At 30.9% G+C, this 72,089-nt stretch overlaps 3 protein-coding genes across 8 annotated transcripts in view; 1 reads left to right on the forward strand and 2 right to left on the reverse strand.

Annotated features, from left to right (window-relative positions):
• The window catches only part of LOC119605211 (nose resistant to fluoxetine protein 6), a 4,440-nt gene extending 2,781 nt beyond the window's left edge, over positions 1–1,659 (reverse strand). Inside the window, exon 1 of the mRNA XM_037958177.1 lies at positions 1,325–1,659. Coding sequence (XP_037814105.1) covers positions 1,325–1,601 — 277 coding nt within the window. The 5' untranslated portion in view covers positions 1,602–1,659. The remainder of the gene's footprint in view (positions 1–1,324) is intronic.
• A 19,156-nt stretch (positions 1,660–20,815) lies between these two features.
• On the reverse strand, positions 20,816–40,926 carry LOC119605210 (histone acetyltransferase p300). Of its 6 annotated transcripts, none has more exons than XM_037958174.1 (16): positions 40,838–40,926; positions 36,957–38,297; positions 36,702–36,894; positions 36,235–36,600; positions 30,627–34,865; positions 30,211–30,500; positions 29,956–30,113; positions 28,908–29,018; positions 26,285–27,239; positions 25,990–26,220; positions 25,682–25,912; positions 25,199–25,596; positions 24,778–25,138; positions 24,363–24,683; positions 23,609–24,253; positions 20,816–23,400 (listed from the first exon to the last, which is right to left on the reverse strand). In XM_037958174.1, the coding sequence occupies exons 2-16, from the start codon at positions 37,287–37,289 to the stop codon at positions 22,723–22,725; spliced, it is 9,510 nt and encodes a 3,169-aa protein (XP_037814102.1). In that variant the 5' UTR covers positions 37,290–38,297; positions 40,838–40,926; the 3' UTR covers positions 20,816–22,722. The 6 variants fall into 6 exon arrangements, with proteins under 6 accessions (XP_037814102.1, XP_037814100.1, XP_037814099.1 ...); XM_037958172.1 differs by having other exon boundaries at positions 40,548–40,902; XM_037958171.1 differs by having other exon boundaries at positions 40,706–40,878.
• Positions 40,927–70,135: 29,209 nt separating this feature from the next.
• Positions 70,136–72,089, forward strand: part of LOC119605216 (transcription factor btd) — a 2,878-nt gene continuing 924 nt past the window's right edge. Inside the window, exons 1-2 of the mRNA XM_037958183.1 lie at positions 70,136–71,201; positions 71,378–72,089. The exon at positions 71,378–72,089 is cut by the window's right edge and continues 924 nt beyond it. Coding sequence (XP_037814111.1) covers positions 70,726–71,201; positions 71,378–72,089 — 1,188 coding nt within the window. The 5' untranslated portion in view covers positions 70,136–70,725. The remainder of the gene's footprint in view (positions 71,202–71,377) is intronic.

Raw genomic sequence — 72,089 nt, forward strand, 5'->3', positions numbered from 1 at the left:
AAATTTTGTTAAAAGGACAAATAATTTAAAAATAGATGTCTTCAGTAAAAGCATTTTAATTAAATTGACATTTTTTTTAAATTCCTCCACAAATACTTTGTGGTCCTTCCTAATTTAACTTGATTAAATAAAAATAATTAGCTAAAAATACTTTTAAAAGCTAACAAATCATTCTACAGGTTGAATGAATTTAAAAAGATTGCGCAAATTCCATTATCTAAACTGAATGTATTAACGTATTTTGTGATAGATTACTAAGTTGATTATTTAAAATTTGTTAAAAATATTAGTTATAAATGCAATAACTTCATAAAAATATTCCACCACCTAAGGTTGGATTATTTTATGTTTTTATTTATGTTATTTATACGAAAATATCGTTTTTTTATTATTCAGATTGTAAATCTTTAAAATCCACTTCAAAATGTACTAATACTAATAAGTTAACAATCATTAATTGGGGGAAATTTATTATGCTTCAAAAATACGTAATACTATTTTATAGAGGAATTTTTGATTTAGAGAGATTAAGTGCAAAATAAAAGATAAGCTTCAGTTAATGTTCTCGAAATCAAAATTAGCCTTGTTTAAAATCTGTGATATTTATAACAAATAAAGTTGTTTATTAAATTAAAAAAGATTTACAGCAAAATATTATGATTTTTTAAAAATATATTTTTGCATATAAAATAGAAAATCTTATAGAAAAACTTGCAACACTTTCATAATCTTGGAACTTTAGTTATGGCAAAGGATTTGAAAATGGACTTGGAGATAATGTTTAACAGTTAATTAAATTTTAAAAATTTGAATTCTACTAAAGTTATTGACACTGTACAAGGTTGAGTAAAATAGAGAAAATATTTACCCCCTTATTCACAAACAAAATTTTTATTTTATAAACTGTTTATAAATTAGATTTTGTATGGAAATTTAGTTTTATAAACCTTTTATATAATAAAAATGTTGTTTGTGAATAAGGGGGTTATTATATTGGCCTTATTCATAACAGTTTTATAAGACAAATTTTCATACAAAATTTGTTCTATAAACCTTTGATAAATTCTTATGAATAAGAAAGTATAACGTTAATATACACTTTTCCTTGTTTTCACAAATATAATTGTAAATTATTTAAGTTTAAGAACTTTAAATCGCAGTTATAGATCCTTTTTGAATTGGAACATTTTTAATATCACATTTTTTGTTTCAAAATAATGAAAAAGGATGCTTTTTTCACTGATAAAAATTTCCATAAATTTTGAACTTTTTCACACATTAAACATAAATTATTATACATATGTATATTTTTCTCAATGCTTACATTCAATTGCCCATTCATCGTAATTGCGTAGACCATTTAATACAGCTGCAATATCAGTATCACACTGGGTATCGTCGTAGGTTTTATGTGTTGAAATTGTAACATTTCCAAATTCAGAAGATATTTGCGAACCGATGTCAAAGAATGCATATGCTAAATCACTTTTGAATGGAGACTGTCCAGCAGTCAATTGTTTATTCGATAAATCCTCAGCTAGAGTAACACTAACCAGCACAAGAAGTGCCAACGACACACCCGTCAGGATATGTCGAGCCATTTTTTGCGTACACACCGTTTAACACTCGTCGAGCGTTGTACCGTTAAAGACTATATGAACTGACGTAAAACTAGTAGCTTTTATAGCTAATTCTTTTGATTTTGATTATCTTAGCCAATTTTTAAATCGCTGTTGATAATAACAACAAATTCGTATACCTGTGCTTAATATAAATTTATTTTTTTTCAAATTTAAATGGGAGAGAAATTTGAGTAGGGTGCGCTATAAATTTCTACAATTACATTAAATGTTTCATCGCATTTGTTTTAAAATTTTATGGAAATAACTTTTATCTCATGAAAATTGGGTTTTTAATGACATTTTGTACCCCAGTACATCAACAATTAACAATTTTTTTAATTCTTTCTATTACAAAATTAATAAAGGATTTTATTATTTAATTTTCCATTTAAAATTGAATGCTATATGTACTTATATGGGGAATTTCGTGTTAAGTGACCCAACTTTTAAAATCGATGACTTCCGATTTAGCTCTTAAAGGTAATGGTCTAAGCTTTCTTTTGAGCAAAAAAATACAGCAAAAACGCCGATTTTGAAAAAATAAAAGAAAATAAAGTGCCAAATATTGAAACCTAGGACCAATAGGTGAAAAGTTACACTCATTTGAATAAAATCCTGTATGACCAAAATGTCCAACTTTGACCCCCTCTAAATCCGGCAGTACTTGACCGATAGAGCTGAATATTTGTGTCTGGCCTACTATCCAATAGTACTAATCTTGATGCAAATTTCGTCAAAATCGATTTTTTTTGAGTTGGGTCACTTGACATGAAATTGCCAATATATATAATTAATTCATTCATTTCAAGAATTTCATACTTAGATTGAAATGAGCATAATATGTAAATCTATAATGGACTTTCTGTATAAATATTCTGGATAAATATTTTTTTCCTTAAGAGCATGGTTTCAAACTTTAACCTTAGATATACATATGTAAATACAGCACGATAATGTCTTCTGTAAATAGGAATCATTTAAAAATTCTGCAAATTTTGATTCTTAACAGTTTATGTAGGGTATACATAATTCCAATTGAAACCTAATACTTCTTAAATTTATACTAGATTTTATTTTTGATAATAAAACAAATCTTTTTTTTTTGATATGGAATGAGTAAGTAAATTCTAGTTCCTTTAGCGAGTTCATTTTATTGTTAATCTTTTTTTTTTATAGTACTTGCTTTATTATTTTTAACTACTGTATTGGTCAATAACGTAATCAATTGAAATTGTTTAATCTATACCATTAATAGAAGAGTTCAATTCATTAAGTATTTTTTTTTCGCACTCTTATCTTTGGCTTTTTGAAGAGTAATACAAGTATTCTTTAGATTTATAAACGTACTTTCTTCGATGTAAGTGTGTGAGTATAATAAATTTATAATAAATTTTTAAATAAAACAACACATATTGGAAAATCCTTAACGTTTTTAAATCGTATGATAAGTAGACTTTGTATATACTTATGATTGTTGTATGTACTTTATGGGAAAACGTTTACTAATATACATAGATAGCAACTTTGAAATTTTTAATTAAATTAATAAATCTAAATAAAGCATTTAAATGTATATGATAGAAAAAAATCCAATTTTTAGTTCAATACCAATATGATATCATATCAATTTCTCATACACAATTAAAAGCTTGTTTGATTTACCTTCAAATTTTGTAACAGATATAAATAAACTAGTGAAATTTAAATAATTTTTTACCAAAACAATTATAGTTAAAATTAAAAAATAGTATTAATTTAAGAGAATTTAATTTAATAAAGTAGCGAAATTAAAATACTTTATTAAAACCATAAGATTTGAAATTTCTAAATATGTTTATACATTTGTTTAGTTAATAAAAATGTTATGCATTTTTTAAAATATGTAGTCTAATAGTCTACTTAATTATTATTAAAAACAAAAACTACATATTGGAAAACTAGGATTTTTAAAGAAATGCACAAAAGCTAAAATTAAAAAAAAACTATTTCTTTAACCAATTTTTTTTAAAATTAAAACATAAAATTAAAAAATTTTTTTTAGTTACATATAATAACTAAAATTTTCAATAAAACAGCTTTAAAAGGACTTAAAAAGACATGCTAAATTTAAAATCTTTCCAACATGTACTTATTTAATCTAATCTCGATTGAAAACGTTTTAAGATTGTGATTTATTTTCTATAAACTGTATATACACAATGAAATTAAATTATAAAAATAAAAACTCATTTCCCATTGATTATCAAAATATTATTTATATTTAAGGAAATCTTAAAATTTGAAAAAAATAATTTTAATTTAATATTAAGTATGATTTCATACTTAAGGAATGACCTTCATAAGAACTTTAATATTTGGCGGGGTTTCAATATATTTCGTTAATTATATCATTATTAATTTATTATTATAAAATATTGATGAGTGTTAGTGAATGAAAACTGTTATATTTTAATAACATTAAATTTAATTCATAAATAGTTATAAGTAGATACAAATACGATACAAAAAATGGGTCGAGAGTGATCAGAATAAGTGCTCATTAAATACTCTTTTAGAAAAGAACAATTTTCAAAAAAAAAAAAAAAAGCTTTCACATAATAAAAGTTGATATAGCAATTCTTCATACTCCAATTATAATCTGGTCCTTATAAAAGGACTTCAAAGTTTAAAGGAATTACAATTTCAAACGAATATATTGAATATTTATATGTGTTGTATTATGCTAATATTGGTATCAAATGAAAGCTGGGAAACTGTACATTCTATCTAAATTTAAAAAAGGTCGCATTTTTCAAACAAAAGTTTTTAACTGCTTTTTTGTGACCAATATTCTTGGAAAGCTTTCATTTCCTTTTTAATCCTGGTGAACTGAAATAAGTAATATTATTTTGAAGCAGAGGTTCTTAGCTTCATTTGATATTAATACAAAATTTTTTATATAAATTTTTGAATTCCATCTTTTGAAATCGTATGTCCTTTAAACTTTCAGGTTCTTTTACAGGGATATACCCAGCAAAAATAAAACGAAGTACATCCAAAAGAATAACATTTATCACCACTTCAAAAGTAGCACTAATTGATTTTTTTACCTTCTGAGGAAGTGATTTTTAAAGATTTCCGAAAAAGCGAAAATAATTATATTTTTTCAATGTTGAAGATATATTTTTTGTTCTTTCATTTTTATTAGATAAAAAATTTATATTTGGGCTTTTGTATTTAATGTTTCTATTACCTTTAGTAATGTTAATATTATTTACAACCCAGCAAAAAAAATTTGAAGTTGTTAAAGAAGAAGGGATATTTTCATGATTTCTTTTGTACGTATTCTATTTAATGCGTTTTAAATACATGCCTAAATTCTAATAAATTTGTCATCAGTGAAGGCATGAAAAATGCACCCAAATTCACTCATGTAACTCCACTATAGGAATTGTAATATTTTACTATAATTTGGTATTCTCTTAGGAGATTTAACGAAAACGTGCATTTCATACAATAAATATTAAAAATGACATTAATTTTTTTATTAGATTTTTGTTTTTGTAGGTACCTACCTACCTAGTAATATTAAGTCCATTTTAACATTAATAAGAGAAGGAAAAAACCAAGACTGTTTAACGGATTTTAAAACACAATGGGTATTTTTCCTCTGCATGAATTTAAATCCAATAAAAATCAGTTAGCTATGTTTTACCTTATTTTATTTTTATCAATATCACACAAAAAAATTATTTAAATATTGATAATTAAATCGAAATACCATTATTAATGCATTTTTAAATAAATATAGTGCACCAATGAAAATTCGCTTGAGAATCATCGAATATTCATTGGTTATAAGAACTCATTTAAATGGCGAACTATTTTTCCAAATACGAACACATGCATGCCAATGACACGCTAATGTTAAAATCATGCATGTTTCCCCTAAATATGAACCAGTTCATTATCAGTTCAACCCATGCATTTACTACTTTTTTTGCACGTCTTTTTTTGCTGGGTAAATACTACAATTTCACTTCCGAATAACTTCCAATAAAGAGCATTAAAATTATTCTTGAGAATGACTTCAGATGTAGTGAATTTGGAATCAAATAAAAAGGACATCCCTCCTATGACAAGCCTGTGTTAAAATCATCACTTCTTCAGGTCTTTTTCAGTACTTCCATGGAGTAAATTCTACTTCTTTTTCGCTTCTTTGGAAGTTCTTTTTTTGCTGGGTAAGAGCTGATTATGAAAAACTGAGTACACAAATTTAATACGTAGACCATTAGTATTAACTCGTGTGTAGTCAGTTTCCTGTAAACATAGATTTTTTTCATGTGTGAAAATTACAGTTGCAAGGTGTTGTTGAAGGATTATAAATGACTCGAATGTGATCAAAAAATCTAAAAAGTGATTACTGGGAATGTACAATCAGCTTTCGTTTTAAAAATTCTCGAAACTATTTTATTAAGTTAAAATTGTATAATAAAAAAGATTTCAAAGTTTATATAGGTAGTACCAACATGTATATATTAGAGCCCTGCATGAGTGACTTAAATAATAAATTAAAACATTTGATTTTTTTCAAACACTGTGTTTGACTCACTCATTGTTTTATGAATGAAATGAATAGTATATTTGAAAATAAGGAATGTTAGTCAATACTCAATTCAAACGAAACAAGCAATGAGAGTGTTTGTGTGATTCAATTCAAGTAGTATACAGTGAGTGAATCGAGTGAAAGCAAAACAATTTTTAAGTTCGACAAATTAACAGATTTTTTGAATATTACTTCGAATTTTCGAACTTAATTTCGAATAGTCGAAGATAATATAGTAGCGTCATCAACTGTACTTAACACTGCCAAATTTCAGCCAATTTGGTCCACGGAAACTGGTTTTATCAGCTTTAAATTTTTTTCGAACATGAGTTCGAATTTTCGAAAATTTTTTTTTAGTTTTTTGGACTCAAAGAATAATTTAAAAGCATAAAAAAATTTTTCGAACATAACTTCGAATTTTCGAACTTAATTTCGAATATTCGAACATAATATTATCTTGTCATCAATTGTACTCAAGACTACCAAATTTCAGCGAATTCGGGCCACAGGAACTAGTTTTAACAGCATTCAAAATTTTCACCATTTATTCAAGAAAAAGTTTGAATCGATTCATTCGATTCAAACAATCTATTTTGTATTGTTTTAACATAAACAAATTGTTTACTCGCTCGATTTGAATGTAGTTGCACATTCACTTGATAGTACTCACAACGTTTGAGTATAACAAAACTTTGTAAATACTATTCTAAACAAACAATGAGTTGAGTGCAAAGCAATGAGTCACTCATTGTGTGTAGCAAATAGAGTTACTCATGCAGGGCTCTAGTATATATGGTATACCTATTATGTACTAAAAATTTTTCCCATCTTTTTCGGTCTTTTGTTGGAATAATATTGCATTCGATTTACTTTCGCATAGGTTTGTTTACTCGGTTTTAAAACGAGTAAAATCATGTGAATTCGGACTAGAGAACACCAAAACCAAAACAGGGTCGAATAATTCAAAATTAATAAAATTTATATTTATCAAAATAATAGATTATAAAGCCACATTACGATTAAAATTTTCCACAAATAATCCCAATAATGTAGATATTACTCAATGGTTGTGCATATTAAATATTCCATAGTTTTTTTAATAATTATAAATGGTATTGTTATCCCAAATAAATATTTATCAAAAATACACATCGTATCTGGAGCAAGTTGTAGTATTAATAATCGAGTAAAATCGATTTTTCGTTTTGAGATAACGGCATTCAAAAAAAAGTATTAGTTTCGATATGATAGCAATTGGGCCACTGATCGTAATTTTCTTTTGAGATGAAACATATAATAACAACTAGAAAACCGATTAAAAGTTTAGTACATAATTTCTTTTGGAGAAAATTATCATTCTAGTCTGGTAAAATAGCACCAGATCACAAAGAGGTGTTATGAACACAATCTCGAATAGAAAACATTAATATAAACGAATTATGGAGTAAGCCACCAGTATACAAACATACTAGTGTAGTATTATGTGACTTGCATCATGAAAAGATTAATATAACTACTACATACTATTCAAATATGTACTTCAAATTTGACCGGATATTCACAAATAAACATTATATAGTATAATTGAATTAATTTATGACTTCTCCACCTATGATAACACACATTTCTTTTTACCACCCAAGGCGAAATATTTCTCAGCATTATTTTCGACAATTTTATTTAAATATGTTTATTTCGACCAATTCAATAGATGTATTGATTATAAAATATTATTTATTTCTGTAAATAATACTGCCTAGAAATATTGGACTTTAAACGGAGTTTTTTTCATTCTATTTTTTGCATAATATTGTTTTTAGATAAGTAATTTTATTTTTATATTAGTTACTATACTAAAATATTTTCATTATCAATAAAATATAAACTTTTGGATTTAAAATTACAAAAACATTTCATATATGGTATATCATTAGTGTTTTTTTAATTTTATAAGTTAATTTGATAACAACGCTACTTGATTTTATTATTATTATTATTGGCAAAATCAGAATTTTGTCGATGAAAAAGATAACTATAAATTGTTCAAGGGATTGAAGAGTGGTTAATGCCAAAGAAAGAGGTGAAAGTCACGAATTGTTTTATAGCTAGGAAAACACATTAGTGTTATAACTATTATAGACTATTTCATCAAGATAAGACAATAATCTTTAAGTTTTTAAACGAAATATGTTACAGTTTTTAATATATGACGCAAATAAGGAGGTATAAATCATTAATATATTGTACAAAATGAAAAATGATTTACCATAATTTTCCAGAAAAATAGTATTAGCTCCACAACTATCCAGCAAAAATAATGGAAGTCATACTTTTAAAACGACATCTAAATCACATATAAAAATGCGTATATATTTTTCGCAGTTATAATCCAAGAATTCCTGTATATATATATATCTCCTAAATTATAGTCCACATCGTCTCAAAAAGGAAAAATATGATGAATTTTACTTGGTCATGAATTTTATTTGTGCTAATTTAACCTATAGTTTGGATTTGAGATCAATGATATTCGTTGGAATTTGTCGTCTTCGGATCTGGTGCTGTGGATGCGATATGGTGTCAATAATATGAAAATAGTTCCTCAATCATTGATATTTGGTCAATTTTGTTATACTCGAAGGATGCTTTATACAACTTTCTTAGAACTGTCCTGAATCAATTCATTTTTCAGCGACATTTCTTTGAAATTGTTAAGAAGAAATGGCACAGGCGTGATTTTCCAAAAAGGAATATTACGAACAATAATTTGGCCTGTAATTTGGAGTATAGGTCAATGGTACTGGTACTGTGGATGCGATATGGTGTCGATAATCATTCTACGGCAATGTTCTGGAAACAATAATTTAATCAGTGATTCTTGTTTAATTTTGTAAGAATTATTGAGGATTTTGTTTTCAAAGATATCAGGGGTCTTCAGAAAATTCTTTTCAGCAAACATACGAACTTCGCTAAATCGCCTTTGCTGTCCATAAGTATTCAGAGTACATATACTTTATAGGGTGGGGAAACGTATTCGAAATGCTGAAATTACAAACGGAATGAAAAAAGATTTAACTTAACATTAAACATAATCACTCCTATTCTGCATTTCAATTCGAACTTTGGTATTCTGCATTTTGATTCGAAGCTCCGTCACTAAAATAACAACTTAGAAAAACGTAGTTACGATCGTAATGCAGAATACACATAATTGTAAAGCATTGAAATAAAATGGTATTGCTTCTTCTTTTTCTTACGATTCCGTTTTTTGTTGGAATACCAATTTTCGATCGTAGCGTAACTGAATGCGGAAACGTAATCGAAATGCAGAATAGGGGTGAATATTATAATTTGTTGGACTGTGTTATCATTTCAAAAAAGTTACATGATATTATCTACGATTATCCAAAAACATAAATCTCGACGTTTTTAATTCTAATAATTCTATTAAGGTACGTTCACATCGATCAAATATTTTAATATACAGGCCTGTCACAGAATTCTATTTCGTTCAAAAGTGGAATTATTTTCGTATTTTTGCTTCTTCCGAAAACGAAAAATTCATTCGAAATGAAACCACTATCAGTTTTTAAAGTGGAATTGAAATATAATTCTGGTTTTGATAAGCTAAACAGAATCGATTTATATGAAATCTATATAATTTAATTTTTCTTCAACTAACAACATAATTCGTAATTTGGAGAAGTTCGTATCGGAATAATAATACGGAATTGAAACCATTCCGATCGAAATGCGTGACATACCTGATAAATGTCGTAACCAATATTTTTTTATAAATGTTTTCTAGATCTTATCTCTTCTATTCTGTATTCCTAATAGTATCAAAATTTCTTCGTTTAACAACTTGATATTCTGCATTTCGTTTCGAAGCTCGGTCACTAAAACTAATAACTTTCGAAAAGGTAGTTACGAAATGAAATTACGTCTTCTATTTCTTATGATTACGTTATTTTTTTGGAATATCCTCTTTTCGATGGTTTTGTAACTGAATGCGAAAACGTTATCGAAATGCAGACTATAGGGGAGATCAATTTTTTAAATAATTCTATTTTTCATTAAATATTTTATAGATGTGAACGTACCTTTAGAATTTTAACATTAAAACACGTAATAATTTTTTATTATTTTTTTTTATTTTAAATTATTTTCATACGTATTTTTAAATTAATTTTTCTTGTACAGTATAATATTATTATTATTATCTTTTTTTATTATTATTCTTTTAATTAAATATTATTTTATAAACGATTTTTTTATTATATAATATACAAATAATGCTGTTTTTTTTTCTTACTAAAAGTGAATGCAATGCATTAACTTGATTATGATCTCTTATTACGTTTTTGTTTTGTTTTTTTTTTAGTTATTCATCTACACATTACTAAATTACGTGAAATTTTTATTATTTGTTTTAATTAAGTTTTTATTTTATCCTTTATTGTATACATACATACAATTATAACGATGAAAATTACTTTTTTTTTATGGATATTTTGTTAATGCAGGTTACATGCACATACACACACATTCATTATTTATTCAATCGTGTATAAAAAATGTGATAGTATTTATTAATTTAATTAAATTATGTTGTTTTATTTTACTTTTTGAGAATAGGTTTTTAAATGTATCTTTTTTATTTTTTGTACCCCAGTACATCAACAATTAACAATTTTTTTAATTCTTTCTATTACAAAATTAATAAAGGATTTTATTATTTAATTTTCCATTTAAAATTGAATGCTATATGTACTTATATGGGGAATTTCGTGTTAAGTGACCCAACTTTTAAAATCGATGACTTCCGATTTAGCTCTTAAAGGTAATGGTCTAAGCTTTCTTTTGAGCAAAAAAATACAGCAAAAACGCCGATTTTGAAAAAATAAAAGAAAATAAAGTGCCAAATATTGAAACCTAGGACCAATAGGTGAAAAGTTACACTCATTTGAATAAAATCCTGTATGACCAAAATGTCCAACTTTGACCCCCTCTAAATCCGGCAGTACTTGACCGATAGAGCTGAATATTTGTGTCTGGCCTACTATCCAATAGTACTAATCTTGATGCAAATTTCGTCAAAATCGATTTTTTTTGAGTTGGGTCACTTGACATGAAATTGCCAATATATATAATTAATTCATTCATTTCAAGAATTTCATACTTAGATTGAAATGAGCATAATATGTAAATCTATAATGGACTTTCTGTATAAATATTCTGGATAAATATTTTTTTCCTTAAGAGCATGGTTTCAAACTTTAACCTTAGATATACATATGTAAATACAGCACGATAATGTCTTCTGTAAATAGGAATCATTTAAAAATTCTGCAAATTTTGATTCTTAACAGTTTATGTAGGGTATACATAATTCCAATTGAAACCTAATACTTCTTAAATTTATACTAGATTTTATTTTTGATAATAAAACAAATCTTTTTTTTTTGATATGGAATGAGTAAGTAAATTCTAGTTCCTTTAGCGAGTTCATTTTATTGTTAATCTTTTTTTTTTATAGTACTTGCTTTATTATTTTTAACTACTGTATTGGTCAATAACGTAATCAATTGAAATTGTTTAATCTATACCATTAATAGAAGAGTTCAATTCATTAAGTATTTTTTTTTCGCACTCTTATCTTTGGCTTTTTGAAGAGTAATACAAGTATTCTTTAGATTTATAAACGTACTTTCTTCGATGTAAGTGTGTGAGTATAATAAATTTATAATAAATTTTTAAATAAAACAACACATATTGGAAAATCCTTAACGTTTTTAAATCGTATGATAAGTAGACTTTGTATATACTTATGATTGTTGTATGTACTTTATGGGAAAACGTTTACTAATATACATAGATAGCAACTTTGAAATTTTTAATTAAATTAATAAATCTAAATAAAGCATTTAAATGTATATGATAGAAAAAAATCCAATTTTTAGTTCAATACCAATATGATATCATATCAATTTCTCATACACAATTAAAAGCTTGTTTGATTTACCTTCAAATTTTGTAACAGATATAAATAAACTAGTGAAATTTAAATAATTTTTTACCAAAACAATTATAGTTAAAATTAAAAAATAGTATTAATTTAAGAGAATTTAATTTAATAAAGTAGCGAAATTAAAATACTTTATTAAAACCATAAGATTTGAAATTTCTAAATATGTTTATACATTTGTTTAGTTAATAAAAATGTTATGCATTTTTTAAAATATGTAGTCTAATAGTCTACTTAATTATTATTAAAAACAAAAACTACATATTGGAAAACTAGGATTTTTAAAGAAATGCACAAAAGCTAAAATTAAAAAAAAACTATTTCTTTAACCAATTTTTTTTAAAATTAAAACATAAAATTAAAAAATTTTTTTTAGTTACATATAATAACTAAAATTTTCAATAAAACAGCTTTAAAAGGACTTAAAAAGACATGCTAAATTTAAAATCTTTCCAACATGTACTTATTTAATCTAATCTCGATTGAAAACGTTTTAAGATTGTGATTTATTTTCTATAAACTGTATATACACAATGAAATTAAATTATAAAAATAAAAACTCATTTCCCATTGATTATCAAAATATTATTTATATTTAAGGAAATCTTAAAATTTGAAAAAAATAATTTTAATTTAATATTAAGTATGATTTCATACTTAAGGAATGACCTTCATAAGAACTTTAATATTTGGCGGGGTTTCAATATATTTCGTTAATTATATCATTATTAATTTATTATTATAAAATATTGATGAGTGTTAGTGAATGAAAACTGTTATATTTTAATAACATTAAATTTAATTCATAAATAGTTATAAGTAGATACAAATACGATACAAAAAATGGGTCGAGAGTGATCAGAATAAGTGCTCATTAAATACTCTTTTAGAAAAGAACAATTTTCAAAAAAAAAAAAAAAAGCTTTCACATAATAAAAGTTGATATAGCAATTCTTCATACTCCAATTATAATCTGGTCCTTATAAAAGGACTTCAAAGTTTAAAGGAATTACAATTTCAAACGAATATATTGAATATTTATATGTGTTGTATTATGCTAATATTGGTATCAAATGAAAGCTGGGAAACTGTACATTCTATCTAAATTTAAAAAAGGTCGCATTTTTCAAACAAAAGTTTTTAACTGCTTTTTTGTGACCAATATTCTTGGAAAGCTTTCATTTCCTTTTTAATCCTGGTGAACTGAAATAAGTAATATTATTTTGAAGCAGAGGTTCTTAGCTTCATTTGATATTAATACAAAATTTTTTATATAAATTTTTGAATTCCATCTTTTGAAATCGTATGTCCTTTAAACTTTCAGGTTCTTTTACAGGGATATACCCAGCAAAAATAAAACGAAGTACATCCAAAAGAATAACATTTATCACCACTTCAAAAGTAGCACTAATTGATTTTTTTACCTTCTGAGGAAGTGATTTTTAAAGATTTCCGAAAAAGCGAAAATAATTATATTTTTTCAATGTTGAAGATATATTTTTTGTTCTTTCATTTTTATTAGATAAAAAATTTATATTTGGGCTTTTGTATTTAATGTTTCTATTACCTTTAGTAATGTTAATATTATTTACAACCCAGCAAAAAAAATTTGAAGTTGTTAAAGAAGAAGGGATATTTTCATGATTTCTTTTGTACGTATTCTATTTAATGCGTTTTAAATACATGCCTAAATTCTAATAAATTTGTCATCAGTGAAGGCATGAAAAATGCACCCAAATTCACTCATGTAACTCCACTATAGGAATTGTAATATTTTACTATAATTTGGTATTCTCTTAGGAGATTTAACGAAAACGTGCATTTCATACAATAAATATTAAAAATGACATTAATTTTTTTATTAGATTTTTGTTTTTGTAGGTACCTACCTACCTAGTAATATTAAGTCCATTTTAACATTAATAAGAGAAGGAAAAAACCAAGACTGTTTAACGGATTTTAAAACACAATGGGTATTTTTCCTCTGCATGAATTTAAATCCAATAAAAATCAGTTAGCTATGTTTTACCTTATTTTATTTTTATCAATATCACACAAAAAAATTATTTAAATATTGATAATTAAATCGAAATACCATTATTAATGCATTTTTAAATAAATATAGTGCACCAATGAAAATTCGCTTGAGAATCATCGAATATTCATTGGTTATAAGAACTCATTTAAATGGCGAACTATTTTTCCAAATACGAACACATGCATGCCAATGACACGCTAATGTTAAAATCATGCATGTTTCCCCTAAATATGAACCAGTTCATTATCAGTTCAACCCATGCATTTACTACTTTTTTTGCACGTCTTTTTTTGCTGGGTAAATACTACAATTTCACTTCCGAATAACTTCCAATAAAGAGCATTAAAATTATTCTTGAGAATGACTTCAGATGTAGTGAATTTGGAATCAAATAAAAAGGACATCCCTCCTATGACAAGCCTGTGTTAAAATCATCACTTCTTCAGGTCTTTTTCAGTACTTCCATGGAGTAAATTCTACTTCTTTTTCGCTTCTTTGGAAGTTCTTTTTTTGCTGGGTAAGAGCTGATTATGAAAAACTGAGTACACAAATTTAATACGTAGACCATTAGTATTAACTCGTGTGTAGTCAGTTTCCTGTAAACATAGATTTTTTTCATGTGTGAAAATTACAGTTGCAAGGTGTTGTTGAAGGATTATAAATGACTCGAATGTGATCAAAAAATCTAAAAAGTGATTACTGGGAATGTACAATCAGCTTTCGTTTTAAAAATTCTCGAAACTATTTTATTAAGTTAAAATTGTATAATAAAAAAGATTTCAAAGTTTATATAGGTAGTACCAACATGTATATATTAGAGCCCTGCATGAGTGACTTAAATAATAAATTAAAACATTTGATTTTTTTCAAACACTGTGTTTGACTCACTCATTGTTTTATGAATGAAATGAATAGTATATTTGAAAATAAGGAATGTTAGTCAATACTCAATTCAAACGAAACAAGCAATGAGAGTGTTTGTGTGATTCAATTCAAGTAGTATACAGTGAGTGAATCGAGTGAAAGCAAAACAATTTTTAAGTTCGACAAATTAACAGATTTTTTGAATATTACTTCGAATTTTCGAACTTAATTTCGAATAGTCGAAGATAATATAGTAGCGTCATCAACTGTACTTAACACTGCCAAATTTCAGCCAATTTGGTCCACGGAAACTGGTTTTATCAGCTTTAAATTTTTTTCGAACATGAGTTCGAATTTTCGAAAATTTTTTTTTAGTTTTTTGGACTCAAAGAATAATTTAAAAGCATAAAAAAATTTTTCGAACATAACTTCGAATTTTCGAACTTAATTTCGAATATTCGAACATAATATTATCTTGTCATCAATTGTACTCAAGACTACCAAATTTCAGCGAATTCGGGCCACAGGAACTAGTTTTAACAGCATTCAAAATTTTCACCATTTATTCAAGAAAAAGTTTGAATCGATTCATTCGATTCAAACAATCTATTTTGTATTGTTTTAACATAAACAAATTGTTTACTCGCTCGATTTGAATGTAGTTGCACATTCACTTGATAGTACTCACAACGTTTGAGTATAACAAAACTTTGTAAATACTATTCTAAACAAACAATGAGTTGAGTGCAAAGCAATGAGTCACTCATTGTGTGTAGCAAATAGAGTTACTCATGCAGGGCTCTAGTATATATGGTATACCTATTATGTACTAAAAATTTTTCCCATCTTTTTCGGTCTTTTGTTGGAATAATATTGCATTCGATTTACTTTCGCATAGGTTTGTTTACTCGGTTTTAAAACGAGTAAAATCATGTGAATTCGGACTAGAGAACACCAAAACCAAAACAGGGTCGAATAATTCAAAATTAATAAAATTTATATTTATCAAAATAATAGATTATAAAGCCACATTACGATTAAAATTTTCCACAAATAATCCCAATAATGTAGATATTACTCAATGGTTGTGCATATTAAATATTCCATAGTTTTTTTAATAATTATAAATGGTATTGTTATCCCAAATAAATATTTATCAAAAATACACATCGTATCTGGAGCAAGTTGTAGTATTAATAATCGAGTAAAATCGATTTTTCGTTTTGAGATAACGGCATTCAAAAAAAAGTATTAGTTTCGATATGATAGCAATTGGGCCACTGATCGTAATTTTCTTTTGAGATGAAACATATAATAACAACTAGAAAACCGATTAAAAGTTTAGTACATAATTTCTTTTGGAGAAAATTATCATTCTAGTCTGGTAAAATAGCACCAGATCACAAAGAGGTGTTATGAACACAATCTCGAATAGAAAACATTAATATAAACGAATTATGGAGTAAGCCACCAGTATACAAACATACTAGTGTAGTATTATGTGACTTGCATCATGAAAAGATTAATATAACTACTACATACTATTCAAATATGTACTTCAAATTTGACCGGATATTCACAAATAAACATTATATAGTATAATTGAATTAATTTATGACTTCTCCACCTATGATAACACACATTTCTTTTTACCACCCAAGGCGAAATATTTCTCAGCATTATTTTCGACAATTTTATTTAAATATGTTTATTTCGACCAATTCAATAGATGTATTGATTATAAAATATTATTTATTTCTGTAAATAATACTGCCTAGAAATATTGGACTTTAAACGGAGTTTTTTTCATTCTATTTTTTGCATAATATTGTTTTTAGATAAGTAATTTTATTTTTATATTAGTTACTATACTAAAATATTTTCATTATCAATAAAATATAAACTTTTGGATTTAAAATTACAAAAACATTTCATATATGGTATATCATTAGTGTTTTTTTAATTTTATAAGTTAATTTGATAACAACGCTACTTGATTTTATTATTATTATTATTGGCAAAATCAGAATTTTGTCGATGAAAAAGATAACTATAAATTGTTCAAGGGATTGAAGAGTGGTTAATGCCAAAGAAAGAGGTGAAAGTCACGAATTGTTTTATAGCTAGGAAAACACATTAGTGTTATAACTATTATAGACTATTTCATCAAGATAAGACAATAATCTTTAAGTTTTTAAACGAAATATGTTACAGTTTTTAATATATGACGCAAATAAGGAGGTATAAATCATTAATATATTGTACAAAATGAAAAATGATTTACCATAATTTTCCAGAAAAATAGTATTAGCTCCACAACTATCCAGCAAAAATAATGGAAGTCATACTTTTAAAACGACATCTAAATCACATATAAAAATGCGTATATATTTTTCGCAGTTATAATCCAAGAATTCCTGTATATATATATATCTCCTAAATTATAGTCCACATCGTCTCAAAAAGGAAAAATATGATGAATTTTACTTGGTCATGAATTTTATTTGTGCTAATTTAACCTATAGTTTGGATTTGAGATCAATGATATTCGTTGGAATTTGTCGTCTTCGGATCTGGTGCTGTGGATGCGATATGGTGTCAATAATATGAAAATAGTTCCTCAATCATTGATATTTGGTCAATTTTGTTATACTCGAAGGATGCTTTATACAACTTTCTTAGAACTGTCCTGAATCAATTCATTTTTCAGCGACATTTCTTTGAAATTGTTAAGAAGAAATGGCACAGGCGTGATTTTCCAAAAAGGAATATTACGAACAATAATTTGGCCTGTAATTTGGAGTATAGGTCAATGGTACTGGTACTGTGGATGCGATATGGTGTCGATAATCATTCTACGGCAATGTTCTGGAAACAATAATTTAATCAGTGATTCTTGTTTAATTTTGTAAGAATTATTGAGGATTTTGTTTTCAAAGATATCAGGGGTCTTCAGAAAATTCTTTTCAGCAAACATACGAACTTCGCTAAATCGCCTTTGCTGTCCATAAGTATTCAGAGTACATATACTTTATAGGGTGGGGAAACGTATTCGAAATGCTGAAATTACAAACGGAATGAAAAAAGATTTAACTTAACATTAAACATAATCACTCCTATTCTGCATTTCAATTCGAACTTTGGTATTCTGCATTTTGATTCGAAGCTCCGTCACTAAAATAACAACTTAGAAAAACGTAGTTACGATCGTAATGCAGAATACACATAATTGTAAAGCATTGAAATAAAATGGTATTGCTTCTTCTTTTTCTTACGATTCCGTTTTTTGTTGGAATACCAATTTTCGATCGTAGCGTAACTGAATGCGGAAACGTAATCGAAATGCAGAATAGGGGTGAATATTATAATTTGTTGGACTGTGTTATCATTTCAAAAAAGTTACATGATATTATCTACGATTATCCAAAAACATAAATCTCGACGTTTTTAATTCTAATAATTCTATTAAGGTACGTTCACATCGATCAAATATTTTAATATACAGGCCTGTCACAGAATTCTATTTCGTTCAAAAGTGGAATTATTTTCGTATTTTTGCTTCTTCCGAAAACGAAAAATTCATTCGAAATGAAACCACTATCAGTTTTTAAAGTGGAATTGAAATATAATTCTGGTTTTGATAAGCTAAACAGAATCGATTTATATGAAATCTATATAATTTAATTTTTCTTCAACTAACAACATAATTCGTAATTTGGAGAAGTTCGTATCGGAATAATAATACGGAATTGAAACCATTCCGATCGAAATGCGTGACATACCTGATAAATGTCGTAACCAATATTTTTTTATAAATGTTTTCTAGATCTTATCTCTTCTATTCTGTATTCCTAATAGTATCAAAATTTCTTCGTTTAACAACTTGATATTCTGCATTTCGTTTCGAAGCTCGGTCACTAAAACTAATAACTTTCGAAAAGGTAGTTACGAAATGAAATTACGTCTTCTATTTCTTATGATTACGTTATTTTTTTGGAATATCCTCTTTTCGATGGTTTTGTAACTGAATGCGAAAACGTTATCGAAATGCAGACTATAGGGGAGATCAATTTTTTAAATAATTCTATTTTTCATTAAATATTTTATAGATGTGAACGTACCTTTAGAATTTTAACATTAAAACACGTAATAATTTTTTATTATTTTTTTTTATTTTAAATTATTTTCATACGTATTTTTAAATTAATTTTTCTTGTACAGTATAATATTATTATTATTATCTTTTTTTATTATTATTCTTTTAATTAAATATTATTTTATAAACGATTTTTTTATTATATAATATACAAATAATGCTGTTTTTTTTTCTTACTAAAAGTGAATGCAATGCATTAACTTGATTATGATCTCTTATTACGTTTTTGTTTTGTTTTTTTTTTAGTTATTCATCTACACATTACTAAATTACGTGAAATTTTTATTATTTGTTTTAATTAAGTTTTTATTTTATCCTTTATTGTATACATACATACAATTATAACGATGAAAATTACTTTTTTTTTATGGATATTTTGTTAATGCAGGTTACATGCACATACACACACATTCATTATTTATTCAATCGTGTATAAAAAATGTGATAGTATTTATTAATTTAATTAAATTATGTTGTTTTATTTTACTTTTTGAGAATAGGTTTTTAAATGTATCTTTTTTATTTGTTGTAGACTATTATTATTAAATAAATGTGAGTATAGTTGATTTTTCACAATAAAACCAAATATATATATTATTTAAATATGAAAGAAAAAAAAAAAAAAAAAAGATATAAATCAATTTAAATTATCAGATATTTTTAAAAATCTTGTTTTTTGTTTTCTTATAAATATACATACATTTTGAAATGTTTATTAAAAATATCTACACATTCTCTTGTGGAATAATTTATAACAACATTTTACTTAAAACATGGGCGGCGGTTGTTTCAAATAAATTGTTGTTATAGTTTATTCTCTCTTAGTTCATAAAATTTTAACACTTATTTTTTTTACAGCTACATTTATTTGATAAATATCTATATTATATTTTCATTCAGTGACTTAAAAAGAAACTAAAATTATTATTATTATTATTATTTTTAATTTAAAAGTGCAACTATATTTTATAAATTAAACAGACAAGACAAAAAAAAAATAAAAATAAACTAAGACTGCAACGTTTAAAAAAATAACTGTATATATGTATAGCGTTTAAATTACATTATATAAAAAAGTTTTATAAATATAATAATAATAATAAAAAATACTTTAAACTTAAATTCATTTAAAATTTTTTGTTTTAAATTTTAATCACAAAACAGTTTTGGAATATTTTTTAATTTATTTTATATTTTAAATACTAATATTTACAATTTCTTTTTTATAAAAGAGGTTTTTTAAGGATTTTGATGACTTTTTCTTTTTCATTAAAAAAACAACGAAAAAATTACTATTAAAACAAATTCTTTAAAAGGCGGCTTTAAATTTTAAAGATATTTATTTTAATATTTCCTGTTGTTTAAGTATTAATATTTACATTATTTGTAAGTGATCTTTAAAAGTTAAGGCAAATTTATTTATATTAATAACTATATGTTTTTTTTTGTTGTTATAGTATTTAGTAAATATTTATATAAAAAAAACTTTACACTATAAACAAAGACTGGGCGGCTTTCTTTGTTTTTTTTTTTTTTTTATTTTATTTAATATATCCGTAGAATGTAGTGTGTGTTGTTGTTATTTTTGTTTTTATTTATAACTACTAATGTACAAAATTAAAACACGGCAGTTTGTTTTTCATTAAGGGTTAAATACACAATGATGGAGACATATGTAGACAAATGAGAGTTGCGGATTTTGTTTGGATAATTGTCATGTTTACAAATAGTCTGTTCCCTGTTAAGAATGCCATTGAAATTGTATTGTTAACATTAGTTAGCAAAACTAGTTGATTAAAATCATTTTGAAATTTTTAATATAATTTTGTAAATTTTAAAACTTGTTTAATATTAATAAAAATCTTTTCTTTTATAAAATGTTTAGCAAACTTAAAAATTTCAAACAATTTCTGTTTCTGTTTTTTTAATATGATTTCAATTAATAAATTAGTTTAGAAAAAGAATAGAATAGAACTCGGTAAGTACTTAAAAACTTCACAGGGTAACTTTTCATGTAATGTGACATGCGTTTAGTTGCAAACTTTTTGCTTAAGTTAAATCTGCTGTTTAATATGTAATATGTAAACTATTATGTTTATATTATTGTTGGATTTGAATATGTATGTATATGTTAAATATTATATGGTTTTGTTGTCTCTTTTTTTATTTTAATAGTTAGTGTTATTTTTTTAACTTTTTTACGAGATTTTTTTATGAAATTATTTTTTTTGTCATTTTTAGTTTTGTTGTATTTATGTATTTATATATTTAACATTAATTGTCTTAAAGTAAAACAAAAATGATATTTACAAAATAATTTTAAACGTTTCTTTTTTCATTTTAACAAATCTATAAGGAGGAAAGGAAGGAAGTAAGAAGGTAGGAGGAGGTTTAATTAAATTACTTAAAAGCTGTTTATATTAATCAATTTATTTTAAATACACGTATATTAATTATCATATTACTAGCATATTTTCTTCTCTATAATCATTAAATTATAATTATTACAAGTTATTTTCAATTTGTTATTGTTTTTTTTTAGTTTTTTTTTTTTGTTTTTAATATGTATAGCTCAAAGTGCTAAAAATAAACATTTTCGTCTTATGATTTATAAATAATAATAATAATATACTATATATAGAGAAAAGTATAAAATGCCTAGAATCTAAAACTTACATTTTAATTAATATTTTAGTTTATTAAAAATTATTTTGTTTACTAAAGCTAGAGGCGTTTATGTATGTATATTGTTTTATTTATATTGTTGTATTGTATTGTTTTATAGATGAATAATGTGTTTGTTTAATTTTAATATTTATAAGCCATTTAATTATTAATAGTATTCATTTGGTGAAAACTAAAGAAAACAATGTATAACTATTTATAAAATTACGTTTGGAAGGAAGATTTTTTATCATTTAATATTAAAACAAAACCAAATTAATAAAAAAATATAATAATGTGTGGAAAAGCATGAGAACTGAAACCACTATGGAAATTTTTATAATAAACAAAAAAAATTACTTTTTCCAACTTTTTAATTGTATTAAAAATTATTATAATCATAAAAACATTTTAAATGTTATAGTATGAAACTTAAATTACGCAAACAAAAAATGTTGAACAAAAAATAAGGGAAATGTGAGTGAAACAATTAAAACTTTTCTTTCTAAGAGAATTGATGATCTTAACAAAATTTTTAAGTGAAAACAAAATTTGTTTTAAAATGTCATTGTATTAATTGAATATTTTAGTTTTGTGTAGTATTTTTACAGAAATAAGTAGTTGGTTGGTTGGGTAGTTGGGTCGTTTCTAAAAATATCGGTGTTGTTGATGATTTATATTAAAGCGGCTGCTATGGGGAGATGGAGGAGGTTGGGGTTGGGGAGGTGATTGGAAGGCTTGAGCCGCTGCCATTAGCTAATTACACTAAAGTTGTTCTACAAATTTGGTCAGTTGATCGGATGCATCAGAGACAGGGCCTCCGGGACCACCGACTACGCCACCCACTCCTCCAACACCACCTACGCCGACATCTTGCGGAACGCCTGGCAATGGTGATTGATGTGGGTGCATACCTCCATGATTGTGTAAACCGTCATGAGGTGCTTGAGGCGCAGGTGAGTGGCTCATTACATGGTGCGGAGATGGTTGTGCTCTTGGAGAAGCTGAGGGACCAGCTCTAGGCGAGGGTGCCGAGCGAGGTGAGGGCGTGGGTTGTGGTGATCTAATGGGCGGTGATGATCTAGACGATTGCATGAGTTGTTGTTGCAGCGTGTGTGGCGTGGGTGGTCCCATAACATTTGGTCCGCCTACCATGCCACCGCCTCCTTGCATCATCTGCTGTTGCTGAACTCCAGGCATACCACCTCCCATCTGCTGTTGTGGTGAAGGTTTCAGTCCCTGTTGCATAACCGCATACTGATCGACTGGGTTGCCAGGGGGACCTCCTACACCTCCACCTGCTCCACCAAAGCCTCCGACACCACCAAACTGCTGACCACCAGTACCAACTCCACCCATCTGTTGTGGGGCACGCTGTCTATATGGTGGTGGATAATTAGGCATTTGACGCATCTGCATTTTAAACCATTGTGAGTTGGAGGCCTAGATTGTTTTGAAAATTACAACAATAACAAAATATGAAATAACAATTATCCGACGGGAGGGAGACAAATACAAAATTTGGAGTTGCATTTACAGGTGTTTTTACTTTTGTGAAAATTTGTATCAAATAAATTATAGAATGAATTATATTTGGGTGTATTTATCAATTTGATGTCATTTATTTATTATTAGGAATAAAAGCACTTACTTGTCCTTGTTGCTGTTGTTGCATCATCATTGGATTTTGCATTCCTGGCATGCGTTGATGTTGACCAGGATTTTGTTGTTGGGCTTGCATCATTACTTGCTGTTGATTGGTTTGAGGCATTTGTTGCTGATTCATCATATGTTGCATTTGCTGTTGTTGTTGTTGCTGTTGCATAACCTGTTGTTGTTGCTGTTGCTGCTGTTGTTGTTGAGGACCATTTCCGGCAGCACCACCACTTCCACCTCCTTGTTGACCAGCATTGTTATTTTGACTCTGTTGCCTTTGTTTAATAATAGCAGCCATTATTTGTGGATTTTGTTTTAGAACTTGTAGGATTTGTTGGTGACCTTCATTGGTGGGATTATTTTTGATTTTCTGCATGATTTGAGCAAGCTGTTGAGTATTTAATTGAGCGTTCAATGGTCCATTGGGCATTTGACCCGAACCACCAACACCGCCTGCATTTGGATGTTGTCCCTGGGGACGTATGCCTCCGGGACCACCCATGGGTCCCGATGCACCCATAGGAACCATGCCTCCATTACCACTCATACCGCCAACACCCTGTGTATTACCGGGCATATTTCCAGTACCACCGGGCATTTGTTGCGAACCTCCAGCTCCTACCATGCCACCCATCATATTCTGTAAGTAAAAATAAAATAATTGAGATTAATTAATAAAAAATAAATTAATTTATAAAGAATTATTAAACAGATGGTGGTCGACGTTCTAAAGAGTTGGCTATACATACCTGTTGCTGCATTGCGTTTTGTTGCATAACTTGATTTTGATTAGGTTGGCGCATGCCTTGATTAGCATTGTTCGGATATCGATTTGCACCCCACTGATCCATTGGCAGCAGATTGTTGAGCATAACATTGCTTCCACCGGGGCCCATCTGTCCGACATTGCCAACACCACTAACATTACCAACATTTCCTACCATTCCAGGATTTGGTTGGTTCGGTAATCCAGCCATATGATGACGTTGCATAACCGGTGGAGCCATAGCACCACCCTTACCAAAACCGCCACCATGAGGGACTTGTTGACGCGCAGCTTCTTCCTGAACCTTAATATTAATTTAAACAAAACATTAAAACTCCAGTCTTCGAACCTCATAAAATTATAAGACTTATAACTGCCTCTGTGTTCGAAAAACTTACCTGTTTAACAACTTGCAGTACATTAGGAGAAGGTGAATGACCACCACCGGGTTTCATGCCAATGCCAGGCTGATGAGGATGTGGAGATGTCATACCTCCTCCTGCTATTGGTGCAGCCACTGGTGAGGGTACCGGTACCGTTGATGGACTCATAGCACCTGCTCCCGCTGGCATTATAGCTGGTTGTCCACCCATCACAGGAGGATTTACACCAACGCCTGGCAAGGCTACAGCCGCTACTGGTACACCGCCAGGACCTACAACAGGACCAGCACCAGCTGGGCCTGGTAAAGCTGCGGGGGTGGTAACAGTGCGAGACATAAGAGCCACACGACGCCGTAATAGTTGCTGTTGTTGCAATCTGAAAATAGTGAATTAGAATAGATTACATTCATTTCATAAAAGTACTATTTAGACATACTTTTGTTGTAATTGTTGTTGTTTGAGTTTGTGTTTGATGTTGGGACAGAAAGGCACTGGACACTTTTGTTCTTGACAATGTTTGGCATGATAGCAACATAAAGCAATCAACTGTTTACATATAGGACAACCACCATTGGTTTTCCTCTTGCAGTTTTTGGTATGTTGCACCACCCTCTTCATCTTCTGACAAGAAGGTAGACGACAATTGGCATCGCGACATTGACATGCATGTACCAATGATTGAATACAACGTTGTATTGATTGCTTGCGAGCTTCTTGTGGATTAGCTTGTTTATGGTCGGCTGGTGAAGAACCGTCATCCAAATCGAAACCAAGTTTTTCCATTTTATGTGGATGACCAATCTTTTCGTTACACAAAGTACACAAATCAAAGTCCTAAAGGTATAAGTAAAAAAAGAAAATTATTATTAAAGTTGTATTGGACTATTTTGCTGTTCTTCTCCTTCTCTCTCAAACTTACATCACAAACTGTACAATGGAAACGAGTTTCCACAGCAGTTTTACAATTGTTGCAAGTGTAAACAAATTTATCTTGGCCTTGATTATGTAACTCGTACAACATGCATAAAGTCGAAAATTGAGCTCTCCGCAAGGATGAGAATTCATAGTGCTTGTCACGAGCCAAGGTAAGGAATGCATCACGACCATCCATAAGATCACACGCTAATAATGGATCAGGATCTTGTATGGGCTGCAAATGAGGAAAAGGATGACAATTATTTTATTAAATAATGAAACAAATGTTGTTATATATTGATTGTTACGTACCGCTAAACTGGCTGCAGATTGTGCAGAGTGAAGACGTATAACAAAGAATACTTCTTTGTGTTTCTCCATTGTGGCATATATTTTAGCAGAGAGATCATTGCCAGCTTGTTGTTCATTCGATTTTTTATTGCTTTTACGTTGTGCAGCTTTAGACTTGTTGGATTTTTTAGCCTTCTTTTGTCCTTTCTTTTTACCATCACCACTCACTTCGGTGTCTTCCATTGAGAAAATCTGAAGAAAAGAAATTGATCGATTATAATAAACGACTAACCTTATTTTCTACTTTTGTACGTACATTTGCGGCAGCAGCTGCTGCTGCTTCAGCGGCTTCTGCTTGTTTTCGTTTTTCCTCTTCTTCCTGGTCCAACTCTTTTATGCTCTCCTCTAGAACATTGGGCCAAAAATCACCTTCGAAGTAAGGCAATTCGGCAGCTGATGTTAATTTGTCTTCAATGGCTTGTTTCAAGATATCTTTGTAATCCTGAATGGTACGTTCAATCATACCCTTATCCAACATCTTTTTATACCATTCCTGCAAGCGTTTGGGTTTTGGTATTCTTTGATCCGTAGGATGGCAGTGGAATATGTAATCATCGCCTTCCGACGGTGGACACGCCCAAATATGGGCCATTGTATAACCTAGTTGTTTAACATAATCCATATAACCCAATAGAATTTCGTGATATACTGCTGTACGATATTGTCTTGGTCTAAAGAAATGCACAGAATCCAAATAGGCAATGTAAACACGCCTTGTATTCGGAGCCGGACATTCTGATCCATACTCTTGCACATGCATACCAAAGAAACATACATCTATACCGTCGACCTCTTCAAAGGCAAATAATGCTTTGGCTCTGTAGGGGAATTCCGCGTTCATTTCGGCATTTTCAACAAATCTTCTGCGCATACCAGGTTTCACTTCTACACACTTATCCGATGAGGATACCACACGTATATGAACTTCACCAGCACCAGCTTCTTTCTTCTTAAGGAAATTATTTACACGCGTCTCTATATAAATACCCAGTTTTGTTGTGGGTAAACGTTTGGCATTGAATTTATTTTCTTTTCGTTTGGAATCTTTCTTTTGCAAACAATTGTCACAAACAAAACCACCTGGCCATATTGAATCCAACCATAAAACACAAATTTGATGTTGCTTTCGACCACATTCCATGCAATCAACAAATGGTTCTAGTTCTAGATGATCATTTTTCATCTCTTTAAATTGATCCTTTTTAATTTGACTATTTTTTGTCAATTCAAACAAAAGAGGGAGAAAAGCAAAATTCATTAAAAACATTATTTTGCGAAATTACAAATTTAAATATTTAAACATTATTATTTAAAAAGATTTGATTAACTAACATTAATTTTTAAGAAATTTATCTCTCTAATATTACTTAATTCTCTAAACACACAAAGTAATAGAATAAAATATAATTTGTATTTGGCCTTTTTTTATTTCACAGGAATCTTTTGAAATAAAAAATCTAGTGACAAGACATTTTTATATGTTCAATGTTCTTATTTGTATATTTTATATTTATCTTATTATTGTTCTTAGTATAATTAGGTTTAAATTTATTACAAACTGAAAATATGTTATATTCACTTTTTAGATTCTCAACTTTCTATTCATACCAGTATTGGCAACATATAATAAATACTGAATTTGTTCTTTTAAAATCGAATTCTTTTTAAATGGGAACATTAGCTGTTTATGAAAAATTGAGTATTCATGTGTATATTAATTTTTCATGTGTGAAAGCTGTTTTAGGAAAAATTCAGTCTTCACATGCGTTCAAGATCTTCCATTATCACTTATAATGAAATATGTATAATTTGCATACAAAAAACTCATTTTATAAAAGGGGAAAATATGGATTGATTCTCAAAAAATTTGGTGGATGCATTTACGTTTATAGCAAATATATTTATTAGATATTAGTCTTTTCAAGCGACATTTCAGTCATTTTCAGAGGGGGCTTTGTATGGCGGCGGATATTGTCAAATAAAGCCCGATCACTGCAAAAATCTTTTGCAGTGAGGGGTTCAATGGTATGAGGGCTAGGTGAAATAATGGTTCGATTATAACCATATACAAAAGGCTTCGTCCCAGATACAATAAAAGATCGAAAATCGATTTAGAACAAAAAAAGTGGTCGTTATCAATAACATTTTATATTTTTTAAAGCGTCTTTCGAACCCTAGGTAATTCCAGACGATACTAGATAGAAACCATTTTTTACTTTTTCGGAATTGCTATTATTTTTTAGCAGATTGTGTAGTTGTATTTTTCTATATATCGTCAGTAGCAATATTTTTGGGTTAATATTGACATTTTTCGTGATTGTGTATTTTTCGGAAAGGAGAGCACATCAAGCCCTATGGATTTCTAGGTGTATTTTTTCGGATTTGATGTAACATACAACATCCTTTTAAACTAACTAATTAACTAGACTAATAAATATCCTCAATATAAACGATAATATATCGCCGATTTATGCAACGTAGCATTTAAAATATGCATGTATATTGAAAATTATAGAAAAATCATGGGTTATCTTAAAATTTTATTCATATCGCCGTTGTTTATTAATCGTTTTTTTCTAATTTTAAATAGAAAACTTCTCCGGGCTGGTACAAATATAAAATATTTGGAAACTGAAAATATTTAGACCTCCCAGAAAATTTATTTAAACATACAGACAGACGAACTTCGTTAAATCGATCTCTCTATACAATATAGATGTGTTAAAATAATCATGAATTGTTGTTGAATGTTTTTATAAATCCTAATAAAAACTTGTAAAAATATTCGACAACAATTCTTGATAAAATCCTTTTATATCTTACTTAAAACAAGTGGCTCTATAAATTAAGTTAAATAAAATATGAATAATAATACTTACGTTTGAGATTGCAATGGATCATCACCGAGAGTAACAGTGTCCCCTTGAATGTCATTGAAACATTTCTGGCAGAAGGTATATCTGTTTGAGGATACGCCATAATCCTTTAGACTATTATTTGGTTCATTATAAGATTTTGATTGGTTTTTATTTTTGTGTATGTTGTGTTTCAATTCAATTGATTAAATAATTTGTATTGATTGTCAAAGAGTGATCGCAATCCAAATTAATAAATATAAACAAGCAGAGCGACCATACATAATATTGTAAATTTAGCGACGTTTTTAATTTGATATTTTTTTATTTTATTATTATGGTGAATGAAGAATTATTTTGTTATACAGTGTTTTTGTGCGTGCGAACGATTTTTGTAGACATTTTATTGAACAAATGTGGTTTATTTTGTTTTGGGATTTTATGTTTGGAGTAGTTTTTTAGATGATGGAAGGGAAAATAATGTTTGTTATGTTTAAATATGTGGGGAAATGTAAAAAAAGTACAACGTAAAGCATTTTCGTAAATAATACAAACGTATGTATGATTCGATAGTTAAAACAGAAATAGCAAAGCAAATTAAAGAAATTAACATTTATGACAAGTTAAAAATATTATTTGACATGTGTTTTTGTAGATTTTTATATTTAAAGATAAATTAATTTGTAAGGATTGAAAAGGTTTGATTGATGGTTGTCAACATAGGGATTGTGGTAATTTAAGGAGTTCAAAAAAAAAAAAAAAAGACGCACACAAAAACCATAACCAGGATGTATTGATTTAAGTTTTTTGACATTTGCAAGTATAGAAAAGAAAATAAAAAACAAGGTTGGCATTAGAATTTAATACAAAAATATTAAAGGTATTTTTAATTGGTTTATATACAAGCTAATTGTTTTTTAATTTATTATGTGTTAATAATAAGTAATGGTTATTTTTTGACTACATAAAAGACCAATGATATCGATTGTTAAAAATCTAAACACAAAGATCTATAGAATATTGAGTTTAATGAGAAAATGCTAAAAAAACTAAATGATAAAATATTACATACCTATTTTGATAACTGTAGTATTTGGCATCTCTAGGTATAGTACATAGCTGTTTACCATAACAGCATAACACTTGAGGATTAAATGTGTATTTGCGCCCACAACAATAGCCCAAAGCCTGCATAACAGGATCTATTTCTTGTTCAAATACTTCAGAAAGCTAAAGAAAAAAAAGCACACATTATTATAAAGTGACAATAATATAAAACAAAAAAACTTTTTGTACTTTAGTTGGAATACACGACACGACTACTTACCTTTGTACAATATTTGTAAACTTTTGATGATTTACGATTATATAACCATGCATTGTCAAACATTAACCAGACATCGTCAACATATTCCCAAGGGTCATTGTATTTTCCATTCATAAGGTTGTTGCGTATTGATCCTAAATCCATAGGCTTTTTAATAATCTCAAAGTAGTCAGGAATACCGAGTACTTGTGGGTCAACTGGACAACGGAATGGCACTGATTCGGGCTCATGTCGTATGAGTTTTTCCAATGTCGGTAATAAAGCTTGTTTCAGTTCTTCAGGGTCAAAAACTGTTAAAAAATCAAATATTTTTTTTTTATTTTCTCCAAAACATTGTTAACTAATTTAAATTTTGCCAATAGAAAGCCTTAACAGTATTCATTGGCAAAATGGAAAAATATTTCCAAACCACTTACCACATTTCTTCTTTTTATCACCAGCATTAGGCATAAGGGGCTCTGGTACAACAGGTTTAGTTTCAGTTTTTACTTTAACATCTCCACTAGCATTGCTGCCATCCGTCATCGGTTTAATATTATCTTTATTATCACCTCCTGATGAACTCATTGCGGAATCTGTACCGCCCGCATTTGCATTAGAATCTTCAACTTCCATTGGTTCGGTTTTAATCTTTACGTCACCGTCCTCGCTTTTTATTTCTAATTTGGCAGTGCCATCGTTATTAACATTTTTGCCAACGCCCGCTGAAGATTCTTGTTGCGAGTTATCACCTCCACTACCATCATCCATGAACTCTTTCTTAATATCATCTTCTTGTTTAATGGAATCCAACTTGCCTTTGGAAGATTTTCCACCACCTGCATTTTGAGAGTCCCCATTCGGAGATGTAGGAGGATCGTCATCATTATCACGAGCCGCTGCCTCGAGAGCTGCCATTTGCGATGAAAGACTATTACTGCTGCTGGTTGAGGGACGTGTCGACGACAACGATGTACTGGTAGTTGAGGTAGAAGTTGTTCCAGCACTTCCCTTACCCATAGTAGACATTTGTTGTTGATTTTGTGCAAGGCCGTTGCTAGAAACACTTGCTTCGGCTGACGAAGACAACGCCATTGATGACGATGTGACTGTTACTGCTCCCGATGTTGCTGTTATAGAGGTAGTAGATGTTGAGGATGAAGTTGATGATGATGACGCTGTTGTAGTTGTGGTGGTTGTTGAAGTTGAGCCAGTCGACGAACATGTTGATACAGACGTGGGTGTTGATGTGGGTGGTGGTGGTTGTACTCCACTGCCAGAGCCACCTGCACCAGAAACTCCTGTGGGCACAGTATTTGCAGAGGCGGGAGATGTAGGATTCAAGGGTGGTGTACTTCCTCGATCACCAAGAGATTGCATGAGAGACGGAACTGAAGGCGGATTATTTAAGGGCGTTCCTAGCGGTCCGTTTGATGCAAAGTTAGGCGATGGACTTGGTGCCGCTACCATGCCGCCTGCGGCACCTACTGTTGCGGATGCTGTACTATTTGTTACCCCAGTTGGTCCCGCCGCACTAGCTGCTGTTAGCGACTCTAAACTTGTTGGTGTTGGAGGCATATTTCCCATGCCGGCAGTCGACATCATATTTTGTTTCTGCTGCTGTTGTTGTTGCTGCTGCTGGGACATTGGTGATGTGAAGGTATTCTGTTGTTGCATTTGGGAGTTGCTATTATTGAATGGAGATTGAGGCAAAAGCATTCCACTTTGCTGCTGTTGTTGCTGCTGCTGCTGTTGCTGTTGCAGCATTCGTTGCTTCATTATCTCATTCAGTTGCTGCGTGGTATGCGCCCCCGTTCCTCCATTGGAATTCATGAACTGCTGTTGTTGACCCGGTATTGGGCTTGTTAAAACTCCTGCAACACCGCCTGTTCCGGGTTGACCTTGCATCGCTTGACCAGTAAATGGAGAAAGAACTGGGTTTGGTACCACCATGTTTTGCTGTGATGTTGGTATGCCGCCACTGCTCATACTATTGCCGCCAGGACTAGGACCAGGTGGACCAACTAGCATGTTGCCTTGTTGTTGAGGGAATTGCATTCGTTGTTGTTGCTGTTGTAATGCCAGAATATTTCCACCGGGAGAGTGACTACGCATGCCGGCCATATTTTGACCGGGCATCATACCACCTACATTGCCAGGTGTTTGGCCTCTTAGTTGCTGCATCATGCCTGCTGCACCCATTGGCATTCCTTGGTTTGGACCAGGTCCGCCCGGACCAACAGCTCCACCCATGGGACTTACCATGGGTCTTATCTGTTGCTGTAGCTGCTGTTGCGCTTGTGGATGTCCTGGAGGTAATTGCTGACCTCCAACCGGTAAACCCACACCTCCACCACCAGCTCCGCCTACATTACTGGGACCGGCTCCACCAGCACCACCACCCTGTTGCTGTTGTTGCATTTGAAGCATCTGCTGCTCTTTCCTTTTCAGACGTTTCTCTTCCAATTCCTTTTGGATTTTATAGATCTTTTCAGCCAGTAGATGATAATACTCTGATCGCGATTTGGCCATTTCATACATGTCTCTCTCAACTTTTTCCGCATACGAGACGAGGTTGTGCATGCGTTTGTCTAGCATTGTAGCTGGGTCAGATGTAGGAAATATTGCTTGAACAAGTTTGTGTACCAAATGTTTGCGAAGGTCATCCGTAACGAGTTCTCGCCAATCTTTGTTTTCTTCACTTCCACCATTATTACCGCCACTGCCTCCAGGAGCACCTGCATTCTGAGCATTCGCTGAAACACCGCCGGATACAGCATTATTTCCCGCTACATTCGACACTGCTCCACTCATAACGCCTGGAGTGTTGGTGTTTCCTGCCGCCGACACATTGTTTGGTGGAGTATTGTTCGGACCGCTATTAACACCTCCAGCCTGGACCTGCATTTTCATTTTAGCCATTTCTTGCGGTGTTAACTGTTTGTTTGGTGGTCCACCAGCAACAGGGCCGCCCATATCACCAGAATTTCCACCTCCCAAAAGCGTATTTAAATTAGCATTGTTAAAATTATTATGTACATTAACCGATAGGGGAATGTTCGATTGTTGCTGCTGCTGTTGATTTACAGCATTTTGCTGAACTTGATTGGGATCTGTCGGTAGTTTTGCCCCCGGTTTTAGTAAATCGGATAGTCGAGGTGTGAGTCGTGGTCCTGCATTCTGCAACATCATTTGTTGCTGCTGTTGTTGTTGCTGATTTTGAATACCATCTGGAACAGCGCCATTACCGCTACCACTTATTAGTAAATTGTTTACAACTTGGCGCATGGCGACTTGATCACTATTACCACCGGATGTAGGTCCAATGGGAACACCTCCGCCAGGAGCCCCCACTTGAGCGGACATAACACGTACTGGTTGTGGTACACCTGCCATCCGAATACCTTGCATTTGCTGTTGTTGAGGATTTACAGAATTGCCTTGCAGCATGTTATTGGGACCACCGGTGTTTCCTACAGCACCTTGCATTCCCATGCTGTCGAAACGGCGAATTTCCTGATTCGGATTTTGGCCGGCATTTTGCATTTGTTGATTAATATCTGTGTTGGCTTTCATATTCATTTGACCCTGATTGGGACCAACTCCCGGACCAGACATTCCCGCTCCTCCTGCAACAACATTTGGAGCACCACCAACTTGTTGCACACCACCTGTCTGTTGCGGTCCGCCCACGTGCTGGGGACCAATAACTCCAGGACCTTGTTTGTCATTAGCGTTTTGTTGGCCTTGTTGCTGTTGTTGTTGTTGATTGGCATTGTTCGGGCCAGCATTACCAGCTCCGCTTGCATTTGGATTATTGTTCTGGTATGCGTGACTCTGACGGAATGGGAAACAGATTACGCAATCCGGACGTGAACACGTTTTGTAATGCAACAAAATTTGACGTGACGATATACAGTGTTGGACAGTGCAGTCTCGGCTCTGTTTGCACGTTGCCATGTGCGTTAAAACATCCTGCATTGGCTTACAATACGGAACATTACATTTCTCACGATTCGGGTTGATACTATCGCGTCGGTTACACTTATGGGCGTGAAGTAACAACATAAGTTGTTGTTGGATTTGTTTTTTGCGCTCATCCGTGATATGTTGATTGGTTGTACCGCCCGTACCGCTTCCTCCTGCTGCTCCACCACCAGCATTACCTCCCTGCTGAGAAGTTCCTGGACCTTGTTGCTGTTGTTGTTGCTGCTGTTGCGGAAGCATCATAGCGTTTTGTTGCGGACCGCCTGGTCCCACACCACCCTGTGGTGGTCGAATACCCATACCGCCAGGACCCATTAAGCCGCCTTGTGGGTTTTGCTGTTGGTTAGGATTCATTTGAGCGTTGTTCATTTGTTGCTGAGGACCGCTGATTAAACCAGCACCACTGCCATCACCGCCGACGCCTCCACCACCCATACCGATGGGAACACCGCCAGGTCCACGGTTGCCCTGTTGCATAGCAGCCGTCATATTTGGTGGTACACCTCCATGTTGTGCTGCCATTTGTTGTGCTAACATTTGTTGTTGTGGATTATTGGCGTTTACATTAATACCGCCCTGAGGACCTCCTGGTCCACCATAGTTACCAACGTTGCCGACACCGACTCCAACCCCACCGCCATAGGGTCCATTCGGGCCAACACCGCCACCAACCATATTATTCATTTGACCTGCACAATTTTAATTTTCAACAATATTTTATTTAATCACAATTATATTCTACGAATATTTACACTGTTGTGTAAAATCAAATTGATCATAGTGCGATTTAAAAAAAATCAACAGAATATATAAAACATAGTTTATCTTGTAGCAATTGAAAGTAAAAATACAAATTCATGAAAATTTTTTAATTACAAATTGTGACGAAACTATTAAAGTTAATAATTCATTCCCTACGAGACCTTGTGCAGTTTTGTAGGTCTAGTTGAGTAGTTCACAACACCATATCGTCACCTGAAATGCAAACGGCCCTAACTAACCAAAAATTCAAAATCGATTTTATTGGTGATTCTAATGTATTGCATCAAAACAAATGTCCACACCAAAAATTGGACTCCTCTGACCATAATTATCGATTTTATTGACAGAAAACAAAAGGCCCTATCTACAAAAACATTTAAATATTAAAGGTAAAAAGTCCAATTTATCCATTTTTATATACGCCATTGTCAACTATCATAACAAATGATAGGTTTCACTATTAAACAATTTGTTTATTTACTCGCGTTGATAGAAACAAACTTTTCAATTTAAATTAATATATCTTGAAAATCGGGAGTTATCAAAAAAATCTACTTTTTTATTTTTGTCGGACCTACAAATTTTAACTCATAATTCTTTAATCCGATAAATTAAATAACTTTTTTTCTTTTAGTCAAATTTCTTCCAAGTAAAATGTGAATGATGTTTTTTTAAATACAGAAACCAACAAAATACAAAAATGGACTTAATAAAGTGTCGGTAAAAATTGTACATTTCAAAAAATGGATAAAAATTGTATGTATTCAGTTCTTAATAACTTTAGTATTTCTATTAACATAAAAAAAAATAAAATTGTCGGACAACAATAAAAGCTCCGCTTGTGGAATAACTTACGATTTTCGTAGTATGTATTTTAAAAATCCGAAATATGGTACGGTGATCTACTCAACCAGATCTACAAATCGCACTTGGTCACATCAATGAATCAAACATTTTACAGATCTAAAATTTTTTCTAGCTTAAATTCGAACAACTTAGGGCCATATTCATAATGAAAAACGACCTTTTTGGTGTGTAAAAAAGGGAAAGATAGCAGCTCGTTAGTTAGTAATTAGTTTTTTATTATGAATAAGTGTATTATTTGTTCGAGATGTAGGTTAGGTTTAGGTGGACACTATCTCCTCCAATTTTTATCACAATTTTCTTTCAAGATCTATTACAAATTTTTATTTAGAGTTTTATTTTTTACATTTTCTTGTTACTAACAACAAAGAATAGTACGAGAAAGATTTGTTATGTGACAAAAAAAAAAAAAAAAAATAAAAAATAACTTACCCATTTGCATGTTGGGATTCTGCATACGTGGACCACCACCACCAACGCCGCCGGGACCATTTCCACTCATTAGATGTGGATTTGGACCACGTATCATGTGCTGTTGTCCTACCATTCGCATCATCGGTCCATTTTGCATTACTTGTGGATGACCTGGTCCTCCCATATGCATTCCTTGATTGGGTCCACCCACACTGCCGGGACCCATGTTACCGGGTCCAACAGGTCCAACGCCAGGTCCAGCATTCATCATACCACCTGGTCCGGAACCAATTTGTTGTTTTATCATACCCGATCCCATGCCACCCATACCACTATTGGTTAGCACCATATTACCCATATTACCTTGAGCAATTGTGTTCATGCCTGCGAAAAAGCAAAATATTATACACAAATTAATAAGATGTTAAACTTATACGAAATTGTAGCAATATTAATCTTCTACAAAATATTATAATTCCATTTACCTGGCATTGAATTCATTTGTGAGCCATTATTAGAAATTGACATTGGCATTGAGTTTACCATGCCACACATTTGGCCAACATTGACTTGCATGCCGCCTGTGTTAGGTGATTGAAGATTGGGTGACTTGCTGCCCAATTGGTTCATGCCACCGGCACCCATTGGGTTACCAACCATACCAGGATTTTTATTACCCTAAAAAGGAAACAGTTTCGTAAAAAAACATGTCAAAGTTTAGAAAAATCAATCAAAAATACCTGTTGCTGTAGCAGATGTTGTAAATGTTGATGATGTTGCATTTGTCTTAAGGGATTACCAGCGCCTGGACCTTGATTACCAACACTGCCATCATCGACTGAGCCATTTAATTGTGGACCAGGACCACCTGGTCCAGGCCCTTGTGCCGGCGGTTTATTAGGGCCACCCACTACATTTACACCCATGCCATGATTGGGTGGACCATTTGGCCCACCCGTACCTGGATCAGCCCAAGAAGATACTAACTCATCGGGTAAATTTTCTTCCAATAAAAACAAATCATCCATTTTTACCCGCTTCTGCGGCGGTTCTTCCATATGATCGGCCATCATTCAGAATGTTTGTGATTTGCGTTATTTTGTTAAACAAATTTTGCTTTGCAATTTTAAACACCAGCTGTGTTTTTGTTTTATTTTTGTTAATTTCACTTTTTTAGTATTTTAATGTTTATTTCTTTATTTTGTTGTATGTTTTATTTTGAATTAAACGACGTAGACGTTTAGAACAACTTTTGCATAGAATTATTGAGAGAAAACAAGAGAGGAACTTTTTTTGTTTAGCTCGATATTGGTAAATTAAAAGTTGTACGTGTTGATGCTGCTGCTGCTAGTGCTGCATGTATTGCCGATTTTATTTTTGCTGTTGAAGTTGTTGTTTTGGATCTAAATATCTGTGGGAGCAGGAATTGAAATTGCCAAGGTTGCAAACGTCGACGTCGTTCTTGTATTTGTTGCTGTTCTTGTTGTTTTCTCAACAGAAGTGCTCTACCCTTCTGCTGTTTTCTTAAGTTTTGTTTATTTTGTTGCGTTCTCTGCTGTTGATTTTGAAAATATTGTTCTTTTTGCAGTTTATGTTTATTATTAATGACAAAATTATTATCCAACGAATATTTTAAAGCGTTATTTATGAATACGCTTGAGTGCATTTTGTGTCAAAATATTCACTTTTTTATTTTTTTCTGTTTTTAAGCCGTAATTTAGATTTTTTATCATTTGTTTATCATTTCACGGCGTTTTTTAATATCCTTTTCAGTTAAGAGTTATTAAAGATCTGGATGCATTAGTGGGATGGTTCGCCAGTCAGTCAGTGTTGAAGCTGACAATGAACCACCTGCTCTTTCAGAATAACATGATATAAAGTTGATGTTGTTGTTGTATATTTTATAAACATTCTAAATTGTTGTTTTCTTTTAAATTGTTATTAATTAATGTTTCTTTTTTATAGTTTTTATGTGATGTTTCAATTATTAATTCTTAAATGTTTTTTACGCCTTTTCAACATTAAATACTTGTCCATTAGCTTTATAAAATTTGTATCTTTATTAAAAATTGCACAAAAATCTAAAAAGATCACAAAAAGAAAAAACAATGAAAACAAATGTAATTCCAATTGTCGTCTAGTTTTGTCACAAGAAAAAGTGTTGCGCGCTTTTTTCTATCTTGTTTTTATTACTTCGTTTCGTTTGTTGGTTAAAGACAACACGAATGAAAAAACTATGAATATGAACAAAAAAAAAAAGAAATATTTTTAAGAAAGGTATATTGAGCCGCTCGTTGTTGATTATTGCATTTTAAACATTATAACAAATTTCGATGAAAACAAATATCTTTTTCTTTTCTTTTCGTACTTTTTTCAGCTACTCTACACACAACTCGTTACTTTTGTTTATAATATTCCTTTACTCGCTGTTAAATTTCTCTTCTCTAACTTATTTTCACACACACACACACTAACGCGTTTAATGCACTCACACATTCTCACTCTCTTTCATATACAGCTCTTGGTCTTCTTTTCGTAAAAAAAATCCACCATTTAAACATAACGAGTGCGAGCAGTATTGAAAAAAGAAAGAAAAACAGACTGGCGACTGTAAAATTTTTTGGTTGTTCGTTTTTCTTCACGTCGTATCTTAAAATTTCTAATGCACATACACCACACAAAATTTTTTTGTTTTAATTTTTTCTTTATTAAAAAAATTTTTTAAAATTATTTTACCAAAAATCGAAATTATAGAAAAAATTGACAATTATTTCGTAATTTTTTTAAGGAAATATTTTTTATGTAAACATTTTTATCAATTGCATTTTTAAGAGATGTTTTAATTTTGTATTATAGTTTAGTTTTTTCTTTAATTTTGATTTTTAATTATATATTTTTAAGATTTTTTGTTGATTTTTAAGAATTTTTTTAAAGTTTTTTGCAACAATAAAACACAAATTTTCTGTCCGTTTATGTTGCAGTAGCGAAAAAGTCAACTGATTTTGCAAACGAGCAGCAACAGAACTAGGAAGAAGACTGAAGCCGAATGCGATTAAACATTAAAGAAGCCAGTGTTGCCATTGGTCTCTAGTACGAAAAGGGGGTAAAAACGGGTTGAATTTTCTAACATGCCTATTGGAAACCAAGCGATTTTGGTACGTATTTTGACAAGAAATATTTTTGCGAACTCTAGGTATACAAGAGTTTTTATAAAAATTGTAAAATCAAACAATTTTGTAAAATAATTGAGTATATTTGTATAAAAGAAACAAGAAAAAAAAATTAATTTTGTATATCAAAATTTAAGAAGTTTTAAAAAGTAGGTTTCAAAAATGTGTTTCATTAATTTCGAAACTTGTTTCTTCTAAATATTTATATTTTTCAATATTTGCATTTAGACAAAGATATTTTAAATAAAACAACTCTGCTGTAATATCATTGTCTATTTTTAAAGATATAAATATTTTCGAAATTATGGTTAATTTTGTTTACATTTGCTAATATTTCTCAAATATATACTTGATTTTTTCAATTTTAAAACAAAGTTTGTATTAAAACTTAATTTAAAAATTTGTCTTTCAAAACATTTTTACCCAAATTGGGAGCAAACAAGAAAAGGGCGTGAAAAACTAGTACAATGGCAACACTTACTACATTTAAGCAAGTGTAGAAAAAAGAACTTCGGGTGTTTTCGGCTTTCACACACAACAATGAGATATAACGAGTGGGAGCACAAAAAAGAAACGAGTACAGCAGCTCTTTGTGCCAAATATCATACATTTTTAAAAAATATATTAATAATCAATCACATTTTTATTAAATAAAAAAATCTATAGTTATTTTAAACTTTAAAAACCATTAAAGCAACTAAATTCATCTAAAGAAAATGTGAGAAAACAAAAAGTTGAAAACGTTTTGTTTTGCCATCTCTAGAAATCGACATGTTATTTATTGTTGTAGCCATCTCTTTCCCACTCATTGAAAACATATAGACAAAAGAAACGAACACACAACACAACAACCCGCTGTACAGAAGAAAAACACACACTTGCATGTCACATCACACATCACTCGCCCGTTTTGTCCGTGAGCATCATAAAAAATATTGGAAGATACGTACGAACGAACGACCATACAACATAGAAAAATTTTCAGAGACGAGAGAAAATTTTTTTTGTGAAAAAATTATTTCTATCGAAATTCATCAATTCAGCCAAGCAGGCCCAAAAAAAAACTTTTTAATGAAAAAATTCTTAATTCACAATTATAATTATATGTATTAAATTTTTATTAATTTATTAATTTTTTTTCTCTCAGAACATTTAAATTACATTCACTTTTTACTTTATAAATTTTTTGTTGTTTTTTTCACGTTATTGATTTTATTTAATTTTCTTCACTTGTAAAAAAAAATATTTTTTTTAATATGCTCTTCACCGAACTGAAGAAAAAAATTCATCCGTGCTGTTCTTTTTGCCTACAATTTTACTTTTTGTATTTTTTTTCGGTCTCTTAAGACCGTCAGAAACCGTATTTTTATTTAAATTATTACATATTTTTCCGTAGATGTTTAATATATTTAATTAATATGTAATTTATGCGTTTATATTTCAGTTTTTACCGCAAAATTTATCTTATAAAAAATTACAAAAATTTCATCAACTTTCAACACCGAAAATGAAAATGACGCTGAATATAAAAAGCCAAAAAGAAACTCGACAAAACTCGTTGTATGTTTATGAAAATTAACTAGTTACTCGCTGAAAAATCAGTAATCGGGTCAACTCGTTGCTGATTTCTTATTATTGTGAATGATTTTTGTGTGTGAACAGAGTTGCATTTTTTCATTTACATGCTTGTAAAAAAGAGAAGTAGATGTAGGGTTTCTATTTTTTGTTTTTTTATAATTCCCATATTTTCGATTTAAATTTCGAATAAATATAGAACTTTCAATATATAAAATATTAACGTTACTGACTGACTGATTTATCATCGCACAGCCCTAAACGGTTGAAGCTGAAATTTGGACAGGAGGTTGGTCTCCCACCAAATAGATCCACTAAGAAATTCGAATGTTTAGAGGGTAAAAAGGGTAAAAACGGGTGAATTCGGTAACCTCATAAAAGGTACAAAAACAGTTTAAAGCTTATCGTCGTTTATTTAATAAATAAGCGAACAGATGTCTGGTACTTTTTTCAAAATCGGCCCCTATATAAACGGGTAAAAACTGTATTTGGTTTCTTTTTTTGCACCCCATGTATTTTTTAAACCAGTGAACGAACATTCAAAAAAATATATTTACTCCTTCATAATATAACGAAAAAATTAAAATATAATTCATTTTTAGGATATTCGGACGTTTAAGGCATGAAAATTGTACTTATTTTTTGGGTACTTTTTGCGCAAAACATTGTTTTTCGGTTTATTCGACAAATAATTATTTGAGGTTTTATTTTAGCAGGTTAATAATCGGATAATTCAAAATTAATTGTTCGGTTAATCGAATAAAAGGGATGTTTTTTTACAATAATTTTTTTTCTTCTTATAACAAACTAAATTGTAATTTAGTAGGAAATAAAAAAAGTCACCACAGATTTTCGATATTTTGTCGATTGGAGGCTTATTTAAGGAGCTAGAGCCGATTTTAGTTTTTCATATAAAAAATCTATTTTTGATGGGAAATTGAAGTGATCACAGATTTTCAATATTTTGTCGATTGGAGGCTTATTTAAGGAGCTAGAGCCGATTTTAATTTTTCATATAAAAAATCGATTTTTGGTAGGAAATAAAAGTGATCACAGATTTTCAATATTTTGTCGATTGGAGGCTTATTTAAAGAGCTAGAGCCGACTTTAGTTTTTCATATAAAAAATCGATTTCTGGTAGGAAATTAAAGTGATCACAGATTTTCAATATTTTGTCGATTGGAGGCTTATTTAAGGAGCTAGAGCCGATTTTAGTTTTTCATATAACAATCGATTTTTGGTAGGAAATAAAAGTGATCACAGATTTTCAATATTTTGTCGATTGGAGGCATATTTAAAGAGCTAGAGCCGATTTTAGTATTTCATATAAAAATCGATTTTTAATGGGAAATAAAAGTGATAACAGATTTTCAATATTTTGTCGATTGGAGGCTTATTTAAAGAGCTAGAGCCGATTTTAGTATTTCATATAAAAAATCGATTTTTGGTAGGAAATAAAAGTGATCACAGATTTTCAATATTTTGTTGATTGGAGGCTTATTTAAAGAGCTAGAGCCGATTTTAGTATTTCATATAAAAATCGATTTTTGGTAGGAAATAAAAGTGATCACAGATTTTCAATATTTTGTCGATTGATTGATTTTTGATGGGAAATTGAAGTGACCACAGATTTTCAATATTTTGTCGATTGGAGGTTTATTTAAGGAGCAAGAGCCGATTTTAGTTTTTCATATAAAAAATCGATTTTTGGCAGGAAATAAGTATGATCACAGATTTTCAATATTTTGTCGATTGGAGGCTTATTTAAGGAGCTAGAGCCGATTTTAGTTTTTCATATAAAAAATCGATTTTTGATAGGAAATAAAAGAGATCACAGATTTTCAATATTTTGTCGATTGGAGGCTTATTTAAGGAGCTAGAGCCGATTTTAGTTTTTCATATAAAAAATCGATTTTTGATGGGAAATTGAAGTGATCACAGATTTTCAATATTTTGTCGATTGGAGGCTTATTTAAGGAGCTAGAGCCGATTTTAGTTTTTCATATAAAAAATCGATTTTTGGTAGGAAATAAAAGTGATCACAGATTTTCAATATTTTGTCGATTGGAGGCTTATTTAAGGAGCTAGAGCCGATTTTAGTTTTTCATATAAAAATCGATTTTTGATGGGAAATTGAAGTGACCACAGATTTTCAATATTTTGTCGATTGGAGGCTTATTTAAAGAGCTAGAGCCGATTTTAGTTTTTCATATAAAAAATCGATTTTTGTAGGAAATAAAAGTGATCACAGATTTTCAATATTTTGTCGATTGGAGGCATATTTAAAGAGCTAGAGCCGATTTTATTTTTTCATATAAAAATCGATGATTACAGATTTTCAATATTTTGTCGATTAGAGGCTTATTTAAAGAGCTAGAGCCGATTTTAGTTTTTCATATAACAATCGATTTTTGGTAGGAAATAAAAGTGATCACAGATTTTCAATATTTTGTCGATTGGAGGCATATTTAAAGAGCTAGAGCCGATTTTAGTTTTTCATATAAAAAATCGATTTTTGGTAGGAAATAAAAGTGATCACAGATTTTCAATATTTTGTCGATTGGAGGCTTATTTAAGGAGCTAGAGCCGATTTTAGTTTTTCATATAAAAATTGATTTTTGATGGGAAATTAAAGTGATCACAGATTTTCAATATTTTGTCGATTTAAGGAGCTAGAGCCGATTTTAGTTTTTCATATAAAAAATCGATTTTTGGTAGGAAATAAAAGTGATCACAGATTTTCAATATTTTGTCGATTGGAGGCTTATTTAAGGAGCTAGAGCCGATTTTAGTTTTTCATATAAAAAATCGATTTTTGGTAGGAAATAAAAGTGATCACAGATTTTCAATATTTTGTCGATTGGAGGCTTATTTAAGGAGCTAGAGCCGATTTTAGTTTTTCATATAAAAAATCCATTTTTGTAGGAAATAAAAGTGATTACAGATTTTCAACATTTTGTCGATTTAAGGAGCTAGAGCCGATTTTAGTTTTTCATATAAAAAATCGATTTTTGGTAGGAAATAAAAGTGATCACAGATTTTCAATATTTTGTCGATTGGAGGCTTATTTAAGGAGCTAGAGCCGATTTTAGTTTTTCATATTAAAAATCGATTTTTGATGGGAAATTGAAGTGATCACAGATTTTCAATATTTTGTCGATTGGAGGCATATTTAAGCAGCTAGAGCCGATTTTAGTTTTCATATAACAATCGATTTTTGGTAGGAAATAAAAGTGATAACAGATTTTCAATATTTTGCCGATTTTAGTTTTTCATATAAAAAATCGATTTTTGATGGGAAATTGAAGTGATCACAGATTTTAAATATTTTGTCGATTGGAGGCTTATTTAAGGAGCTAGAGCCGATTTTAGTTTTTCATATAAAAAATCGATTTTTGGTAGGAAATAAAAGTGATCACAGATTTTCAATATTTTGTCGATTGGAGGCTTATTTAAGGAGCTAGAGCCGATTTTAGTTTTTCATATAAAAATCGATTTTTGATGGGAAATTGAAGTGACCACAGATTTTCAATATTTTGTCGATTGGAGGCTTATTTAAAGAGCTAGAGCCGATTTTAGTTTTTCATATAAAAAATCGATTTTTGTAGGAAATAAAAGTGATCACAGATTTTCAATATTTTGTCGATTGGAGGCATATTTAAAGAGCTAGAGCCGATTTTATTTTTTCATATAAAAATCGATTTTTGATGGGAAATTAAAGTGATTACAGATTTTCAATATTTTGTCGATTAGAGGCTTATTTAAAGAGCTAGAGCCGATTTTAGTTTTTCATATAACAATCGATTTTTGGTAGGAAATAAAAGTGATCACAGATTTTCAATATTTTGTCGATTGGAGGCATATTTAAAGAGCTAGAGCCGATTTTAGTTTTTCATATAAAAAATCGATTTTTGGTAGGAAATAAAAGTGATCACAGATTTTCAATATTTTGTCGATTGGAGGCTTATTTAAGGAGCTAGAGCCGATTTTAGTTTTTCATATAAAAATTGATTTTTGATGGGAAATTAAAGTGATCACAGATTTTCAATATTTTGTCGATTTAAGGAGCTAGAGCCGATTTTAGTTTTTCATATAAAAAATCGATTTTTGGTAGGAAATAAAAGTGATCACAGATTTTCAATATTTTGTCGATTGGAGGCTTATTTAAGGAGCTAGAGCCGATTTTAGTTTTTCATATAAAAAATCGATTTTTGGTAGGAAATAAAAGTGATCACAGATTTTCAATATTTTGTCGATTGGAGGCTTATTTAAGGAGCTAGAGCCGATTTTAGTTTTTCATATAAAAAATCCATTTTTGTAGGAAATAAAAGTGATTACAGATTTTCAACATTTTGTCGATTTAAGGAGCTAGAGCCGATTTTAGTTTTTCATATAAAAAATCGATTTTTGGTAGGAAATAAAAGTGATCACAGATTTTCAATATTTTGTCGATTGGAGGCTTATTTAAGGAGCTAGAGCCGATTTTAGTTTTTCATATTAAAAATCGATTTTTGATGGGAAATTGAAGTGATCACAGATTTTCAATATTTTGTCGATTGGAGGCATATTTAAGCAGCTAGAGCCGATTTTAGTTTTCATATAACAATCGATTTTTGGTAGGAAATAAAAGTGATAACAGATTTTCAATATTTTGCCGATTTTAGTTTTTCATATAAAAAATCGATTTTTGATGGGAAATTGAAGTGATCACAGATTTTAAATATTTTGTCGATTGGAGGCTTATTTAAGGAGCTAGAGCCGATTTTAGTTTTTCATATAAAAAATCGATTTTTGGTAGGAAATAAAAGTGATCACAGATTTTCAATATTTTGTCGATTGGAGGCTTATTTAAGGAGCTAGAGCCGATTTTAGTTTTTCATATAAAAATCGATTTTTGATGGGAAATTGAAGTGACCACAGATTTTCAATATTTTGTCGATTGGAGGCTTATTTAAAGAGCTAGAGCCGATTTTAGTTTTTCATATAAAAAATCGATTTTTGTAGGAAATAAAAGTGATCACAGATTTTCAATATTTTGTCGATTGGAGGCATATTTAAAGAGCTAGAGCCGATTTTATTTTTTCATATAAAAATCGATTTTTGATGGGAAATTAAAGTGATTACAGATTTTCAATATTTTGTCGATTAGAGGCTTATTTAAAGAGCTAGAGCCGATTTTAGTTTTTCATATAACAATCGATTTTTGGTAGGAAATAAAAGTGATCACAGATTTTCAATATTTTGTCGATTGGAGGCATATTTAAAGAGCTAGAGCCGATTTTAGTTTTTCATATAAAAAATCGATTTTTGGTAGGAAATAAAAGTGATCACAGATTTTCAATATTTTGTCGATTGGAGGCTTATTTAAGGAGCTAGAGCCGATTTTAGTTTTTCATATAAAAATCGATTTTTGGTAGGAAATAAAAGTGATCACAGATTTTCAATATTTTGTCGATTGGAGGCTTATTTAAGGAGCTAGAGCCGATTTTAGTTTTTCATATAAAAAATCCATTTTTGTAGGAAATAAAAGTGATTACAGATTTTCAACATTTTGTCGATTTAAGGAGCTAGAGCCGATTTTAGTTTTTCATATAAAAAATCGATTTTTGGTAGGAAATAAAAGTGATCACAGATTTTCAATATTTTGTCGATTGGAGGCTTATTTAAGGAGCTAGAGCCGATTTTAGTTTTTCATATAAAAATTGATTTTTGATGGGAAATTAAAGTGATCACAGATTTTCAATATTTTGTCGATTTAAGGAGCTAGAGCCGATTTTAGTTTTTCATATAAAAAATCGATTTTTGGTAGGAAATAAAAGTGATCACAGATTTTCAATATTTTGTCGATTGGAGGCTTATTTAAGGAGCTAGAGCCGATTTTAGTTTTTCATATAAAAAATCGATTTTTGGTAGGAAATAAAAGTGATCACAGATTTTCAATATTTTGTCGATTGGAGGCTTATTTAAGGAGCTAGAGCCGATTTTAGTTTTTCATATAAAAAATCCATTTTTGTAGGAAATAAAAGTGATTACAGATTTTCAACATTTTGTCGATTTAAGGAGCTAGAGCCGATTTTAGTTTTTCATATAAAAAATCGATTTTTGGTAGGAAATAAAAGTGATCACAGATTTTCAATATTTTGTCGATTGGAGGCTTATTTAAGGAGCTAGAGCCGATTTTAGTTTTTCATATTAAAAATCGATTTTTGGTAGGAAATAAAAGTGATCACAGATTTTCAATATTTTGTCGATTGGAGGCTTATTTAAGGAGCTAGAGCCGATTTTAGTTTTTCATATAAAAAATCGATTTTTGATGGGAAATTAAAGTGATCACAGATTTTCAATATTTTGTTGATTGGAGGCTTATTTAAGGAGCTAGAGCCGATTTTAGTTTTTCATATAAAAAATCGATTTTTGGTAGGAAATAAAAGTGATCACAGATTTTCAATATTTTGTCGATTGGAGGCTTATCTAAAGAGCTAGAGCCGATTTTAGTTCTTCATATAAAAAATCGATTTTTGATGGGAAATAAAAGTGATCACAGATTTTCAATATTTTGTCGATTGGAGGCTTATTTAATGAGCTAGAGCCGATTTTAGCTTTTCATATAAAAAAATCGATTTTTGGTAGGAAATAAAAGTGATCACAGATTTTCAATATTTTGTCGATTGGAGGCTTGGTTAAAGAATTAGGGCCGATTTTAGTTTTTTATATAAAAAATCGATTATTGGTAGGAAATAAAGTGATCACAGATTTTCAATATTTTGTCGACTTAAGGAGCTAGAGCCGATTTTAGTTTTTCATATAAAAAATCCATTTTTGTAGGAAATAAAAGTGATTACAGATTTTCAACATTTTGTCGATTTAAGGAGCTAGAGCCGATTTTAGTTTTTCATATAAAAAATCGATTTTTGGTAGGAAATAAAAGTGATCACAGATTTTCAATATTTTGTCGATTGGAGGCTTATTTAAGGAGCTAGAGCCGATTTTAGTTTTTCATATAAAAAATCGATTTTTGGTAGGAAATAAAAGTGATCACAGATTTTAAATATTTTGTCGATTGGAGGCTTATTTAAGGAGCTAGAGCCGATTTTAGTTTTTCATATAAAAAATCCATTTTTGTAGGAAATAAAAGTGATTACAGATTTTCAACATTTTGTCGATTTAAGGAGCTAGAGCCGATTTTAGTTTTTCATATAAAAAATCGATTTTTGGTAGGAAATAAAAGTGATCACAGATTTTCAATATTTTGTCGATTGGAGGCTTATTTAAGGAGCTAGAGCCGATTTTAGTTTTTCATATAAAAAATCGATTTTTGGTAGGAAATAAAAGTGATCACAGATTTTCAATATTTTGTCGATTGGAGGCTTATTTAAGGAGCTAGAGCCGATTTTAGTTTTCCATATAAAAAATCCAGTTTTGTAGGAAATAAAAGTGATTACAGATTTTCAACATTTTGTCGATTTAAGGAGCTAGAGCCGATTTTAGTTTTTCATATAAAAAATCGATTTTTGGTAGGAAATAAAAGTGATCACAGATTTTCAATATTTTGTCGATTGGAGGCTTATTTAAGGAGCTAGAGCCGATTTTAGTTTTTCATATTAAAAATCGATTTTTGGTAGGAAATAAAAGTGATCACAGATTTTCAATATTTTGTCGATTGGAGGCTTATTTAAGGAGCTAGAGCCGATTTTAGTTTTTCATATAAAAAATCGATTTTTGATGGGAAATTAAAGTGATCACAGATTTTCAATATTTTGTTGATTGGAGGCTTATTTAAGGAGCTAGAGCCGATTTTAGTTTTTCATATAAAAAATCGATTTTTGGTAGGAAATAAAAGTGATCACAGATTTTCAATATTTTGTCGATTGGAGGCTTATCTAAAGAGCTAGAGCCGATTTTAGTTCTTCATATAAAAAATCGATTTTTGTAGGAAATAAAAGTGATCACAGATTTTCAATATTTTGTCGATTGGAGGCTTATTTAATGAGCTAGAGCCGATTTTAGCTTTTCATATAAAAAATCGATTTTTGGTAGGAAATAAAAGTGATCACAGATTTTCAATATTTTGTCGATTGGAGGCTTGGTTAAAGAATTAGGGCCGATTTTAGTTTTTTATATAAAAAATCGATTATTGGTAGGAAATAAAGTGATCACAGATTTTCAATATTTTGTCGACTTAAGGAGCTAGAGCCGATTTTAGTTTTTCATATAAAAAATCCATTTTTGTAGGAAATAAAAGTGATTACAGATTTTCAACATTTTGTCGATTTAAGGAGCTAGAGCCGATTTTAGTTTTTCATATAAAAAATCGATTTTTGGTAGGAAATAAAAGTGATCACAGATTTTCAATATTTTGTCGATTGGAGGCTTATTTAAGGAGCTAGAGCCGATTTTAGTTTTTCATATAAAAAATCGATTTTTGGTAGGAAATAAAAGTGATCACAGATTTTAAATATTTTGTCGATTGGAGGCTTATTTAAGGAGCTAGAGCCGATTTTAGTTTTTCATATAAAAAATCCATTTTTGTAGGAAATAAAAGTGATTACAGATTTTCAACATTTTGTCGATTTAAGGAGCTAGAGCCGATTTTAGTTTTTCATATAAAAAATCGATTTTTGGTAGGAAATAAAAGTGATCACAGATTTTCAATATTTTGTCGATTGGAGGCTTATTTAAGGAGCTAGAGCCGATTTTAGTTTTTCATATTAAAAATCGATTTTTGGTAGGAAATAAAAGTGATCACAGATTTTCAATATTTTGTCGATTGGAGGCTTATTTAAGGAGCTAGAGCCGATTTTAGTTTTTCATATAAAAAATCGATTTTTGATGGGAAATTAAAGTGATCACAGATTTTCAATATTTTGTTGATTGGAGGCTTATTTAAGGAGCTAGAGCCGATTTTAGTTTTTCATATAAAAAATCGATTTTTGGTAGGAAATAAAAGTGATCACAGATTTTCAATATTTTGTCGATTGGAGGCTTATCTAAAGAGCTAGAGCCGATTTTAGTTCTTCATATAAAAAATCGATTTTTGATGGGAAATAAAAGTGATCACAGATTTTCAATATTTTGTCGATTGGAGGCTTATTTAAGGAGCTAGAGCCGATTTTAGTTTTTCATATAAAAAATCGATTTTTGGTAGGAAATAAAAGTGATCACAGATTTTAAATATTTTGTCGATTGGAGGCTTGGTTAAAGAATTAGGGCCGATTTTAGTTTTTTATATAAAAAATCGATTATTGGTAGGAAATAAAGTGATCACAGATTTTCAATATTTTGTCGACTTAAGGAGCTAGAGCCGATTTTAGTTTTTCATATAAAAAATCGATTTTTGGTAGGAAATAAAAGTGATCACAGATTTTCAATATTTTGTCGATTGGAGGCTTATTTAAGGAGCTAGAGCCGATTTTAGCTTTTCATATAAAAAATCAATTTTTGGTAGGAAATAAAAGTGATCACAGATTTTCAATATTTTGTCGATTGGAGGCTTATTTAAAGAGCTAGAGCCGACTTTAGTTTTTCATATAAAAATCGATTTTTGGTAGAAAATGAAAGTGATCACGAATTTTCAATATTTTGTCGATTGGAGGCTTATTTAAAGAGCCGATTTTAGTTTTTCATATAAAAATCGATTTTTGACGGGAAATTGAAGTGATCACAGATTTTCAATATTTTGTCGATTGGAGGCTTATTTAAAGAGCTAGAGCCGATTTTAGTTTTCGATTTTCGATTTTAGTTTTTCATATAAAAAATCGATTTTTGGTAGGAAATAAAAGTGATCACAGATTTTCAATATTTTGTCGATTGGAGGCTTATTTAAAGAGCTAGAGCCGATTTTAGTTTTTGATATAAAAAATCGATTTTTGGTAGGAAATAAAAGTGATCACAGATTTTCAATATTTTGTCGATTGGAGGCTTATTTAAAGAGCTAGAGCCGATTTTAGTTTTTGATATAAAAAATCGATTTTTGGTAGGAAATAAAAGTGATCACAGATTTTCAATATTTTGTCGATTGGAGGCTTATTTAAGGAGCTAGATCCGATTTTAGTTTTTTATATAGAAAATCGATTTTTGGTAGGAAATAAAAGTGATCACAGATTTTCAATATTTTGTTGATTGGAGGCTTATTTAAAGAGCTAGAGCCGATTTTAGTATTTCATATAAAAATCGATTTTTGATGGGAAATAAAAGTAATTTTCAATATTTTGTCGATTGGAGGCTTATTTAAGGAGCTAGAGCCGATTTTAGTTTTACATATAAAAAATCGATTTTTGGTAGGTAATAAAAGTGATCACAGATTTTCAATATTTTGTCGATTGGAGGCTTATTTAAAGAGCTAGTGCCGATTTTAGTTTTTCATATAAAAAATCGATTTTTGGTAGGAAATAAAAGTGATCACAGATTTTCAATATTTTGTTGATTCGAGGCTTATTTAAAGAGCTAGAGCCGATTTCAGTTTTTCATATAAAAATCGATTTTTGATGGGAAATAAAAGTGATCACAGATTTTCAATATTTTGTCGATTGGAGGCTTATTTAAGGAGCTAGAGCCGATTTTAGTTTTTCATATAAAAAATCGATTTTTGGTAGGAAATAAAAGTGATCACAGATTTTCAATATTTTGTTGATTCGAGGCTTATTTAAAGAGCTAGAGCCGATTTCAGTTTTTCATATAAAAATCGATTTTTGGTAGAAAATAAAAGTGATCACAGATTTTCAATATTTTGTTGATTGGAGGCTTATTTAAAGAGCTAGAGCCGATTTCAGTTTTTCATATAAAAATCGATTTTTGGTAGAAAATGAAAGTGATCACAGATTTTCAATATTTTGTCGATTGGAGGCTTATTTAAAGAGCCGATTTTAGTTTTTCATATAAAAAATCGATTCTTGATAGGAAATAAAAGTGATCACAGATTTTCAATATTTTGTCGATTGGAGGCTTATTTAAGGAATTAGAGCCGATTTAAGTTTTTCATATAAAAAATCTATTTTTGGTAAGAAATAAAAGTGATCACAGATTTTCAATATTTTGTCGATTGGAGGCATATTTAAGGAGCTAGAGCCGATTTTAGTTTTTCATATAAAAAATCGATTTTTGGTAGAAAATAAAAGTGATCACAGATTTTCAATATTTTGTCGATTGGATGCTTATTTAAGGAGCTAGAGCCGATTTTAGTTTTTCATACAAAAATTCAATTTTTGGTAGGAAATAAAAGTGATCACAGATTTTCAATATTTTGTCGATTGGAGGCTTATTTAAGGAGCTAGAGCCGATTTTAGTTTTTCATATAAAAAATCGATTTTTGGTAGGAAATAAAAGTGATCACAGATTTTCAATATTTTGTCGTATGGAGGCTTATTTAAAGAGCTAGAGCCGATTTTAGTTTTTCATATAAAAAATCGATTTTTGGTGGGAAATTAAAGTGATCACAGATTTTCAATATTTTGTCGATTGGAGGCTTATTTAAGGAGCTAGAGCCGATTTTAGTTTTTCATATAAAAAATCGGTTTTTGGTAGGAAATAAAAGTGATCACAGATTTCAGTTTTTCATATAAAAATCGATTTTTGATGGGAAATAAAAGTGATCACAGATTTTCAATATTTTGTCGATTGGAGGCTTATTTAAGGAGCTAGAGCCGATTTTAGATTTTCATATAAAAAATCGATTTTTGATTGGAAATAAAAGTGATCACAGATTTTCAATATTTTGTCGATTGGAGCCTTATTTAAGGAGCTAGAGCCGATTTTAGTTTTTCATATAAAAAACCTTTTATGTTTTTTTTTTTAATTAACCTCAATGTAAAATTAAGAATAGGGTTAGAAAGAGGTGAATATCATTTTTTTTCACCACCAAAAAAATTAATATTCATTCCTTTTTAAACAATTTTAAATTAAGGTCCGTCCGTCTGTGCCCGTTATTTATTTACGAACATTATTTTTTATGTTATAAAATGATTTTATGATTTTAAATTAATGATTTTTTATATACATAGGATGTATGTATGTAAATTGTTATCGTATAGGATACATACATACCAATCATATAACACACCACGAGTTTAATAATTCACCAACTTTTTCAGCACACCAAAAAAAATTATTTATTTTGCGCGGTCGGTTAGGGTGACGTCGTAAATAAATTTTAAAAAGCTTTGTTGTAACGATTTTTATAAGTCATGGTGAATAATAAAAAAAAAACGTGGTAAAAATGTGGCAAATTATAGCCAATAAATAGTTAATTTCAAAAATCGCGGTGAAATAAATAAGTTTCATGCTACATAAAAAACAAATTTAATTCACCACACACATTAATCCCCCCAGGTATGTTAAATTTGCAAGGAATTTAACAACCCTAAATGTATGCAACAAATTGTAGCAGGGACAGCTGTTTATTTTACTTCATTATCCACTAGCTCTGTAATTATGTATTCATAAAATGTTGTTCTGTTCTTCGCTAAGTTGAAATATACGGCTTTATCGACAACCGTTTTATCTTGAACTGTTTTACCTTAAACTAGCTAAAACTAATTAAGTATTCACAAAATGTTGTTCTGTTCTTCGCTAAGTAGAAATACACGTCCTTATCGACAACCGTTTTATCTTGAACTGTTTTACCTATTTGCTGTATGGTTTGTGTATTGAGAAAACTGGAGTTGCTAAGTAAGCATAGAACACTTAAGTTAAGTCACACACCTTCTCTTACAGGCATCTTGAAAAAAAGGACGCCTCAAATGCATTTTATAGAATTCATAAATAATAAATTTCAAAAATATGAATGTAAAATTTACTAATATTATTTAATTTTTCCAAAGCGCAGAAATTATGTATGTAGTTCGATTTTATTTTCTAATTTTAAAAAAATTTCATTTATGAATTAAAATTTTCAAGACTAAATTTTTTGATACTTTTTTGTTCTACTGGCTGGGTTGGTACTTTTCGAATCTTTTTAATACTAAAATGAATTAGTTTTTAAATCTCATCTTTATGTATTTTTGTTAATTTTGCAATTTTTAAAGTTATTTAAAAAATTAGCTTTTAATTCTCCATATTTATTTCATAAAATATCAAGTATTTTGTTAGCAATTAAAAATAAATTTCTTATTTAATAAAGACCTTCTACAAATCAACTGTTCATTATGCTTCAAACATCAACCGGAATTAAAATTTCACGCTGCAAATCGTTTGTGCAAAAAATAGGAAGACGTTTTCATTAAACATTCCGGCTAATATTAACACCTCACTCCGATAAAAAAAGAAAGAAACTGTGAGAATTTTACATCAACAAAAGATAAATAAATAATTTGCAAAAAGGTTTTACGTATCGAGACTATAATTTTTTTGTGCATTTTTTTCTATAACCATTATCTATTTAGTACAAATATTAATATAATGTTGTTTTTCCCAGCCTCCAGCAGAGCGTGGATACTAAAGATGAAAAAAACTCAACAGAAGTTCAAAAACAGCAAGACAGCAGAAAAAGAAAAAAGAATTTAACAACCAAGAGCCGACTCAGCAGGATAGCCAGTGTAAGTAGATTTCAACACCCCATCTTAAAGTATCAAGTGTAAGAACACAAATCATTATGATCATCATTGCTGCTCTTTCTTTTACTACTGACAGACAAACTGTTTGCAGTTAAAAAGGGATCTCTTGGTCTGCTACTACTGCACAAAAAGATATGAAATATAAGACTAGGAATAGGGAAGAAATTTGTTGACAAAATTCTAAGAAAATATTTGGTTATGGTTCACCAACAAAGCAAGGACATTTTTTTTTATTTACTGTTGCAAGTGATCGTATTTCATAAATGTCACTAAAGTAATTAATTTAGATTTTAACAATGTTTAAATTATTGATTTTTGATTTGGATCAAATATTCAAGGTATTTTAAAAAAAATTGTTACTTAGTGAATTAAATATTGGCTTCTTTGGATCTAGATTAACAATTTGTCAATGTTGCATGTTCGGTCATGACAGACCGTATACATGGCATAGATCTGCCTCTATGCCGGATATGCGCATATTTTAAAAATTCACTTTTCATTAATTAATTATACCCTACACCACTATAGTGGGAAGGGTATTATGTGTTTGTGCTGATGTTTGTAACGCACTAAAATACTAGTACTATACCCACCTTTAAGTATACCGATCGACTCAGAATCTGAGTCGATTTAACGATGTCCGTCCGACCGCCCGTGTGTCCATGTAAAAATTGTTATAAAAGTACAGGTTGCAATTTTCAAGATAATTTGATAATTTGGCATACACTTTTCTTTTGATCCAAGGACGTAGCCTATTGAAAATGGTTAAAATCGGTCCATTATTTCACCTAGCCCCCATACAACTGAACCCCCCGAAAAGGGCTTTTGAGCTCATAATTCTGTATAGTATAAATGTATCTCGATAAAAGTTAGCACAACTAAGTTTTATACAAGCCTTGATGACCTTGCCGAATTTCGAAATGATCGGAAGTTCATTTGATCCTAGCCCCCATACAAAGCCCCCCTTCGGAAAATGACTTGAATATCCGCAATTCACTTATTAACACTGTTATTGCAATGAAATTTATCACAGACAAATATTATATAAATATAAATCTATCTAGCCCATTTTATCGGGGTCGGTTCACGTTTGATCGTATCCCCCATATAAAGCCTCTTTCAAAAAATTAGTTTTTCGTCAATAAATTGCTTAAATAAATCGGAATCAAGGTAATATTCCAGATAAATGCTTTATTATGAAAAATAAGTCACATTTAATATTCATAACTGGTGTAGGGTATCAAATGGTCGGCCACGCCCGACTATACTTTCTTACTTATTTTTCATTCATTAAGACAAATTCTCTAAAATAGGATTTATATGGAGCTAGGATAGAAAGAGTCCTAATAATTGCGAAAATGGGGAGTATCATTTACACTTCCATAAAACTTAGTTGAGCTATTTTTTAAGAGTGATAAAAAGATCAAATGGGAAGGGTTCCGTTTTATGGGTGTTAGGTGAAATAATGGACCGATATTTTTTTTATACCCTTCACCTTCGTGAGAAGGGTATATATAAGTTTGTCATTCCGTTTGTAATTTCTATAATAAAATTTTCCGACCCTATAAAGTATATATATATTCCTAGTCCTTATAGATAGCGTAGTCGATTAAGCTATGTCTGTCTGTCTGTCCGTCTGTACATCTGTCTGTCTGTATGTATATTTGTTGAAATCAATTTTCTGAAGACCCCAGATATCTTCGGGATCCAAATCTTCAACAATTATGTCAGACATGCTTTCGGCAAATCAGCAAAATCGGTTCATAAATAACGGAGATATGAGCAAAAATCCGAGACAAACTCTGAAAAGCATCATCAAATATTAAGAATTTATGAACAAACAATAACAACAACGCACATAAATAACCATACGGTAAATTTTGTTATTGTATTACTTGTTTATAAAAAAAGCAAAGTAAGAACAACACGATACGAATAACATTCGGCTAGAAAGATGAAATTATGTATGTAGACTCTACATTGACTCTAGATTGTAGAGCCCGGATTAAGTGAGAACCTATGAAAGGGGACTTTTTGGTACTTTTTCGTTCTACAAAAGGTACATTTGGATTTTTCTATGATATTGGGCCTAGAAACATGAAAGTGAACACATAAAAGGGGTTTTTTGGTACTTTTTCGTTTTACAAAAGGTACTTTTTGAATTATCTATAATATTGAACCTATAAACAAGAAATTAAGTATGTAAAACCCGGATTAAGTTTATACAAATCTGAAGGAAAAGAGTTTTAGAACCTCTTTGTTTTGTCATGGTGAAGGGTATATAATATTCAGCATAGCCGAATATAGAACTCTTACTTGTTTTTTTATTTATCTTGAAAATTTCGGCACGTTTCTTGCGAATAGGGCTTACATTGACAGGCAGTTAGACAGACGGACATGGCTAAGTGATTTTGAGTCGAATACATTAAGGTGTAGGACCAACATGTTTTTGCGTAACAATAGCTTCCCACTATAGTGGAACAGGGTATCAGGGGCGAAGTTACAGGAGATTAGTTAGTTTGATAGGAGGATGTATGTATGTTACATTAAACTGAAGAAAGGCCTCCATTGGTCCTGTTGTACGCTGATTTACAGTGTCTCTGATGGCAGTCGAACCTATAGGAATCGAACGTATACGTTTCCCGCTCTAACAGACTTGAACACTATTCACAAACCCAGCGGTAGGACACTTACATGAGGTTAATCTCCCGCACAAAGACGGGATTTTTGAAAAATCTAATATTTAGGGAGTAAAAATAGCGAAAATGTTGAATTTACTAATTTATTGTCTTTTATTTGAAATATCCCAAATTCTGTGCGTAAATGGTTGAGATATGAGAATACCCCAAAAACAGAATACACCAGATTATTTACTATACTTTTGGTATTGAAAGGTCTTATGCATACCTGCCGAATTTGTGTACAAATTGGCTATATTCAGAAAATAGAATAAGAGGTGTAATGTTTGTCCAAAAATATAAAAAATCATGGGATTTCTGTGATGTCTGATAATTTCTTGAAATTCCTCCCGTTTTATGGGTTAATTATGGGCCGAATTGTATAGAATTCGTGAGAATCATGTACAAAACATATTTAACGGGATTCTCTTTAATATTTTTTTTAAATAAATTCTTGAGAATTATTAATAAGACGTTATTAGATCACTTTATATGATATATATTAGATATTGAAAAGTTTATTATATACAGTTTTTGTGGGGTAAGTTTGTATTTAATATAAGTTTTGATATTAATTTATTTAAATTTTTTTTCAATTTAATTTAATTTACATAAAAATTTTAAATATTTTTTGAAAATTGCTTAAAAATCTACAAGTTCATTTTTATTACAAATAACAAGAATAATAATTATGTCTCTTATATTTTTCCTTAGAATTGAAAAATATTACATTCCAAACCTATTCGAATTTAAGTAATTGCAGTAAATCACTATCGAAATTCAACACTAAATACAAATTCGTATGAAGGACCTATAATCTAAATCAAATTAAACAAGTGTTTTCATACCCACATTTAAAAAGGAGAGCGCAGGAGCATAACTATGTTTAGGCGGCATTTTTAAAAGGATATTATGCTTGCTTGTTTTTTTTTGTACACTGCTGTTTGTATGTGTACGTTGACATTTATGTTGTTATGCTACAAGTGGAAACAATAACAATGTACGAGTTAAGAAGAGAGTGAAAAAGAAGAAAAAATTATGTCATTTCGGACTTTCTATTGTTAACTCCGAGAATATTCTTTTGTTTTCATTCGGGGGGTTGCACATGCTCATGAGACACAAGTGCGGCACAAGTGACATAATAAGGCTGTGTTACACACACAAACATAAAAAAGTAGAAAAAAAAAAGAAATTGCGGCATTTGCCAAAGAGAAACTACCATTGAAAGGAGTGCAGAGTTAAGACCTGTAGTTATGTAATTCTTAGTAATTTGTGAAATTTTGATACTCACTTATGAAAGCCGCAAAAAATCGTAGAAATTTAGAACAAATTGTATATTTTCTACTGCTGGACAATAATAACATTTGGAATATGTTTTTATGATATAGCTAGTCTGATGTAATCTTCAAAGAAAAAAAAATAAAAAAAAGAAATCATGCTGCATTTGTATGTGTGTTTTCATGATTTTGGCTCATAAATTAAAGGGGCTCTGTTTAATTTTTTATAACAATTGATTGTTATTATTTGAATTTATTGCACGCCCCTTCAATCTTTTGCATTCGTTTATAGGGGAGATGTTGTTTTGTTCTAAACGTTTCGAATGTTTGGATTAGAATTTTCTTTAGAATTTGAATTTTTTTGGTTTTATGAGCTGACCTCATGTGTGGCCGAAAAAATGTTTTTGGAAGGAGAAGAAAACAGGAGGGAGGAGGAGGAAGGGGGGAAGGGGGGAGACAAAGAAGAAAAAAGCGACACAGGGCGACGGGGGGAGAAGGGCGGAAGAGCGAGAGAGCGAGCGAGCGAGCGAGAGAGCGAGCGAGCGGAGCGAGCGAGCGAGCGAGCGAGCGAGCGAGCGAGCGAGCGAGCGAGCGAGGAGCGAGCGAGCGAGCGAGCAGCGAGCGAGGCGAGGAGCAGCGAGCGAGCGAGCGAGCGAGCGAGCGAGCGAGGAGCGAGCGAGCGAGCGAGCAGGAGCGAGCGAGCGAGCGAGCGAGCGAGCGAGCAGCGAGCGAGCGAGCGAGCGAGAGCGAGCGAGCGAGCGAGCGAGGGCGAGCGAGCGAGCGGGAGCGAGCGAGCGAGCGAGGCGAGCGAGCGAGCGAGCGAGCGAGCGAGCGAGCGAGCGAGCGAGCGAGCGAGGACGAGCGAGCGAGCGAGCGAGCGAGCGAGCACAGAGCGAGCGAGCGAGCGAGCGAGGAGCGAGCGAGCGAGCGACAGAGCGAGCGAGCGAGCGAGCGAGCGAGCGAGCGAGCGAGCGAGAGAGCGAGCGAGCGAGCAGAGCGAGCGAGAGAGCGAGCGAGCGAGCGAGCGAGCGAGCGAGCGAGCGAGCGAGCGAGCGAGCGAGCGAGCGAGCGAGCGAGCGAGCGAGCGAGCGAGCGAGAGAGCGAGCGAGCGAGCGAGCGAGCGAGCGAGCGAGCGAGCAGAGCGAGCGAGCGAGCGAGCGAGCGAGCTGAGCGAGCGAGAGAGGAGCGAGCGAGCGAGCGGCAGCGAGCGAGCGAGCGAGCGAGCGAGCGAGAGAGCGAGCGAGCGAGCGAGCGAGCGAGCGAGCTAGCGCGAGCGAGCGATAGCGAGCTAGCTAGCGAGAGAGCGATCGAGCGAGCGAGCAGCGAGCAGCGATCGAGCGAGAAGCATCGATCGAGCGAGCGAGCTAGCGAGCGAGATCGAGCTATCATCTGCGATCTATTATCGATCGATCTATATATATAGCTATCTATCTATCTCTCTATCTATCTATCTAGCTATCTATCTATCCTATCTATCTCATCTATCTATCTATCTATCTATCTATCTATCTATATATCTATCTATCTATATGTTTATCTACCTTTGAAACAACAAACTTCATAACCAAATCTAAGCTAATAAAATCAGAAGCTAATCCCAATTTAATACCCCATTCCTATTCCAAAAGTTCCTGATCTTCTATATTTCATTCGGGAATTGCAGTAATTTTCACTTGTGCGAAGATTCAATGATATTCGTAAAATGCTATATATGTAATTCAGACCTTGGGTGTGAAGGGAAATATTAAAAGTTGGCGTTAACGTTTTTAATGGGAATGGTTGATATAAATTTTGACGCTTTTATAATTTTTTTGTTTTCTCTACCTTTACAAAATTTAATTTCCAAAATATGTTTGAAAATTCGATTTTTTTGTTGGTAAATATCAGTTGAAAAATATGTTTTCTGAGCAATTTGTACATCAAGACAAAGAATCCAACAAAAATTTTTTGAAAAAATATTTTAAAGGGGATACGATTTTACATGTTTGATTTGTGTTACGTAAGATAGTGTTTTGAATAGATAATCTATATAGTATATAGTTTTATAAGAATATGTGGCATGGTTCTCTAAACCCGATCATTTTATGGAAATAGTTAAAAACCAATTTCGCTAACAAAAGACCCAAAACGTTTTCCTTTGTTTTACTACAAAGAAAATCTAAGAAAAAAGTCAAATTCATTTGAATTCAATAACAAACGACTTTGCCAAAAGTTAACTCTTTACGAAAGGCAATAACGTATACATATAACTAAACAGCATGACTTCTGCGAGTCAATTGCCGAAAACTCCCAGATTAGAAAACGCTTAAGATGATAAATCGCCAAACGAATAGCGTTGATGTTGAAGAAACAGATCAACAAAATATTTGCTTACACAGCGAGGATTACAAAGCGACTAGAAACATTAATCCAATTAACAAATCTGCATATGCATGAAGTTCAACTCGCTCTCTCGCTGGTTTAACTCTTTCGTTTCAAACAATTTCGAACAATGTAAATTAAATGATTTCTTTTCATTTATTTGGTCATTCCCACAAGATTTTCCTTAAAACATGTGTGAAATATAACTGTTGTTAGTGTTGAAATTTGAGGACATAAGTATAACCTGATAAAGGAAGCTATTGAAAGAGAGTTAAGATGTATGTAGTTGGAATTTGCATTTAATTGTGTATGTGTGTGGGTGATCTTGTGGATTACCGCAAATGTATCCTTTGACTTTTCCTGTTAAGCACAAATTTTATGACAAGCTTATCAATGATTTTAGATAAAATTCATACTCACACAATGACATTATTTTTCGCTACCTGCTCCTTAAAGTGTATGAGTAAATGTGTATATGAGTTGTGCATTTACCCCCGAGTGAGGGTGATTATGACCTGTGGTTTAATCCGAGACCACCACATTTAACTATGCTCTTGTGATGAAAGGATTAATAAATTTTTGCTATTCTTCCTTTACGCTCTCTCACTCTCTTTTGCCAATTTGTTCGTTTTTGCCCAGAGAGAGAATTTTGAGCCCAGATAAAGATCAAGCCTTCTTTAAAATCCCTGCAAATGTAGGCTTAACTTTTCGGATTTATCAGTGCAAATTGATGATCAAGCGTAACGCTTAGTGGAGATTTTCAACGAGTGTAAATGTTTTGGTGATTATTTGAAACATGCGTACACATCTCGTCCAAGTCCCAAGCTTACTAGCGTATAATCCATAGCTCAAGCTGCAATATGTGCCACGATTAGATTTAGATCTTTGCCAGAGTATACGCTTACCAGCTACATCTCTAGCTTTACCTCTAAATGCTGGGTTCATCTTGGAAGATTGTTTTGGAGAATCAATCGAGTTGGCCACACAATACAACACATCACATCAATCTATGTGTTGTGTTGATTAAATATCGGAATCTATCTGATTATGTCTACTATATCTGGAGATAGGAAGTGAGAATTAAATTGCAAACAGGAGGCGTTTTGATTTATCGGCTTTAGAATAGAAGATCATGAACTTTTGATCAACAACATCAATGTCTGTGTTGTGTTGATTAAGTTTTTGGAATCTGTGTGATTATGTCAGCGATATCAGGAGAATGGGAAGTGGGTATTAAATTTAGGAACAGGATTTGATTGTGATGAAATTGGAAATGAAGTGAAGGGTTTAACATTTAACTCTGGTTAGATTAATTAAATCTTTTAAGAATGTTTTGGAGATCGATAATCATATCAATGTTGTTGTGATGAAATATCGGAATCTATCTGATTAAGTCAACTATATCTAGAGATAGGAAGTGAGAATTAAATTGGAAACAGGAGACGTTTTGATCTATCGGCTTTAGAATAGAAGATCATGAACTTTTGATCAACAGCATCAATGTCTGTGTTGTGTTGATTAAATTTTCGGAATCTGTGTGATTATGTCAGCGATATCAGGAGAATGGGAAGTGGGTATTAAATTTTGATTATCATGAGATTGGGAATAATGTAAATAGTTTAACATTTAACCTTGGTTAGATCAATTCAAGAATAAAGACTAATCTTTTAAAATGATTTTGGAGAATCGATCGAGATGGCCACACACAATGACGTCAATGTTGTTATGATCAAATATCGGAATCTATCTGATTATGGCAACTATGGGAAGTGAGAACTAAATTGGCAATAGGAAGCGTTTTAGAATAGAAGATCATGAACTTTTGATCAATAAAAATTTGTTTGTATTGATTAAATTTTCGAGATCTGTATGATCATGTGAGCGATATTAGGAGATAGAAAGAAAATATCTTAGGCAGATTTCATAAGAATAAGTTTTGGATTTACCTTTTGATGAATTAATTTTATAAAAGTTAATCTTAGGAGATTGATTTGGAGAACAGAATATCAATGTTTGTCTAGTGTTGATTTAATATTGGAATCTGGAAATAGGAAGTAAGAATTATGTTGAGAACAGAAGGTGTATTAGCTTTACTTTAGGTCCATGTGATTATTTCAAGTATATATAGAATGTGAGTATTTGATTGGATTAGCTTTGGAAATGAATTAAAGAGATTCAAATTTAGCTTTTGTGCCTGAGATAAGAAGAAGTGAGCATTTAATTTAATTTGATTGGGTTCATCATTGAAGATTGTTTTGGAGAATTAGTAGAGCTATCCTCAAAACACAAATGTTTATATGTTAATTATAACTTAAGATATGACTTGGGTAATAAATTGTTAACAAGATTTACCGACTTTTGAATGGAAGATCTGGGACCATGTCAGCGGTATCATAGGATTTGAATTGATTAGCATGTTATTGGGAATGAAGTTAAGAGTTTAAGTTGGATTATTTGAATCTTGGAAGATTATTTAGAAAAATCTTTCTGCTGAGAATTAAATTGGGATCCATGGCCTTGTCGCCTTAAGCATGGGGGCAGCTACATTTGTTTAGAATTAAGGTGGGAATGAAAAGAATTTACATAAAATATGTATTTATTGTCATTTTAACAACGACTTTAATATGGAAGATCTAGTTTCGACTTTAGAGCCAATGGCTTCCCCCAAAAACTCATCGTTGATCGGTAAGACCTTTGAAGCTTCGTAGAGAATTAATTCATAAATCATCATTCATAATTCATTATACACAAAAAACGATTTTGAGTTCTTTTGATGATCAAACGATCATTGATCTGTAAGGCCTTCGCTACTTCCCAAAAAAGTAATCTAGAGAAGATCTTTTCTGTCAGGATTTGAAGCAGTGGAATACCCACGTTAGCAAAGTTGATATTCTTTCGCTGCCGACCATAAGAAAATCGGTAAGAGATCTTTTATATTTTAAACAAGTTTAAAAACGATTTTGAGTTCTTATGATGAGCAAATGATCATTGATCTCTAAGGCCTTCACTATTTCCTAAAGAAGTAATTTAGAGAAGATCTTTTCTGCCAGGATTTGAAGCAGTGGAATACCTACGTTAGAAAAATTGATATTCTTTCGCTGATGACCATAACAAAAATCGGTAATAGATCCCTTATATCTTAAACAATTAATTTAGAGATCAAATAGCAGTGATGATAGCATTACAATCGGTCAAAAGAAGATCGCTTCTGTTAAACATGAAGGCAATAATAATGATATCATTGTAATTGATCAAACGTCTTTGAAAGAAATTCAGATAGGGGAGAAATTATATTAATTATGTGGACGTTCTTTCAATGGCTTCCAAAGAACAGAGTTACTTTGTGAAGAAATAATTTATAAAATAGCACATACAAAGAACGTCCTTGAGAGGTTTACAGCATGGCTTCCCAAAGGAAACTGAACATTGATTCTTGATCGCGAAGGAAACTTTTTTGAGATAGTATAGGAGTTATATTGTAATCGTACATAAGTACCAAGTTTATTTTTCTAGTTTTTCAGGCAGGAATTATAAATCGTTCAGAGAATATTTATTGTCTTTATAATTCAAACCCGATTTATGTATGAATTAACGATAAACTGTTTTCTTTGTACTGGAAAAACTTGATTCGTAAATGAAAGTTTTGATGATGTTTTAAGCCATTTGTTAAAGATCTAATTTTTCTCTGACGAATAGGCATTATAAATAAGTATTTAGGTTCCTTAAATTTTAACAAATATACCAACATTAACAGCTAACTTAACTGCTTAATACCCAGCAATTAATAGAAGTGTAGGCCATAATGCACAAATCATAAAAATAACATTTAATGAATATTCTCCCAGCAACAAAAAGAACACATCGATTATGTGTAATAAAAATAAAATAAACAGAAAACTTTTTATATGGATAAAGTAATTTTAAAAACCATGACCCACTAACAAACACTCAACTCAAGTTTAAACGAAGAATATCCAAGTCAAAAGACCACCATTATAGAAACATACAAAACAAGTACGTGGTGGTGCAACAACGCCATTTATAAAAACATATTTTCATTTAATTGATGACAATCAATCTAGAAATTAAAAACAGACAAAAGTCTGTTAAAAAAATAACTGGGGAAAAAATCACTTAAAGATGGTGATGGTTTATAAGAAGACTATAAAAACACTATAAATCTTTCTTAGACTGCGTACGCTCAATGGTGTAACAAATACAAAAAAAAGATGAAGGCAACAAATGTATGTACTTAACAGTTTTAATGTAAATGATAATAAATGTAATTTAAAGAAAAGTTTAAGTCGAATTTTAAGAGCCTTAAATTGGAAAAGTATTGCACAGAAAAAACTAAAAATATGTTTCAATTATCAAATTAATTGTATCAAGCAAGTTTTGCACCTATCACCAAAATGATGATATCAATTATTAAATTTGTAAATAAAATTAAAAAAATACTTTTTTTCCAAATAACGAATTAATCAGAACAATTAATATCAATAATTGAGACAAAATTTAAAATTGATTAATTCATTAATTGTATAAATTAAATATTTAATAAAAATAAAATCTAATTTTTATTAATTTATTAATCAAATGAATTAGTTTGTTTGGTAGAAAATGTTTTAAAAACCAATTAAGTTGATGATTAAAACAATCAAATTATTAATTGATTACTCACAATGTTAAAGGAATGCTTGACCTTTAACAATGCGTTGAGCATTTACAAAAAATATCACTTTATTATCAAATTTGAACATATAAAGTGTTTTATAAATTGTCAGGAAACTTGAATATTATATGCCTAAAATCGTATTTACTATTTAAGAATTATAAACATTGTTAGCATAAGAAATCAAAATAAAATATTTAAAAAAAAAAAACTAAAATAGAAAAGTTGGCCAGAAAATTTTTTTCAATCAATTAAAAAACTAATTGAATCAATTAAAAATTTAATCAAATTTGTAAACTTAGGTTTTAAACAACGAGATAATTAAGACAAATAAAAAATTGCTTAAATTAAAATTAAAGAAAGAGAAAAACATGTTAATTGAAAATAAACTACTGATAATTTTTTCTGTGTGGTTTGAGTAGTGAACACAAAATGGTTATAACTCGATCAGTTTATACGATTTCCCGATATGATCACATGTTTATAACTCATAGCTATCATTTTTATAAATCTGTCAATTGACGACGACGCAATCGAAAACTTGAAATCATTCTAACAATCCACATTCTTAAATTACTTTATGTTACCAATCTCTTGATAAACTTTATAAATCTATAATATTAAACCTAAAAAGAAGGGTATAAGAAAGATTGTGAGAAGATCTACAATGAATCACGCCCAATCATCTAAAGACAGACAGACATTCAGTCAGCCAAACAATTTATTGTTGGCATAAGGATAGTTACAAACAAACACAAAAAAAATTTAGAGGGACGGACATAATGATGGGGGCAAATATTTTTCTTGAATATTGCCTGAACTCTTAGTATGAACGTATGTAAGTAGTGAATTGATATTTTATTAAGCATGTTTTATATATATTTTTATATAAAGATAATTGTATCTTCCGTTTCATTATATGTTACACACATGGCTATTAGATATTTTATCTTTAAGTACAACAATGAACAACAACAAGCAACAAAAAAATTTCATAATTTTTTTTTCGCAAAGCCTGAGGTTTTTCAAAAGAGAGTGAAACTTTATGGAGTGTATGTTGAAAATATTTTATATAGATTGAATAAGTGTTGTCAATGTGATTATTGGAAGTAAAAAAGTTCATTGTTATTGGTCACACATTTGAAATAAATGAAACAGTCTTGATTTTAGTTCTAAATATGAGACCAAAAGCCTATTCGATAGCTTTCGTATCAAAATATCAAAAAATATCAAAAACACATTTCGATACTGAAATTAAGCAAGTGATATGTCGATTCATATTAATGAATATTTCCAAAAGATCATAATCGTACATAAAAAGATCGTTTCTGACAGATTTTGAGGTAGTGCTACATTTCAGCCAATCTCTAATCTTTGATAGGTATACCAATCAAAGATGAAATAACGTTGTTATAAGAACATCGTTTCTTCCTGAACAAGTTTTGTATAGATCACATGGGAGTCATGATTAAATTATCGTTACTTTATATTCGAAGATTTGACGATGGTATCCCAAAGTAAACTGAATTCTGATTATTAATAGCTAAGTTCTTCTAAGTTGATATACTTTCGAGGAAAACTGAACCCTGATCACAAATCGGTAAGACTTTCATTGAAACAGTTAATTACAGATCATATACTTAAGTATAAAATGATCGAATTGAAATCATACAGATTAATAATTTCTAAAATATTTTGAGGTTAATGAAGATCTTTATTATTTTTGTTGAAAGAAATACGAATACTGATCATTGATCTATATCTGCTACACTTTATCTAGAATTTGGTCTAGTCTGTAGCGAATTATATTTGAACAAAAATTCTTGGATTGATCTTGAAACTAACGGTTCAATAACTCATTGAAAACTTTTGTTACTCTCGCGACTTGAATAGTTGATCTTGAGCAATGATTTTTGAACTAAAATTTTTAACTGATATTTATGGATCAACATAAGTTTTGAGAAGTTGTTAAAGAACTTTTGTTTATTCTATATAGAGCAATTAAATTTGGATTCGTTTAATGTATCAAATTTTAACTTTATCAGCTTTTTGTTCAATGGTTTGATTTCCTGTTTCTTAAAACATATATTTTGAATTTCCTCCGATGACATTTCAAAGTAAACTACATTCTGATCATTGATCAACGAGACCTTTATTACCTCGAGAATTATGAACTTTGCATTCATCGGGATGTCAGCAAACGAGTAAGTTATGAGGACTGAACTCTAGGTTGTAGTATGGTCGTAAAAGCTCTTACGATGATCCCAAGAGAAATTGAATAATGATCAGCATGATGTTGATCTCCCGAATTGTCAGAAATGAACAGAAGAAGTGAAATAGTGTTATTTACTTACGTTATGAGAAGAGTTTACTCTTTTCTTGTATGGTCGTATTAGTTCATACAATAATCTCAAAAGAAATCTAACATTGATCAGCAAGATCTTCGTTACTTAGTGAAATTATTTACAGATCACGAAGAACGTTTCTAATGGGTTTAGAAGCAGAGGAAAAATGAAGTTATCTATGATGAAGTATCTTCGATGGCATTCCAAAGAAACTGGAAGAAAACCGGAATCTGTGATCGGTACAACTTTGGTTACTTCGTAAAGAAATATTAATATAGAATTGTTTAGCATGTGTTGATGTATGTTCCAAATTTCAGACTGTTAGCGGCTTTTTGACTTATTGATTAAATATTATTTAAGGTTGTTGTTTTCTGAAGCATTAGGGGCCAAATAGCTTGGTAGGTCCCTTGAAAATCAAATTAAAGTTGTGTAAGGATACATAGTTCAAAAGTTCGGTTATCAATCCTAAATTAGTCGATTAACACAATGAGAAACAGTTTTCTGTGGCATCAAAGAAACTTGATTCGTGAATTTTGAACGTTCAATATCTCTGCATAAATTATATTGACATATCTACCTATATGACTTATGTTGTATGTAAGCTACTTCAGCTGCTGCGTGAGCTTGGTTTCCTTATCAGGATCGTTTGTATTAGTCCTAGTCTTGTCAAAGATATTCCAAACTAAATTGCAAAAGTTTTAATGAGAGGAAATGCAAACAACAAATCTGTCCTATACTCGGTTTATATAAGACCCTGGATATGATAATGACAGGATTGACACAGACTTATACATATTTTCAAAAAATTACTGTAAAGGCATTATTTAGTAATGATTTAAGTGTTCAGCGTTTTTAGCTTCTATCGAAACCTCGCTAAATTAGCCATGTTGCTTTTAAGTTTATTTATCAACAACACTTGTACTCTCTTGCAGTTTAAGACCCCCATTTTATAAAAAAAAAACACAAGAGAATTAAAAATTTTCTTGGCATTCTCAAGATTAAGCGGGGTGACCACAATATTATAAAGCTTACTTGGTATTTTGGTTGTTGTCATTAAAAAAAAAAACTCGTTACAAAACGGGGGGAAGAGAGGGAGATAAGAAGAGAAAATTGTGGTGTATATGCTCAACAGTGTGACTTACTTTTTATGTGGTATGTTTGGATGTATAATAGGGTAAAAGCGATGGTGTTTGGTAACGCCCCTTTAAATACAGTTATTTCATTGGGCGCAACCACGAAAAAAATTAAAAGAATTATATTTTTATATTTATAATACGATAATATTTAAGAAGATTTAATAAATAAATTTTGAAAATGCTTGGTGGCATGCTTGAAAGCATGACTTTGATTTTCTTTTGGGATTTCTTTTTTTTTTGGTGGACAAAAAGGATAACACAAAATATTTATTAGTATTTCCGTTTTAAATAATTTCCGTAAAAATTTTAAATTTCATGGTATTTTCCTAAGGTATTTATTTATTATAAAAGGCTTTTAACACAAATATTTTCTAATAATTTTTTTATTGAAATTCTTTTAAAATTTAATGAAGGGGAGTAAACCTTAGTAAGTAGTGTGCTCTTGGGTGAAGGTTATAAAGGAGAGCATAGTAACAATAACCCAAAAAAAAAATCCTTTTGAACAAAAAAAAAAAATATAGAAACAAAAAAACTTAAAGAGTGCGTGAGCATCCTTTAGGGATAAAAACATACACACGTTGGCTCACTTATACAGTCACACATATACTCGATTTAAGCAGAGACAAATATGAATGTTAGAAAGAGATGCTAAATATATTTGTACAATACAAATACTGGCTCTTACTCCAAATTCAAACAACAAAAAAACATTTTCTTTTGTATTTATTGTTTTGTTGGTTTTGTTTTTGCTTTTTCTCTTGCTGCTGCTTCTTCTGGTTTCTTGTATTTTCATAGTTTTTTTTTTTCTACCTACCTAAGCACACGCGTGCTTATATCCTGCGGCTAGGTTAGACTAGAAAGACGAGATACTTTTGTGTATTGCCATCTCTTTCTTTTGCTTGGCAACACTCATTGTTTTTGTATGCTCTATAGTTATATTATTATAAAATGCGCAGCTCTTTGCTTTTAACCTCACACTCTCTGCTTTGCCTTCCTCATCTACACACCACCACTCACTCCATCTATCTATCCATCCATACTCTAAGTTTTACATTCGTCAGATACACACAACTACAGAAACGATTTTAGTATATGATTCGTAATTCGTACGTTAAACATTTCTCTCGCTGCGTTTTAACATTCAGTCGGCATCGATAATTACCGGTGGACGTATCGTGGACGTCGTTAATGTGTTTGGAACAAAAAAAAAAAAAAAACTTAAACAGATCTTTTAAGAAAAAAAGAAGAAACTTAACTATATGCTTTAAGTGCTGCCAGCCACTGTTGCCACATTATTGGAAATTATTATCATTATTATCGGCAATGAAATTATTTTGTGCAGTAGTTCGTTCTTCACTCAAATCATAAGTGACTCCTGCAATTAAGTTGCTAAAGCTACAAACACGTATAAAACCCAAGAAAAACCTTTAGTTTTAACTTTTTTGTGTAAAATTGAACGATTATAGTAATTATAGTACGAATATATAAACAAAAACAAGTGTAACAAAAACGTTTAAAACAACAAAATAAATAAACGAAGAAAAAAGTTTTTAAGCTATAAAACTACAAAAAAAGTGAAGTGAAAAGAATTTGTGCCATATTAACAATTCCAAAAAGAAAAATTAATAGACATGTTTGGTTTATAATTATATAAATAAAATAACTTAAACTTTAACCTTTTACAACTATTAAAAAAATACCAGTGTTTAACCAACTCAAAAAAAAAAAATTCTACAAACATCTTCAAAATGATTGACTCAGCGTGTAATTACTTAAATCCTTATGCCACAGCTTCCTTGGCTGCCTCCTCCACACAATCATCAGCCTCATCCACATCAACTGGCTCACTGACAAATCTCAATGAGTTTTCGCCATCTGCTGCTGCCGCTTCGGTTTTATATAACAGTAAATCAGTGTCATCTTCTTCGTTAACAGCCTGCAATCCCATGAAATTGGAAATGCAATATCCGCCACAATCATCATCATCTACGGGTTCGGCTTCGCCCAACTCGAGCATACAGTCGGCACCATCATCAGCCTCAGTGTCACCTAGCATCTTTCCCTCACCCGCCCAGTCATTTGCCTCAATTTCCTCCAGTCCGCCTGCTTCGGCCACCTCAGCATCACCCTTATCCGGCTCACATACAGAATTGGGTGCGGCTGCTGCTGCCTCGGCTGCTTACACATGGAATACGGCTGCCTATACAGCTGCATTGCCAACAAGGTATGTATTTTTTTGTATTTGTTGCAAAATGCACTTAATTGTGTGACATCCTTCCAATCGTAGGAAAGGGATGTTTAGTTTAGTGTAGTTAAGCTTTGCTTAACTTTTCCGTTTCCTTTTTAAAGTTGTCATATCATACTAATTTGAATTTTCCTTTTTTTTGCTTTTCTTTTTAGAACACAATTTCCTTATGCTCAATATGCCTCAGATTATTATGGCAATGCTGTTGGTATGTCGGCTGCTTCAGCTGCTGCGGGTGCTTGGTTTTCGCATCAGGATCGTTTGTATCAGCCCTGGTCTGGTCAAACTTATCCCAGTTTTAATTTCGATGATATTGCTTTCCAAACTCAATTGCAAAGACGTTCCGTACGCTGCACTTGCCCCAATTGTACCAATGAAATGTCGGGTCTACCACCAATTGTGGGACCCGATGAGAGAGGTCGCAAACAGCACATATGCCATATACCTGGCTGTGAACGTTTATATGGCAAAGCTTCGCATTTGAAAACTCATTTACGTTGGCATACCGGAGAACGTCCTTTCTTGTGTTTAACCTGCGGCAAACGTTTCTCACGTTCCGATGAATTGCAACGTCATGGACGTACTCATACCAATTACCGTCCCTATGCTTGCCCCATTTGCTCCAAGAAATTCTCACGCAGTGACCATTTGAGCAAGCACAAGAAGACCCACTTTAAGGATAAGAAAAGCAAAAAGGCCATAGCCGCTGAGGCTAAAGAACAGGCGGCTGCTATTAAGCAAGAAAAGACTTTGGAACAACAGCAACAACCGGAAAAAACCAGTCCAGCTAAGTCACCCAATATGGCCAATGGTATGCCAAATACTCCCACTGCCTCAGCAGCCACCACCGTCAAAAGTCCCTTATCC

This window comes from Lucilia sericata, unplaced genomic scaffold, assembly GCF_015586225.1.
Source record: "Lucilia sericata isolate MDLA Ls3-8-SP2 unplaced genomic scaffold, ASM1558622v1 Contig000465F_arrow, whole genome shotgun sequence".
In the NCBI taxonomy this organism is placed as follows: domain Eukaryota; kingdom Metazoa; phylum Arthropoda; class Insecta; order Diptera; family Calliphoridae; genus Lucilia; species Lucilia sericata.

Excerpts from the sequence above, each read along its gene's own strand:
- LOC119605210 (XM_037958174.1), bottom strand. The coding sequence starts at position 37,289 with ATGATGGCCGATCATATGGAAGAACCGCCGCAGAAGCGGGTAAAAATG. Across the intron at positions 30,114-30,210 it reads TTTACAAATATTGTACAAAG|CTTTCTGAAGTATTTGAACA; the intron begins GTAAGTAGTCGT and ends TTTTTTCTTTAG. Across the intron at positions 25,139-25,198 it reads CAACAACAATTACAACAAAA|ATTGCAACAACAGCAACTAT; the intron begins GTATGTCTAAAT and ends CACTATTTTCAG.